The sequence below is a fragment of the Anomaloglossus baeobatrachus genome, chromosome 4, assembly GCF_048569485.1.
Source record: "Anomaloglossus baeobatrachus isolate aAnoBae1 chromosome 4, aAnoBae1.hap1, whole genome shotgun sequence".
NCBI classification, from domain to species: Eukaryota; Metazoa; Chordata; class Amphibia; order Anura; family Aromobatidae; genus Anomaloglossus; species Anomaloglossus baeobatrachus.
The window spans coordinates 433093780-433165868 of NC_134356.1; the positions used below are offsets into that span (position 1 = coordinate 433093780).

Consider the following 72089-nt stretch of genomic DNA (forward strand, 5'->3'; position numbering starts at 1 on the left):
ATTTCCGGGCTCTCAAACAAGACGGGTACGTCAGAGGAGGCTGGCACCACTCAGATTGAGTGACAGGGCTGTGGGCGGTGACTACCGCACATCACAGCCCAGTATCGAGGGGAGGATCCGGAGGACGTCACTGTGGAGCCGGCGTCCTGCAGATGGTGAGGCACGGGGCGCCAGTGTGCAGTACAGGTGGGGGGGTTCTTCAGCTGAATCCCCCCTTGCACGTAAGTATGTGCTCGCACTCTCCACCCGCCCGCTCTGCTGCAATGTCAGGAGAGCGGCCGGTGTCGGGCAGTGTGATCATGTGCTCCTCCCAGCAGCACTGCAGGACACAGCAAGACACTGACAGGCATGTCACCGCTGTGCTCTGCCATCTGTCCTGCTGCATGGGACCAACTGTCTGCACTCTGTCACCTGCACCACAAGTTACAGAGTGGAGACAGTTGGTGACAGAGCACCTCTGCCCCCCCTTCTTTCCCCATTCTCTTCTCTCCCCCCACTCTTCTCTGTCCCCCTCTTATCCCTCTCTCCTCTCCCCTCTCTTCACTCGCTCTCTAACCCCCCCTCGCTCTCTTCCCCCTCCCCTCGCTCTCTCCCCTCCCTCGCTCTCTTCCCCCCTCGCTCTCTCCCCCCCCCTCGCTCTCTCCCCCCTCGCTCTCTCCCCCCTCGCTCTCTTCCCCCGCGCTCTCTTCCCCCTTGCTCTCTCTCCCCCTCGCTCTCTTCCCCCCCTCGCTCCCTCCCCCCCCTCGCTCTCTCTCCCCCCCTCGCTCTCTTCCTCCCCCCTCGCTCTCTTCCCCCCCTCGCTCTCCCCCCCCCTCGCTCTTCCCCCCCGCGCTCTCTTTTCCTCCCCCCGCTCTCATTTCCTCCCCCCTGCGCTCTCTTTTCCTCCCCCCTGCACTCTATTTTCCTCCCCCCGCGCTCTTTTCCTCCCCCCCGCGCTCTTTTCCTCCCCCCCGCGCTCTCTTTTCCTCCCCCCGCTCTCTTTTCTTCCCCCCGCTCTCTTTTCCTCCCCCCCGCTCTCTTTTCCTCCCCCCGCACTCTTTTCCTCCCCCCCCTCGCTCTCTTTTCCTCCCCCCCTCGCACTCTTTTCCTCCCCCCTCGCTCTCTTTTCCTCCCCCCCTCGCTCTCTTTCCTCCCCCCCTCGCTCTCTTCCCCCCCTCGCTCTCTTTTCCTCCCCCTCGCTCTCTTTTCCTCCCCCCTCGCTCTCTTTCCCCCCCCACCTCGCTCTCTTTTCCTCCCCCCCCCCTCGCTCTCTCTCTCTTTTCCCTCGCTCTCTCCTGGCATGGTCAGTACAGAGATCTCTCCATCGTGGAGGGGTGAGAGGGAGTAATAAACATGGAGTCCCTACTGTGTCTGTGTATTTATTTCTAATAAAGTTTTTTTCTCTGTGTGGTCTTTTTTTTTTTAAACCCTTTATTGGAGATTCTTAATGGCCAGGTCAAACTTGGCCTGACATTAAGAATCTCGGGCTTTATACCAGCTGGTAAAACATAGCTGGTATTAACCCCTTATTACCCAGTGTGCCACCTGCCACCAGGGCCACTGGAAGAGTTGGATACAGCGCCAGAAGATGGCGCTTCTATGAAAGCGCCATTTTCTGGGGCGGCTGTGGACTGCAATTCGCAGCGAGGGGCCCACAAAGTTTGGGCACCCTTCACTGCGGATTCCAATCCCCAGCTGCATAGTTGTACCTGGCTGGACTCGGCGAAAATTCGGCGAAGCCCATGTCATTTTGTTTTTTAATTATTTCATGAAATTCATGAAATAAAAAAAAAAAGGGCTTCTCTATATTTTTGGTTTCCAGCCGGGTACAAATAGGCAGCTGGGGGCAGCCCGTAGCTGCCTGCTGTACCTGGCTAGCATACAAAAATATGGCGAAGCCCACTTCATTTTTTTAAAAAGGTTTTCAGGGAAAAACCTTTATAAAAAAAAAAATGCTTCCCTGGATTTCTATTGCCAGTGAAAGTAACACCAAGCAGCTGGGGTTAGCAGCCAGTAGCTGCTTGGGTTACCCTTAACAATAGAAAATGCAGCGGGAGCCCACAAACAATGTGATTTTTTTTTTATTTTTTATTTTTAATGAATTTTTAAAAAAAAAAAATCGACATGGGCTTCGCCCATCAAGCATCAGAGCATTTTACTGCTTAATTCATCCCAAGTAATCAGATAACTGCAGTGTCTGCCAATTACTTGTTCTGCGTCCCCCTGCATCCATTGCAGCGTGTACGGGCTGTGAGGTCAGCGGAGTTCACTCCAGCACTGGAGTCAGCTGATCTAAACTCAGCTGAACTCCAGCCTGCACACGCTGCGATGGATGCAGGGGGACATAGAACAAGTAAGGTCTAAGCCACACGGCGAAAAAAAACAGTGCGAGTGGAGTGCGATCAAACATCGCATTCCACTCGGACCAATATTAGCCTGTGTGTCAGCGCACATGAGCGATTATTTTCTCCGCCCTAATTGGACCGAGAAAACAATCGCAGCATCCTACAACCGCAATGCAAGACTCTCTCTTTTACCCATTCAAGTGTATGTGGTGAGAGAAAAATCGCACTGCACTTGCGGTACATCGGTGGACTACGGAGGAGAGAGGGAGAGAAATCCCTCCCACCCCTCCTCAGTGCTGGCCCACCCCCCGCAGCTGAGGTCTGCTCGCAGAGTCGGACCTCAGTCGCAGGGACACACGCATGACACTCAGCTCTGCTGTACTGAGCGTGAGCCGAGTGTAATGCGAGGGGATCGCAGTAATCCCCGTGTGGCCCCAGCCTAATCGGCCGACACTTGAGTCAGCTGATCTGAACTCAGCCGAAGTCCTGTACACACAGCCCGCACACGGTCACATGTGACCGGCAGCAGGCAGCGACTGCTGTTAAGGCTACATTCACATGACCGTTCCGTTTTTGCGGGCCACAAAAAACGGTCATTTTTTTCATGGATGCATCCTAGTGGCATCCGTGTGACATCTGCGTGCCTTCCGTTTTTTTTGCGGACCGCAAAAAACGGAAGCAGCAAGAAAGATAAATAGATGAGTAGATATAGAGATGAATAGATAGATATAGAGACAGAGGGATAGAGGGATGAATGAATGAATGAATGAATGAATGAATGAATGAATGAATGTATAGATAGATAGATAGATAGATAGATAGATAGATAGATAGATAGATAAGAAATACATATATAATGTCTTACCCCCTGCATATTCTAAGCTGACACCCTTTTGTGACTTTCATGTGGCACTAAGGGGTGCTTAGCCTTGTATTTAGTCAAAAAATAAATAAATAATAAAAAAAAATTACATGCGGTCCCCCTATCTTTTGTAGCTAGCTAGGGTAAAGCAAACGGCTGCAGCTTACAAACCACAGCTGGCAGCTTCACCTTGGCTGGTAATCCAAAACAGAGGGCACCCCACGCTGTTATTTTAAATTAAATAAATAATTTAAAACAAAAAACACGGGGTCCCCCATAATTGGATCACCAGCCAAGGTAAAGCAGACAGCTGTGGTCTGGTATTCTCAGACTAGGGAGGTTCACAGTTATTGGACACTCCCCAGCCTAAAAATAGCAGGCTGCAGCCGCCCCAGAACTAGCGCATCCATTAAATGTGCCAGTCCTGGTGCTTCGCGCCATCTCATCCCGTTGCCCTGGTGAGGTGGCAAACGGGGTAATATATGGGGTTAATACCAGATGTGTAATGTCACCTGGCATCAAGCCCTGGAGTTAGTGATGTCAGGCGTGTATCAGATACCCGACATCACCAACCCAGGCAGTAATAAAAAAAAAAAGACAACAAACACATTTTTATTTGAAAAAACACTCCCCAACACATTCCCTCTTTCACCAATTTATTAGAAAGAAAAACAAATCCAGGTCTGGTGTAATCCAAGGGGGTCCCACGATGATCCATACCATAGTCAATGTCCCAGTCAATGAAGAACAGAATGTTCCCTATTTGCTAGGAGAGCCGTGCAGTGACCTGAGCTAACATCAATAGGTCAGCCCAGGTCACTGCAAGGCATGACGAGTGCTGCTATCAGGAGGTTAGCGAGGTATATTACCTGCGATGATCGCTGAACTCCTGACAGCAGCGCTGTCACAGAGTTCAGTGACCGCCGCCTTCACAAACCAAGTATCGCAAGCGGCCCGTGACGTCACCACTAGTCACAGTATCGGGTCGACAGCGAGAGGTGATGTGACAAGCGGCGGGCATAGAAGGCAGTGACGACCGCTGACGTCAGGAGGGCATGACTTCATCACCGTAGGTAATGAAATTACTAACCTCTTGACGGTAGCGCTGGTCATCCCCGCGGCTGCTGACACTGCAGTGCGGGCCGCTGCTGACACTGCTGAGCGGGCAGCCGCGGGGCTGGAGCGTGACACTGACTGCACGGGCACCCGACGGAAGTCACATGGAAGTGCTTCCGTGTTGCTTCCGGGAATTTTGCGGACCCATTGACTTGTATTGTCACGGTTCGTTATTACAGAACAGAATAGGACATGTTCCATAATAACGGAGCGGACATACGGAATCCGATGTGTTTTTTTTTGTAGGATCGGATGCACATGGAAGTGCTACCGTGTACCATCCGATCCTACACAAAAGACATTGAAAATATGGTCCTGTCTGTGGGGCCGCAAAAAAACAGGAACTGACCAGGACACACGGAACGGTCATGTGAATGAGCTCACCTGCAGCCATTGCAGCGTGTGCGGGCTGTGAGATCAGGAGTCAGCTGACTCCAGCGCCGGACGATAAATTCTGTGTCCCGCTGCAACGGTTGCATGCGCTGCACATTTAATCCACGGGATCCGGTCATATGCGGTTTGCGGATGATACGGACGACACACAGACTAGGCAAGAGGGAAAAAAGCAATCTCATCACCCCGTCACTTTTTTTTCCCCAATTATTTTTTTCACATGTTGCGCAGACTAATAATCATAATTTCTGTACACATACACACACTCACTCACACACACACACACACACACTGTATATACGCACACACACACATACACAATATACGCGCACACACACACACTGTATATATACACACACACACGCACTGTATATACACACACACACACACACTGTATATACACACACTCACACACACACACTGTATATACGCACACACACACTTTCTTCCCCTGGCTGTGCAGAGCTGCTGTATCTGTGATTTCTCTCTGGGCATCCACTGGGAAGAGGCAGGGAGGAGGGTTTGGTCGGAGAGCAGAGTGGGTGTATTAGACACAGTGGGTGTGTTAGATAAGCTAGACACCGCCCTAGAGCCACAAAGAGTTCTGGGACTTGTAGGAACTGAACACAGCAAGTCAGAGGAGAGATTAACCCCATCAGAGCTGGAGCCAGCAATGAGCATGTGCTGCTAGTGCACAATAAAAGGTAATTTTGCTGAAAAAACATAATAGATGTGTTGAGGGGCACATATTAGCAAGATTTATCAGAAAAAAAAAATCAGTTTTGGTAACTGGACAACTTCTTTAAGTTCAGGGTGGCCCCTGAATCAAGAAAAGCTATAGCAGAAAACGAGGATAACGAGCAAGTTAAAGAGACTGACAAAAAAAATTTAGGTTGCACAGTACCCACAGTAAATGAACGAGCAAATCTCTTTTCTCGTTTAGGGCAGACAGAGATTGTGTGAGAAGCATCTCCACAATAGAAACACAACCTGTTTCTCCGTCTAAAACCCTGCCGCTCAGTATTACAGAGAACCCTATCACACTGCATAGGCTCCGAAGACTGTTCCGCAAGCAATACATCTGCACATATCATTTTGCGCTCGCATAAACGTCTATCAATCTGAATGGCTAAGGTCATAGAGGCATCGAGACCCGAAGGGATAGGAAATCCCACCATAACATCTTTCACAGTATCTGCAAAACCCTTCTGAAAAAGTGCCGCAAGAGCATCATCATTACATATGGTAAGGACCGCCCACTTTCTGAATCTCTGGCAAAAAATTTCAGCGGAATCCTGACCCTGGATCAATGCCATCCAAGCCTTCTCAGCTTGATCCACAACATTAGGTTCGTCATACAACAATCCCAGGGCCTGAAAAAAGGAATCCACATCAGCCAGAATCGGATCACCAGGTACCAAGAAAAAGGCTCAGTCCTGAGAGTCACCGCGCAACAAGGAGATGAAAATTCTAACCTGTTGCACGGGACTCCCTGAGGACTTAGGTCTTAAGGCAAAAAATAATTTACAATTATTTTTAAAGTTCAGGAATTTAGACCAATAGAAAAATTCAGGAATGGGAATTTTAGGTTCTACAACAGGAGTCTGTCTAAGATAAGCCGATATACCCTGAACCTCAGAAGCAAGATGCTTAACACGATCAGACAACTGGTTAATATCCATGTCAGCAAAAGATCTTCCACGGAACCCAAAGAACAAGGCCAGGGCCATACGGGCACTAGTGCGATGCTCGCATGACACTCAGCTCATGCTGGCAGTACAGCAGAGCCGAGTGTCCCTGCGACTGAGGTTCGACTGTGTGAGCGGACCTCAGCTGCGGGGGGCGGGCCGGCACTGAGGCGGGGCGGGCCAGCGCTGAGGAGGGAAGGGCCGGCTCTAAAGAGGGGTGGGCCGGCACTGAGGAGGGGAGGGAGGAATTTATCTCCCTCTCTCCTCCGTAGCCGGCTATTGCGATTCTCGCTTTGCATGCGCGGTACACCAGTGTACCGCGAGTGCAGTGTGATTTTTCTCTCACCCCATACATTTGAATGGGTGCGAGAGAAAAGAGTCTCACGTTACATTCGCAGCATGCTGCGATTGCTTTCTCGGTCCGCTTAGGGCTGAGAAAATAATCGCCCATGTGCGCTGACACACAGACTAATATTGGTCCGAGTGGAATGTGATGTTTTATTGCACTCCACTCGCACAGATTTTCTCGAGGAAAGAGGAAAAATATAGAGAATAAAAAAAATGTTTCCTTTTTTTGAGTACCTGTTTTTTTTGTGTGGCCGGTGATACTGTTATGAACTGGTAGCCATGGATGATAACAAAAAATCCCATTAATCAGGAAAAACAAAACCACAAGAGTAGTTGGAAACTAAGCTTACTGCAATTCGCTATCTATCAGACAACACTAGAAGTAGCAGTGGGATGTTCCTAACACACCTAGACACCTCGTCACTGCCAGAGAAACTAGCTACACCTCAAAGATAGAAATGAGGATTCCTAAATTGCCTCAGAGCAGTCCCCAAAGAAATAGCAAGCCCCCAACATGTAAACGACGGGGATGTAAGAAAACACAATACACAGATAGAAAATATAGATCAGCAAAGCTGAAGCACGACTTACTAGATACAACAGGACAGGAAAGATAACTGATTGTGGCCAGCAAAAAACCTGCAAACAATAGCAAACTCCTGATAGAAAAGAGATCTGAAACCACACTGTCTCTCCCCCACTATATCAGGTACTCTTATGCCAGACACTTTAAACAGAACTGCAGATATAATGGGAAGAAACAAAAACACAGAACAAATAATATTCTAAAGTGCAAATAATCCAAACATGAACAGGGAGCAAGCTCCCTTTCTTGCTGGAGGAACTGCCCTGCTCACAAAAGCAGAGAGACAGATCCTCACAAACAAGAAACCAAAAACACAGACCAAAATGGAATAAGCAGAAACACCCTTAAGTGCAATTGCAGCAATTAAGCACAGAAACTAGTAAACTTATCTGGAGCAGATCCAGGCACAGAATAAATGGGAGAAACTGAAGGGAAAACTCCCAGCCATCTTCAGAAGCAGTAGGAAAACACTTATCACCGGCGGCCGCCAGGCAGAAAATGCTCTTCTAAATACAATAGGCTAATCTGCAATAGGACTTCCTGGATTCTTAATTAATTCCATCACCTGTTTGAGTCACAGATTCAGACTCAGCTTCATTAAAATTCCTGGCCACCAGGGGTAGCTCCACACCAGCACCCACTCACATGACATTCACAACAGTACCCCTCCTTGAGGAGGGGTCAACGAACCCTCACCAGAGCCACTGGGTCTGTCAGGAAGGGCATGATGAAAGGCACGAACCAATCTGTCAGCGTGAATGTCAGAAGCAAAAACCCAGGAATTGTCCTCCTGACCATAACCCTTCCACTAAACAAGGTACTGAAGCTTACGTCTATTAAGGCAGGAATCCAAAATTTTCTCTACTTCATACTCTAGATCCCCATCTACAAACACAGGATCAGGAGGCATCGCTGTGTGAACTGCTGGTTCCACATGTTTCTTCAACAAAGACTTATGAAAAACATTGTGAATTTTAAAAGACTCAGGAAGAGCTAAACAAAAAGATATGGGATTAATAATCTCCGAAATCTTATAACGCCCAATAAATCTTAGCATAACTTTAGAAGAAACTCTCAGGAATATTTTTGGAGGATAACCAAACCATGTCCCCCACTTTAAACTGGGGACAAACAGTCCTACGTCGGTTGGCAAACCTTTGGGCATTCTCCTGGGACTGAAACAATTTGTCCACTACCTGACCCCAAATCTGCTGCATTCTCTCCACCACAGAATCAACTCCCGGACAGGCTGAAGCCTCAACCTGCCCAGAAGAAAACCTGTGATGAAACCCAAAATTGCAGAAAAACAGAGACATCAAAGTAGCAGAGCTAGCCCTATTATTGAGATCAAACTCTGCCAATGGCAAAAACGAAACCCAGTCATCCTGATCCGCAGATACAAAACACCTCAAATAGGTTTCCAAGGTCTGGTTTGCTCTCTCAGTCTGACCATTGGTCTGAGGATGAAACGCAGAAGAGAAAGACAGCATAATTTCTAATTTAGAACAAAATGGTCTACAAAATCTAGACACAAACTGCACTTACTTTATTACATGCACGCACTTGTGCAGATATTTCTAAGCGACAATCTGCGCATCGCTAGGAAACTGGTGACGTCAGACAGAAGGAACTTTGGTTTGCTGTACGCAAACCGGAAGCCAAATGTACGCTAACCAGAAGGGTAAGAGTGAATTAGAGCGCATGTGTAGGGTTGCTATGATTGCCTGATCTGATAGCAGGATCAGATGCAAAGGATATGGCATTATACAAATCTGGAAATAACCACAGATGGCGTATGATTAGGCGGGACACTTAAATTTGGTGACTCCTGGAAATTGTCCCTGCGGGTTAAGCACTAGCCTGCAAATCCATTATATCCTGCCACTGTAGGTTTTTGTACCCCTTTTTCTTTCCCATGTTTTACTCTCCATGAGGAATCCATGTTATTGTAGAAGAAATGCGCAGGGAGGGTCCGTGTCTTGGGGTAATATATTCCCACACTAGGGTACTACCCTTGTAAATGGGCAGTAGCTACACATGAGCACGACAGGGTTTAATATACTATTACCTGTTCTGCAGTTCCCAGTTGGACGCCTATGGTGAAAAAGGTCTCCACTATTGACTGGGTGAGATCAAATATATATATATATATATATATGTATATATATATATATATGTGTATATAAATATATATATGTCAAACAATGTAAAAAACATATAGCCAGCTCACCACAAAGGAGTTCCTCTTAATGCAATGGTCGGTGTTCACCTTATGTTCTGCAGGGGTCCAGGCAGGGAGTATGCCCAAACAAATAGAAATGTAGGAGAATTGGGATCCAGCAAAAGGATGAAATTTCACCAGAATTATAAAAAACTTCTTCTTTATTGATCCATTGTGTCATATAAAAGTATAAGGAACTACAATCAAATAATAGCACTCCAGCAAGTGAGAAAGGCAGAGAAGAAGAATGGTGAGAACAGTCAAGGACAATCCACAGACCACCTCCAAAGACCTGCAGCATCATCTTGCTGCAGATGGTGTCAATGTGCATCGGTCAACAATACAGCGCATGTTGCACAAGGAGAAGCTGTATGGGAAAGTGATGCGAAAGAAGCCGTTTCTGCAAGCATGCCACAAACAGAGTCGCCTGAGGTATGCAAAAGCACATTTGGACAAGCCAGTTACATTTTTGAAGAAGGTCCTGTGGACTAATGAAACAAAGATTGAGTTGTTTGGTCATACAAAAAGGTGTTATGCATGGAGGCAAAAAAACATGGCATTCCAAGAAAAGCACTTGCTACCCACAGTAAAATTTGGTGGAGGTTCCATCATGCTTTGGGGCTGTGTGGCCAATGCTGGCACCGGGAATCTTGTTAAAGTTGAGTGTCGCATGGATTCAACTCAGTATCAGCAGATTCTTGACAATAATGTGCAAGAATCAGTGACGAAGTTGAAGTTACGCAGGGGATGGATATTTCAGCAAGACAATGATCCAAAACACCGCTCCAAATACATGCAGAGGAACAGATACAATGTTCAGGAAAGGCCATCCCAGTCCCCAGACCTGAATATCATTAAACATCTGTGGGATGATTTGAAGCGTGCTGTCCATGCTCGGCGACCATCAAACTTAACTGAACTGGAATTGTTTTGTAAACAGGAATTGTCTAATATACCTTCATCCAGGATCCAGGAACTCATTAAAAGCTACTGGAAGCGACTAGAGGCTGTTATTTTTGCAAAAGGAGGATCTACAAAATATTAATGTCACTTTTATGTTGAGGTGCCCATACTTTTGCACCGGTAAATTTTGTTTAAATGCGGATTGCACATTTTCTGTTAGTACAATAAACCTCATTTCAATCCAGAAATATTACTCAGTCCATCAGTTATTAGATATATGAAACTGAAATAGCTGTTGCAAAAACCCAAATTGTTACAAAGAAAAAAGGTTAACATTAATAGGGGTGCCCAAACTTTTTCATATGACTGTATATATATATATATATACATATATATATATATATATATATATATATATATATATATATTTATATACATATATATATATTTGTGAATTTGCATGTGTAATTTATGTTTTAGCACTGTGTGTATAGCTTTATACCCTTGCATATTTTAAATGCTTCAACTGGGTTTAATATCCCTCATGATGTATTCAGACTGCTAGTCACATTATACTATTTATTGGACTACCAGCTCAGTGAGTTGTGAGGCTATAGCTCCTTATTCAAGTCTATGGAGAGGGGAGAAAGAATAAAAATAGGCAGAAAGACTACTGTTTACTAATAAATATATACGAGTTTCATCCCCAGTGCTGGATTCTCAGCTACAATGCTCAATACTGATGTATAATGTCCTTCATGCTGCGGCTTCTGAACATGTGCTACAGAAATGCAAGAGACCAGGAATTCCCCAGCTCTGTGTGTACCTTCTAGACATCAAAAGTTATCTCAACCACTAATCTTCATCCAATGGCTCAAAGAGAACTGGAGATTGTGGAAAGAGCCCACAGAGAGGAAAACTAGTGAAATATGATGGATACAAGTCATATAATTACTTTGCACTTATTCTGAAAAATCACCCAAGATGCCATCTGTGTCAGAGGCTCTATTGTGGTGTGCATGGCTGCACTCCAACCAGCAGTGCCATATCAAGCTGTGCAGGTTAAGGTACCGTCACACTAAGCAACATCGCTAGTAACACCGCTGCTGAGGCACAACTTTTGTGACGTAGCAGCGATGTTGCTAGCGATGTTGCTGTGTGTGTGACATCCAGAAACAACCTGGCCCCTGCTGTGAGGTCGCTGGTTGTTGCTTAATGTCCTGGACCATTTTTTAGTTGTTGCTCTCCCACTGTGAAGCACACATCGCTGTGTGTGACAACGAGCGAGCAACAACTGAATGTGCAGGCAGCAGGAGCCGGCTTCTGCGGACGCTGGTAACCAATGTAAATATCGGGTAACCAAGGAGCCATTTCCTTGGTTACCCGATATTTACCTTCGTTACCAGCGTCCGCCGCTCTCACGCGGCGAGTGCCGGCTCCCTGCACACATAGCCAGACTACACGTCAGGTAATTAACCCGATGTGTACTCTGGCTAGCAGTGCAGGGAGCCAGCACTAAGCGGTGTGCGCTGGTAACCAAGGTAAATATCGGGTTGGTTACCCATTATTTACCTTAGTTACCAAGCGCAGCATCGCTTCCATGCGTCGCTGCTGGCTGGGGGCTGGTCACTGGTTGCTGGTGAGATCTGCCTGTGTGACAGCTCACCAGCAACCCGTGTAGCGACGCTCCAGCGATCCCTGCCAGGTCAGGTTGCTGGTGGGATCGCTGGAGCGTCGCTTAGTGTGACGGTACCTTTAATGCCATATTTACCAAGGGAATTACCATATATCTTTCATTTGTCCCTTTATCCATATTTCCAGATAAAACACAAAGAGATGCTGCACTGGAGAGTTGCAGATGTTTACCATCCTATTACTAATGAATACAAGCCACCTCATGAAGAAAAAGTAAAGGAATAAAGGACTCAAAAATAGAAACTGCAGACAGATAAGGACTCACCACAGCTAAGAAAGTTCAATCTTTGTTGGTCCACATGGTCCAGGGTTAAATAATATTGGGCTACTGATCTCACACTACACATTTAGAGATGCACTTCATTGGCCGACCCTGGAAATGTAAATGTGGGCATTTGCAATAAGGTATCTGTTGTGCATATTTCTGTTCAGCCGCAATAGATCCTGGTTTCTGGAATATGCCACAGACGTCAAACATCCGACTACAGATTGTCGGGCTTTCCTATCTTTGTGTTGCCGGGGTCAGATCAGTGATACCAATTTTTATTCTCAGAAACTGTTTTCCCCGACCTGAAATGAATTTGATGCAAGTCATCCCAATTTTTCTGCTGGCAGGGCAAGATTAAATTAACCCTTTAAAAAGATCAATTACTCATTGAAATCTTTAGCGTTTGCTCACACATTCTCATGTCTGTTGTAGTGCCAAGAACTCGTGTGTGTCAGTCACAAGTGAACTGAATTTGATGCCTCTGAGCTCGTGGTTTGAGATCTGTGGCCTAAAGTTATCAAAATACCAGACACAATAAAAATCTGTGAAAATTGTCCATTTGCCCACTTTGAGGGCAGCTTTTACGCCTAGAAACAGTTTGGGCCAGCCTAGAATGAACTGAATGTGTTATGGCACATCCTCTCCTATGTATCAATGTCCCAGTTGTTTAACCCTTATAAAACATATTTCTTTGAATCTGTGAACATTTGCAGTTTGATGCAAACTCTTTTGCCTTGACCATGGCATCCAATTCTGAGCCTTAGTGGTGTGAGATCAGGTTCCCAAAGTACAGTTAGGTCCAGAAATATTTGGACAGTGACACAATTTTCGCGAGTTGGGCTCTGCATGCCACCACATTGGATTTGAAATGAAACCTCTACAACAGAATTCAAGTGCAGATTGTAACGTTTAATTTGAAGGTTTGAACAAAAATATCTGATAGAAATTGTAGGAATTGTCACATTTCTTTACAAACACTCCACATTTTAGGAGGTCAAAAGTAATTGGACAAATAAACCAAACCCAAACAAAATATTTTTATTTTCAATATTTTGTTGCGAATCCTTTGGAGGCAATCACTGCCTTAAGTCTGGAACCCATGGACATCACCAAACGCTGGGTTTCCTGCTTCTTAATGCTTTGCCAGGCCTTTACAGCCGCAGCCTTCAGGTCTTGCTTGTTTGTGGGTCTTTCCGTCTTAAGTCTGGATTTGAGCAAGTGAAATGCATGCTCAATTGGGTTAAGATCTGGTGATTGACTTGGCCATTGCAGAATGTTCCACTTTTTTGCACTCATGAACTCCTGGGTAGCTTTGGCTGTATGCTTGGGGTCATTGTCCATCTGTACTATGAAGCGCCGTCCGATCAACTTTGCGGCATTTGGCTGAATCTGGGCTGAAAGTATATCCCGGTACACTTCAGAATTCATCCGGCTACTCTTGTCTGCTGTTATGTCATCAATAAACACAAGTGACCCAGTGCCATTGAAAGCCATGCATGCCCATGCCATCACGTTACCTCCACCATGTTTTACAGAGGATGTGGTGTGCCTTGGATCATGTGCCGTTCCCTTTCTTCTTCAAACTTATTTCTTCCCATCATTCTGGTACAGGTTGATCTTTGTCTCATCTGTCCATAGAATACTTTTCCAGAACTGAGCTGGCTTCATGAGGTGTTTTTCAGCAAATTTAACTCTGGCCTGTCTATTTTTGGAATTGATGAATGGTTTGCATCTAGATGTGAACCCTTTGTATTTACTTTCATGGAGTCTTTTCTTTACTGTTGACTTAGAGACAGATACACCTACTTCACTGAGAGTGTTCTGGACTTCAGTTGATGTTGTGAACGGGTTCTTCTTCACCAAAGAAAGTATGCGGCGATCATCCACCACTGTTGTCATCCGTGGACGCCCAGGCCTTTTTGAGTTCCCAAGCTCACCAGTCAATTTCTTTTTTCTCAGAATGTACCCAACTGTTGATTTTGCTACTCCAAGCATGTCTGCTATCTCTCTGATGGATTTTTTCTTTTTTTTCAGCCTCAGGATGTTCTGCTTCACCTCAATTGAGAGTTCCTTAGACCGCATGTTGTCTGGTCACAGCAACAGCTTCCAAATGCAAAACCACACACCTGTAATCAACCCCAGACCTTTTAACTACTTCATTGATTACAGGTTAACAAGGGAGACGCCTTCAGAGTTAATTGCAGCCCTTAGGGGTACTTTGCACACAGAGATAAATCTGCAGCAGATCTGTGGTTGCAGTGAAATTGTGGACAATCAAGGCCAGGTTTGTGGCTGTGTACTAATGGAATAATATGTCCACAATTTCACTGCAACCACAGATCTGCGAAAGATTTATCTGTGTGTGCAAAGTAGCCCTTAGAGTCCCTTGTCCAATTACTTTTGGTCCCTTGAAAAAGAGGAGGCTATGCATTACAGAGCTATGATTCCTAAACCCTTTCTCCGATTTGGATGTGAAAACTCTCATCTTGCAGCTGGGAGTGTGCACTTTCAGCCCATATTATATATATAATTGTATTTCTGAACATGTTTTTGTAAACAGCTAAAATAACAAAACTTGTGTCACTGTCCAAATATTTCTGGCCCTGACTGTATCTATTACTCTAAAGACACCAGTAACTTTTTTAAAGCAGGAAAAAGTCTTCAAATTTCGATGCCAGCTTTAATGCTCGAGTCATTTGGGCCAGCCTGGGGTGACCTGATTTTGATGCAGGACATCCATTTTGTGGGTTAGTGGTTTGACATAAGTGACCCAAAGCCATTTAACCCCTTAAAGGAACCTATCAGGTAAAAAAAAACAAACAAACAAACAAACACTATTAACCTGCAGATATGGGGTTACTCTGCAGGTTACTAGTGTTCTGAAGCTACCCAGCACTGACATGAAGAGCCGTGCTGAGAGGAAATTAACTCTATTCCTCCCAGCAGCTTCGGTCTTTCAGTCATCAGGGTGGCGCCGGTGTGGGTTCAATCACCACTATGGGCACAGTGAGTGGTGGGTGTAACTGTGCCCCCAACACTGACAGCTGTCTCTAATGCTGAACCGACCTTCAGTTCTGGGGGCACAATTACACCCACCGCTCTCTATGCCCAGACTAAACTGGCTGCAGGGAGGAATAGAGATCATTTTCTCCTGGCTGTGGGGTTGTTGGTGCCGGGCAGCCTCAGAAAGCTATTAAGCTGCAGATTAAACCCATATCTGCAGGTTAGGAGCATTTTTTCTTTTTACCTGACGTGTTCCCTTTAAGACTATGTGCGCAAGTTGCATCCTGACCAGTGCGGATAAGAACGCACCCTCTGGCAGACTTGACGCTACGTGTTGACAGAAATAATGCATCCAAAACGCATGTATTTTGGATGAATTTTACATGCGTTTTGGATGCATTTTTGTCAGTGCGGTCCCCCGGCAATTCAGCTCTGCTACATGCCCGCTGACAGCCGACACAGACAGAGCTGGGCAATGAGAATCAACTCGGATGAACTGCACCCAACTTCATTGTCATCCCGCGGCTCTGTCTGTGTGTGCTGTCATGAACTCAGATAAACCTCCGAGGTCAGTGCCAGGACACAGGAGTCCGCAGCAGTGACGTCAGAGCTTCACCCGATTTCACTGACATCGCGCGGCTCTCTCTCTGTGTGGCAGCCTGATTTGTGGTCACACGTGAAGGACTCATCTGTGATCGCAAATCCTGAGTGACTGCAGTGAGCCGCACGATCAGCTGTGCTTTCACTAAGGTTACTCGCGGCCACAGCTGCAGTCCTCCGCCGGAGAGCGGTGGCCGCGGGTAACCTCAGTGACAGCACAGCTGATCGCGCGACTCACTACAGTTGCTGCATGGAGCTCACAGGAGCGGCGGTGTTCTACTGCCACTCCTGTCAGCTTCCGATGTAGCATAGCTCGAAGCGTCGTGGGACCTTGAGTGGATTATGTCGGACCTGGAGGTGTTTTTGAGGGATTAATAAAGTGATGAAAGAGGGGGTTTTTGTCTTTCATTACAAAAAAAGGATATTTTGGATGTGTTTATTTTCTTTAACTTACAGGTTAATCATGGAAGGTATCTCGGGGAGATGCCTGCCCTGATTAACCTAGGACTTAGTGGCAGCTATGGGCTGCTGCCATTAACTCCTTATTACCCCGTTTGCACTGCACCAGGGCAATTCGGGATGAGCCGGGTAGAGTCCCGGGGCTGTCGCATCTAATGGATGCGGCAATTCCAGGCGGCTGCAGGCTGATATTGTTAGGCTGGGGGCTCCCCATAAAGTAGAGATCCCCACCCTGGCTGGTATCCAAATTGGGAGGGACCGCTCATCCTTTTTTTTTTTTTAAATTATTTATTTTTTTAACTGCTCGATACAGACACGGCCACCGGCGGCTGTGATTGGTTGCAGTGAGACAGCTGTCACTCAGCGTGTGGGAGTGTCTGACTGCAACCAATCATACGCACCGGTGGGCGGAGGAAGCAGGGAATACGTGATGGATTAATGAGCAGCCGGCAGTTTCAAAAGAGAAGCTGCCACAGTGTGAACGCCGTGCAGTGCAGCGCTGGTGATCGTGGATCAGTGAGTATGAGAGCGGGGGTGTGAGGGACAGACCAACATGGACAGAGAGAGATAGAGACATAGAGCGAGAGAGACCGACCGAAAGAGAGAGACCGAAAGACCTGTGTTTCTTATGTCAAAAACACATGCAGATCGCTAATAAAAAGCAAGTGAAACGCATTCTTTCGTGAAAAATATGTTTAGACATTTGTCTTTGACTTCAATGTTATTAAAACGCTACCAAAATGGCAAAAACAATTGACATGTTGCTTCTTCAAACGCAGGGATTTTGACAAATTTTCCGCAACTAAAATACAGCGTTTGTAAATGCATTGTGCGCACAAGAAAGCCCTATTTTCAATAGACTTTGCCTGGAAATCAAAACGCATGCAATTGTGCATTAAAACGCATGAAAAAAAGCAAAGTGCGAACATAGCCTAAAACACCACTGATTCGGATGTGAATATTGGATGTCTGCCCACTGATGCCAACGCCTGTGTCCAGACCCACTGGGGCCAGCATGGAGTGCCCTGTATGGGATGGGAGTCACGTTCGGTGTTTGTAGAGTGAAATCTGTGGCGTAACGCCATTGAACCACTTTGATGCCATTTTTGTGCCATTTTTAGGTGCTGTCACGTGTATTCACCTCAGGGCACCTCAATGTTTTGTGTTTTATTATTGTGACCTTTTTCTATCATTAGTAAACCTGTAAAAAAGCAACAAGACAAAAGTTTGCAAACAAGAAACCAATGAATAAGAACATCTTCAGCTTCGTCCAATATGGCGCCCCAAAAATATCACCCCAAGTCCTGTCAATGCTGAAGAACTATAATAATGGCGCCAGACACCAAGGGGTCAGTCCTACAATAACCACCAAAATGGCGACATAGTTTTCCAAAACTTGTTGTCACCACAGAACAGGGGAATCCCAGTATCCATGTAAGAGGAGCACAACTGCCTACAGCGGCGACACCTGAGGGAATACATGGCGGGCTGAACACGGCCGTGTACTGAGGTGTGAGCAGCTGCAGGTATCCCGTAGACATTCATGTCTGCACTGGGGCCGGCTCTCTAGCACTGGGGCCGGCTCTATATAGCACTGGGGCCGGCTCTCTAGCACTGGGGCGGTCACACTGGCACGGAGCCCTCAGCGCTGTCTGGACTGCCGTCCCCACCACTAGGCCTGCCTTCCCAACTCCCCAGTTCCTGTGCCCTCACTACGCATGCGCACAGACAGTAACGCTTTATCAATAGTGCGCAAGGGTGCTTCCTTTCGGTAGAGCTCCGTCTCTGACGTCACTGCGCCGGAAGCATCGCTCTCCGTGGCCCTCGGTGGCGTCGCTCCGCATACAAAGACAGGCCGCCGCCATCTTTCGTACAGGCCGGGCGGAGAGCTCGGGCCCCGGGCATGACCCCGCTGTCTCCTCGGGCCTCCGCCGGGCGGAAATGAGGCCAAGATGTCGGTTTCTGGGCTGAAGGCCGAGCTGCGACTCCTGGAGTCTATCTTCGGTAAAGAGCACGAAAGGTTCCGGATCATCAGCTGGAGACTGGACGAGCTGCACTGTGTGTTCATCCAGAGCACCGGGGGCGCCCTGACCATCCACTGCAACATCACGGTGTGTACCGGGCAGGGGCCGGCGGTGTGTGCCCAGCTGCGGACGGCTGTGTACAGAGAGGGGGGGACGTGGGCGACCGAGGGGGGATCTGGGTGACGGGGGAGAAGGGGGGGCATGGATGACCGGGGGGGGGGGGGGGGGGAGATCTGTGACAAGGGGTATCTGGGGGATGTGGGGGAGGGGGCTGGTGTCCTGGCTGAGCGCCTCCATTAGCATCAGGTTGTCAGCAGAGTTCTCTGGAGTTTCCCACACTCTGCCCTCAGATGCTGGATCAGTCCATGTCAGATCCAGAGGGGGGATGGGGGTATCTTGGGGTGAAGATCCCCTCCCTCCCCTCCCTCAGTGGTGGTCTGGAACCGGACCTGACCTAGAAACCCCTCTGTCTGTAGAGAAGTGTGCGGCATATAATAATGATTGAGTTCTCCAGCTGGTCCTGAGGCCATAGCTGCTGTTTTCTACTGAATATTCAGTGCTCAATCACATTCTCATCACCTTGCTGCGTTATTCGTTATCTACTGAGTCAAATTAGACACCTGCTAAACATCTGTGACCTGCGTGAGGACGGTTGGGGGGGGGGGGGGGGTGTTCCGGCACCTGTGACCTGCGTGAGGACGGTTGGGGGGGGTCCGGCACCTGTGACCTGTGAGGGCGGTCGGGGGGGGGGGTCCGGCACCTGTGACCTGCGTGAGGACGGTTGGGGGGGGGGGGGCCTCTGGCACCTGTGGCCTGCGTGAGGACGGTTGGGGTGGGGGGGGCCTCTGGCACCTGTGACCTGCGTGAGGGCGGTCGGGGGGGGGGTCCGGCACCTGTGACCTGCGTGAGGACGGTTGGGGTGGGGGGGGCCTCTGGCACCTGTGACCTGCGTGAGGACGGTTGGGGGGGGGGGCCTCTGGCACCTGTGGCCTGCGTGAGGACGGTTGGGGTGGGGGGGGGCCTCTGGCACCTGTGGCCTGCGTGAGGACGGTTGGGGTGGGGGGGGCCTCTGGCACCTGTGGCCTGCGTGAGGACGGTTGGGGGGGGGGCCTCTGGCACCTGTGACCTGCGTGAGGACGGTTGGGGGGGGGGGCCTCTGGCACCTGTGACCTGCGTGAGGACGGTTGGGGGGGGGGGCCTCTGGCACCTGTGACCTGCGTGAGGACGGTTGGGGGGGGGGGGGCCTCTGGCACCTGTGGCCTGCGTGAGGGCGGTCGGGGGGGGGGTCCGGCACCTGTGACCTGCGTGAGGACGGTTGGGGTGGGGGGGGCCTCTGGCACCTGTGACCTGCGTGAGGACGGTTGGGGGGGGGGGGGGGCCTCTGGCACCTGTGGCCTGCGTGAGGACGGTTGGGGTGGGGGGGGCCTCTGGCACCTGTGGCCTGCGTGAGGACGGTTGGGGTGGGGGGGGCCTCTGGCACCTGTGGCCTGCGTGAGGACGGTTGGGGGGGGGGGCCTCTGGCACCTGTGACCTGCGTGAGGACGGTTGGGGGGGGGGGGCCTCTGGCACCTGTGACCTGCGTGAGGACGGTTGGGGGGGGGGGCCTCTGGCACCTGTGACCTGCGTGAGGACGGTTGGGGGGGGGGCCTCTGGCACCTGTGGCCTGCGTGAGGACGGTTGGGGGGGGGGGGCCTCTGGCACCTGTGACCTGCGTGAGGACGGTTGGGGGGGGGGCCTCTGGCACCTGTGGCCTGCGTGAGGACGGTTGGGGGGGGGGGGCCTCTGGCACCTGTGACCTGCGTGAGGACGGTTGGGGGGGGGCCTCTGGCACCTGTGACCTGCGTGAGGACGGTTGGGGGGGGCCTCTGGCACCTGTGACCTGCGTGAGGACGGTTGGGGGGGGGGGGGGGGCCTCTGGCACCTGTGACCTGCGTGAGGACGGTTGGGGGGTTCCGGCACCTTTTGACCTGCGTGAGGACGGTCAGGGAGCGGGTCCGGCGCCTGTGATCTACATGAGGGCGGTCGGGGGGGTTCCGGCGCTTGTGACCTGTGAGGGTGGTCGTGGGGGGTCTGGTGTGTCACTCTTCACCATGCCTCATGCGGCTCTAATCTGAGTTGAGTAGTCAGTCCTGTCCCCTTTCCTTTTAAAACATGGATGAACGGTCAACTACCTCTGATTACTCCTGATAAAGGATCTGACCTGTCAGGCACCAACATTCCTGGTCACCGGTTTTCGGCACTGATGGACCCACATATTTGTCCATTTCTTCACGGCGGTGAGTTGCCTGACTTACATTAGTGTATTGCCATCTTTTCCTCCAGTCTTATGTTGGGGCACAGTTTGAGCATGCCCACAAATTTATTAAAAGCATAGGCACCCCCCTTATTAATGGGCCCATAGAGGTTAAGAAAATATAGAATAAAAAAAAATTGCTATTCACCTCTTCGGTCAGCATTATTACCCCTCCATAATCAGCTGGGCACCCCCTGCCATTGGACTACCTTTTGTGTGGATGCCATAGATAGACCAGCATTATAGGGTCCATCCCTGTATTGGAGCCCGGCCCCTGCATGTCCACATCTTCCTGGTAAAACTATAGTGGTGCCGTGTAATGCAGGAGATCACCATTGATCATCGGTCGGGGACTCGCCGTACAGCCCATAGCGCCCGGCCATACAGACTCCTGGTGACTTAGCAGAAGGCTTGTCTGGACTTTTCCATTAAGGTTTGGGTTGGCACAATTTCAGCTATAGGGTTTGAAGGGGGTTTTTTGTTTGTTTGTTTTTTTTCTTTTCCCTAATTCTCTTTCATAATGACATTCCAAGGGTCGAAATGGCAGTTTTAATTTTATTTTGGGTGTCCATAACTACTTTTTAATTGGCCATTTTCTGAGCACCATACATTTTTTTTTTTTTTTTTTTTTTTGCCACATAAATTGCAGATTTTTCTTATATTTTTTTTCTTATACCATTATAGGAATTTTTACAACTGTATTGAGAGACAAAACAGGCGAAAAACAGCAATCCTGTGGGATAAATGGCATATTTTAATAATTTCCACTTTTCAGGATGTAGCAAATACCAATTGTTTCATTTCTGTTCTATTTTGTGGGGGTGTTTTTTGTTTTTTTTTATTCAATTTTTTTTTGTTTTATATTTTAAAATACTTTTCAAACTTTCTTGACACATGTATTTACTTTTTCGTAGTTTTTACTGAAGAACCGGAACAAGAGATCATTTTTCATATAAACACAGCAATATTTCTGGGTTTAAAGCACCACTCCAGCTTTTTTTTTTTTCTTCTCCTAGCTCTGGAGTGGTGCTTTAGAACTTTATCCCCTGACTTCTGTCTCATACTCACCCATCAGTGTCTTCATCTTCTATCACCGCCGCTCCACTCCGTCTCTGGCTATTTGTGACCTGCCAGCTGTTCCAGTGGTTTTTTTGAGCATATCGGAGGACACAACCCAATACAAGTCTATGGGCGCCCCATTCTGGCTCTCATAGACTTGTATTGGGAACTTATGACGTAACTGATTTCCAGCCAGTCAGAAGTTAAAGCACAAGATGGGATTAGTGCGGCATCGATAAAAGGTGAAGGAGTGTATAATGCAGGGTGCTTGGATTTATTATGGCTGTCTCATGCCTTCATCAGAACTCTTCTCCCACCACAACCCAATAGTGTTTTGTTTTGTTTTTTTAAAACCCTTTTTTTTTTTTTTTTTTTTTTTTTTTTTTTTTTATTTGATCTTTCCAATGTAACAGGGAATACAAAGTTATTGGAATTTTTTTTATATACTTCACTTTTACAAGGATCAAGTGATCATCACTATAGCCCATCAGTATGCTTTTAGCAGCTTTGTAACACAGCCTGCACCCATTTTGTTTGGGCTGGGCTAAGGAACTTGGCCATTCTGAAGAGTTTCACCGTAGATATACTGAGGTGTCAGAAGGGGTTTAAACTTAAGCCTTAAGTGGAAATGTCAGAAGTCAAGTGATGGGTCCCTAATGGAGAGCTACTAGATCAACTGATCTTGTCGGCTCAGAAAATCAGTCTTCTACTTGTATTTCCAGTGCAGGTTTAGTCAACGGAACCCAGCGATATCGACTGGTCCAGCCGAGAGTCTAATCCGTATGGATGCCCTGGCCAACATATTGTCTTTGGAAATATTGTTCCAGCATGTCCGATTTCAGTCATCTGATTGTATCCTCTCCCTGAGATAAGCCTCTGCCGGGTATGGTTGGCGGTGGCTCCCTCGTAGAGGACACAGGACTGTTCAGCCGAGCAGTCGTCTGTGTGTGGAGACCTAACTAAGAAGGCTGCTGGCCGAACCATGGATACGAAAGTCCTGATGAATCACTGGAGGCAGCCCTGACATCTGCTCTGTCCAGAGGAGGCTTATTCATGCAAACATTGCTTATTAATGGGATGTTGCACTGTATGGATTCATTCGGTGTCTGTTTATGCCTGCGTATTGGCATACCTTGGATGTAGATGTTGGGGTGCAGTCTGCTGGGTTTTGGCGGCTCCCCTATGTTGTATGTTTCATAACCTCATCTGATTGATGGCCTCTTGCCTCGGTCTTCAGTGACAATCTCTTTGGCCTTAGGTGGTTTGTCTGCTGCGGTGTCACTGATTTGTTTCCAGGAAAATGACTGGGTACCGGATCATCCTGCTATAGCTTTAATTTAGGGTGGTGTTTAGGAGCGGAGACAATGTTAGTCAGTTCTGACGGTCCTCTTACTATTTGTCTGTGTAACAAGTATCTATGTGATGACCATCCAGGTAAGAACTTGTGGCACAGTTACATCCCTGCCGCCATATTCAGCTGCTAATCTCCTAATCCGTATACTGTGTGACCATATAACCGATGACATTACAGAATTTTTCACATCAAAGGTCCCCCGCACCCCCAGTCTTTCCTAATTACGTGTATCATGTAGTGCAAGTGTATTAACTATTTACCGATTTGTAGGCTTTTTAGCGCCACCAGGTGGTCGTCTGGGTCCCATGACCTGGAAACAAACTAACCGGCTCACACTGAGGCTTCTATGGAGCGGAAGACCCCCTTCTCCGTGTAATCCTGTGGGCCCTTGTTTTAGGTCTTGTAAACGTATGAGCTAGCAAAGCTAAACGGCGGTCACGTGCGTCAGCATTTTAACACTTGCACCATTACTTACAAATTAGGAGGGACTAGGGGGAAAAAGACCCTACTGAGACATATTCCTTAATATGTTCAAAATAATGCGGTACTTCCCCTTTAAATCTTTATTTTGTGATTTGAAGTACTGGGAATATTTTGATATTTGATTTACTGTTCCCAAAAAAATGAGGGGTGATGGTTTACCATTCTTAGCCAGGAAAATATGACAAGTTTCTTTTCTTCAGATTTTCATAAAAAAAAATAAAAATGCAGGTTTGTCCAGCTTTTCTGCAGACCTGATGTATACACTACCAGAGGGAAGGTAGGAGGCCGCTCCGCAGATAACCACTGGGCTGAAGAGGCCTCTTTCTTACTGAACAGAGCAGAAATTCTAACTATTTTGCATGTGCTAACCTTCTGGATGTATTTTAAAACCTTTTTCTTTTCCCATAGGAGTCCTACCCCTCTTCTGCACCAATATGGTTTGTGGAATCAGATGACCCAAATCTGACTTCTGTATTGGAACGCTTGGAGGATATTAAGAAAAGCAACACACTGGTGAGTGTAGTGAGCAGAAACGGGTCCACCAGATCCTAAACATCTGGCCTATTCAGTGCAGAGTTCTTGGGCACCGATTAGAACAGTCTGTGTGGAGTTAGTCCGGTCATGTTCAATAATATAGAAATTCTATGTAGTCCCCGGGTTATGCACTGGGTATGTTCTGCAGCTCTTAATCCAGATATATGTAAGTTCAGACCGTGCAGAGGAAGAATAACCCAATACTCACTGACCGCGGCCACCTGCAATTGGGGCATGCATCGCCTAGTTGTTTCACTAAGCCAGGACTTGCAGTGGTGTCCAGGCCTCAGGCACTGCTGAGTGTCATAAAGTCACAATGTAACAATCCTATGACACTGTGACCTCTGGGCTTTGGACACAGCTGGAAGTCTTGGAGATGTGCTACCAAAGTGGAAAAAGAAAGCCAGATGGCGAGCTGCAGGAGTGGTGAGTAGGTATATTTTAACTCTCACCTTGCGATCATGTTTTCTTCTTTCTGTCATCAAGCGTGCAGCATCTCCAGCCTCCTCACTGTAGGCCAGGACTTCAGGTCAGGGCTTACTGCACATCATAATGTTGGAATGACAGAGCAGCCTTATGATGCACCGTGAATAGCAAACCTGAACAGTAAAGTTTGCCGTTCGTACCGAACACAGACTTACCCAAAAAATCAGTGTTAGAGTTCAGAGTTTGGGTGCTTTTACATATGCTAACCACTTGAGTGAGCATCTCTGTGCTCGGGTACACTCTGCGCTCGGCCCAGTGTGAGCCACTTCCAGTGTTTTAAATGGCTCTCAGTGGGGATAACAGCATGATCTGATGTAGTGTCCAGAAACAAAAAAGGAAAAATCCCACACGGAAGGGTCCTGTTTTTGGCTGACTGCATGTGGGCAGAGACCCGAACCAATCAGTGACTTCCAATGGGTATTAGGTCAAGTCGGGGTCCAAAACCGAAGTTTATCTGAAGACCAGCTGAATCTGCAGAACTGAATTTCAACGAGTCCGATCATCTCTAGCTGAGAATTCTGGCCTTGGTGTGACAGACAGCCTGACCTGCAGTGAAGAGGCCTGAGATTCTGCATGCAACTGCTGAAGAAACACCAGACTGTGGCTGGAGAGGTTGGCGATGAGGCATGTAGTTTACCCCCCTCCACATGTGATGTTTATAGCTAAGGGTCATACGTAAGCCATATATTGATTTGTCAGAGACTCTGTCTTGCATTTATTTATCCTTTTCTTCACTGATTATGGAAAAGATCTTCTACATTTAGCCCAATGGAGGGTCTGCATTCTTTTCTTCCTATATCTGGAAAAGTTGTAGTGTTACATGACAGTTGCCACTGTGGTTTCATGTAGATGATTATAGGAGATAGAATGTATGTATATACCTATATTCCCTGGAGTAGATGCATGAGGATGGAAAGTTTTATTGACTTGTATACTTGGGGTTTGTTCGGGCTGTCTGGGTTTTCTTCATCGTTCCTTATGGGAGACCCAGACCATGGGTGTATAGCTTCTGCCTCCGGAGGACACACAAAGTACTACACTCAAACGTGTAGCTCCTCCCTCCTAGCATATACACCCCCTGGTAGCCAGTCCTAGCCAGTTTCAATGCTTTGTGTTCAGGAGGTCACACACACACATGCATTCTCTGATTTTTTTTATTTTTTTTTATTTCAAAGATTTGGAAGAAAAGCGGGTCCAGTCTGGACTCCCGGCATGTACCTTCTCACCCCACTGTGTCGGCGGTGCTGTTAAGGTTGATTTTACAAGGCTGGAGCCTTCACATGCCGCGCTCCTTCACCATCCCCTGGGGCTCTGGCTTGAAGTGGGAGCCATCACGGTTCTCACTGCTTTGCAGGAGACCGGTCTCCATCCGCAGCCCTTTCAGGATCCTGCCGGACGGAGCGCTCACCTCCCAGGGACCTGGCACCTGCGTCTCACAAGCTAAGTACTGAGACGTTATTACCACAGAAAGTGGTCTTTCCAGGGGTCCCTTGTACTTTGTATATTGGGGAGAGTGTGTTATATGACTGTGTTAACATTTCCGGCCGGTTCTCCAGTTTTCACTGGAGAACCGCGCCGATGGTGCCTGCACGCTGGCCGCATGTTTAAATCTAGGCCCCGGCTTCGCCTGAGGCCTAGTTTCGATTTCACTGCCCCTGCATGTCAGTCATGCAGAGGGACAGTGCGGCTCCGCCCAGCGGCTGTTCAGCACAGGGAACGGACACGCCTCACTGAGGAAAGATTCCCTCCCCTGTATACCTCATTTGCCCGCTCTCAGAGTAGGCCCCGCCCCCTCTCCTCGCTCCGGTTGCCATTTTATCAGCGTTCTCAATGTCTGCATAGGCACAGAGATACCACATTGTGACAAATGGGGGCCTGGGCTGGGGGACTGGAGGGCACAGAGATGTATGTTAAACGGTCTGGCAAGCCACAACCTCCGGTTGTGCAGCTGCTTATATACTCTGTTTATATACTCTGCTGGGGGTCATTCTGGACAGAGCCCCCACTTCTGCAGCATGTCTCACATCAGAGCAAGGCTGCAAGGCTGTTCTTAATATGCACTGCATGTAGACTCGTACTGCCTGTACCGAGCGCACAAACACAGTGGTCCCTCAGCCTGGAGGCTCATCAGTGGTCCCTCCAGCTGCTCCGGCTCCGGTGGCTGAACCCCCGTTTTGGGTAGAATCCGCTCTTTCCAGGGGACAGCTGTCCCGGACTCTGCTGAGCATGCATTAGCCCCCTTCTCAGGGCGCTTCTGCTGCTACGGCTCGCTCAGCAAAGCTCACAGAGGACTCTTCATCTGGTCTCAGACCCCGTCCTCCTAAAATGGAGACGCAGGGTCCCCTGTCCTTCCCCGTCCCGCAGCTCTGATTCACGAGCTGACTCACAGGACGAGGAGGATGTCTTTACTAGGGGCTCGGACGCTACTTCATGTACCATTGATCTGTCCGAAGGTGATGCAGATGCTAATGATTTGATTGCGTCCATTATATTTGTACTGGACCTCAATCCGCCTGTATCAGGGGAGCATCCCCCTCTGGCAGAAAGGCATCAGTATACCTTAAAGAGAACAAGGAGTATGTTCCTTAACCACTCCAGTTTTCAGCCCACTGTGACCAAGCCCAGAGCCTGTCCTGACAGACGCTCCCAAAGCGTGGTTCTGATGACTGTTTCCCCCTTCCACCAGAGGTGGTCAAGGAGTGGGCTCATTCACCAAGGGTGGACCCTCCGGTGTCTAGACTTTCAGCCCGGATAGTTGTATCAGTGGCTGACGGCACCTCTCTAAGAATCCCTCTGTACATTAATTCTGTACTGGACCTCAATCCGCCAGTATCAGAGGAGCAACCCTCTCTGGCAAAAAGGCACCAGTTTACCTTGCCTAAGAGAACAAGGAGTGTGTTCCTTAACCACTCCAGTTTTCAGGCCACTGTGACCAAGCCCAGGGTCTGCTCTGACAAACTCTTCCCAAAGCGTGGTTCTGATGAGTTTTCCCTTTCCAGCAGAGGTGGTCAAGGAGTGGGCTCATTCACCAAAGGTGGACCCTCCGGTGTTTAGACTCTCAGCCCGGACCGTTGTATCAGTGGCTGATGGCACCTCACTTAAGGTTTTGCTGTCCGCCAGGTTGTCCTTCTGGCCAAATCTGTATGGAGGCGGCAGGGGCCTCGTTCTCCCCATCTTTTGCAGCAGTGCGGGCTTTCAAAGCCATCTCTGCTTCTCTAGAGGAGATGCATTCCCTCACAGGGACTCTATGCCCGAAATGGTTGCCTTAACTTCCAGGCTTCAGCCTTTTCATCCTATGCTATGTCTGCCATGCTGGAGACTCTCACCGCACTGCGGTGGCCTCGGCTAATTTCCTCGCTATCCACAGGCTCCTGTGGCTTCGAGAGTGGAAGGCAGATGCTTCTAAAGAAGTTCCTTGCTGGGCTCCCTTTTGCTGGGACCAGACTATTCGGGAACAACTGGATGAAATTATTAAGGAAGCTCTTGGCGGGGAGAGTTCTTCCATGCCACAAACCTAAACCAGGAAACCTGTCCAGGGCAGGAATCAGTCGAGGTTTCGTTCCTTTCGTTCCTCCATCTGATCGTTCTCTAAGCCCTCGGCCTCGTCCACTAGCTCAGCCAAGGATCGTAAACCCAACTGGGGCACGAAGCCGCGTCCTCAGAAGACCGCAGGAGCTGCTGCCACTAAGTCAGCCTCCTCCTGGCTATCTGGCCACGCCAGCAACGTCCTTGGTCGGTGGCAGGCTCTCCCACTTTGGCGACGTGTGGTTTCAACACGTCTCCGATCAGTGGGTGCGGGATAACATCTCCCACGGCTACAGGATAGAATTCTATCCAGCCCGCCAAACAGATTTTTTCTGTCAACTCCCCCCTGCTCCAAGGCCGCCGCCTTCTCACAGGCCGTGGCATTCTTGCAGGCCAATGGAGTAATTGTACCGGTTCCCGACTGGGAACGGTTCTGAGATTTCTACTTAAATCTATTCCTAGTCCCCGAAGAGGGCGGTGCCTTCCGACCTGGATCTCAAGCTTCTCAAGCATGTTCAGGTGCGGCATTTTCGCATGGAGTCTCTGCGATCAATCAATGACCCAAGGAGATTCCCTAGCATCCATCGACATCAGAGATGCCTATCTGCATGTGCCAATCGCAGTTTCACACCAGCGTTGGCTACGTTTTGCAATCGGAGTGGTCCAATTCGTGGCTCTTCCCTTGGGGTTGGCCACGGCCCCTCGATTATTCTCAAGGTCGGGGCAGCTGTGATTGCGGTCCTGCACCTCTAGGGGTTGGCAGTGATCCTTTTGTCCTGGCGGCCTTCTAGTCAGGGCTTCATCCAGTGCAGACTGTTAGCGGAGTGCCTCGCTCACTCTCGCCACTCTAACCAATTCGGGTGGCTTGTCATTCTGTCCAAGTCCACTCTGACTTCGACCCAGAAGTTCACGTACCCAGGGACGCAATTCGAGACTCTGTCGGCACTTGTGAAGCTGCCCTTAGTCAAACAGCAGTCCCTCTGCTGGCGGTCAACGTCGTTCCAGCACCTAATACAGGTGCTGGATCAGATGGTGGCGTCAATGGAAGCGATTCCCTTGCCCAGTTCCATCTGCGTCCTCTGCGGCTGGCGTTTCAGTGGTGGCTTCGGCCCCTCTGTCTCAGGGACGCTCCTTCCTGGCCCCGTCCCGGGTGATCCTCACCAGGATGCTAGTCTATCCGGCTGGGGAGCAGTATATCTCCACCATGGAGCGCAGGGCACTTGGACTCTGTCCGAATCAGCCCTCTGGATCAATGTGCTGGAAATCAGAGCTGTGTTTCTAGCTCTGTAAGCCTTTCACCATCTGTTGGCGGCCAGGCACATTCGAGTCCAGTCAGACAACGCGACAGCGTTTGCCTACATCAACCTCCAGGGCGGGACACTCAGCCGCCTGGCAATGTTGGAGGTTCAACGCATTCTTCAGTGGACGGAGGACTCCTAGTCCACCATATCCGCAGTCCACATCCCAGACGTGGAAAACTGGGAGGCAGATTATCTCAGCCGTCAAACCGTGGACAGCGGCGAGTGGGCTCTGCATCAGGCAGTGTTTCGGTCAATCTGCCGCAAGTAGGGCTCTCCGGACGTGGATCTTCGCTCCACGATCCTCAGGCTTTTGCAGCAGACGCACTGGTTCAAGTTTGGTCCCAGCTTCGTCTGTCTTACGTGTTTCACCCTCTAGCTCTTGCCCAGAGTCCTGCGCAAGATCAGAATGGAGGGCCGTCTGGTCATTCTCATTTCTCCAGACTGACCCAGGCAAGCTTGGTACCCTGACCTGCTCCATCTGTCCGTAGAGGTGCCATGGCATCTCCCGGACTGTCCAGACCTTCTCTCACGAGGTCCGTCTTTCCGCCAGAATCCTGCGGCTCTCAGATTGACGGCGTGGCTTTTGAGTCCTGGATCTTGACGACTTCTGGTATCCCTCCTGAAGTCATCTCCACTATGACTTGAGCTCGGAAGTATCCTTTGGCCTTTTTTGCCTTGCCGACCCTCCTGTCCCTTCTACAGTCCGGTCTGCAGCTAGGACTATCCCTCAATTCCCTCAAGGGACAGGTCTCGGCTCTGTCAGTGTTTGTGCCAGCGGCGTATCGCCCGGCTGGCTCAGGTGCGCTCCTTGATGCAGGGCGCATCTCACGTCATTCCGCCTTACCGGCGGCCTTTGGAGCCCTGGGACCTTAATCCGGTCCTCACGGCTTCCGGAAACCCCCCTTTGAGCCTCTTAGGGAGGTTTCTTTGTTTCGTCTTTCACAGAAAGTGGTCTTTCTAGTGGCCATAACTTCCCTCGAGAGTCTCTGTTTTGGTTGCACTCTCTTCGGAGTCACCCCTTTTTTGTTTTTTTTATCAAGACAAGGTGGTTCTCCGTCCGACTCCGGACTTTCTCCCTAAGGTGGTTGCTGCTTCCACCTTAACCGGGGCATTTCCCTGCCTTCCTTTTGTCCGGCTCCTGTTCATCGCTTTGAAAAGGCGTTGCATACTCTGGATCTGGTGCGGGCGCTACGGATCTATGTGTCTCGCACCGCTGTTCTTAGGCGGTGCACCTCTCTTCTGTGCTGACCACTGGTCAGCGTAAGGGCCTCTCGGCATCTAAGCCGACCCTGGCTCGTTGGATTAGGTCGGCCATTTCCGATACCTACCAGTGTACTCAAGTGCCTCTCCCGCCGGGGATCAAGGCACACTTGACCAGAGCTGTCGGTGCCTCTTAGGCTTTCAGGCCCAGGCTACGGCTCAGCAGGTCTGTCAGACTGCCACTTGGATTAGTCTGCATACCTTTTCGAAGCACTACCAAGTTCATGCTCATGCTTCGGCAGATGCGAGCTTGGGCAGACTCATCCTTCAGGCGGCTGTCGCTCATTTGTGAAGTTAGGTTTCGCCTACTTCTCAGTTTCTGTTTATTCCCACCCATGGACTGCTTTGGAACGTCCCATGGTCTGGGTCTCCCATAAGGAACGATGAAGAAAAAGAGAATTTTGTTACTTACCGTAAATTCTTTTTCTTATAGTTCCGACATGGGAGACCCAGCACCCTCCCTGTTGCCTGTTGGCAGGTTTCTTGTTCCGTGTGTTTTCACCGGCTGCTGTTGTTGTTGTAGACAGAGGTTCCGGTTGTTCCGGGTTTTGCTCTATCTCTACTTGTGGGTGGATGTCCTCCTTCAGCTTTTGCACTAAACTGGCTAGGACTGGCTACCAGGGGGTGTATATGCTAGGAGGGAGGAGCTACACGTTTGAGTGTAGTACTTTGTGTGTCCTCCGGAGGCAGAAGCTATACACCCATGGTCTGGGTCTCCCATGTCGGAACTATAAGAAAAAGAATTTACGGTAAGTAACAAAATTCTTTTTTCTCTTCCTATGTGGCACATACAGTCATATGAAAAAGTTTGGGCACTCCTATTAACGTTAACCTTTTTTCTTTATAACAATTTGGGTTTTTGCAACAGCTATTTCAGTTTCATATATCTAATAACTGATGGACTCAGTAATATTTCTGGATTGAAATGAGGTTTATTGTACTAACAGAAAATGTGCAATCTGCATTTAAACAAAATTTGACCGGTGCAAAAGTATGGGTACCCTTATCAATTTCTTGATTTTGAACACTCCTAACTACTTTTTACTGACTTACTAAACCACTAAATTGGTTTTCTAACCTCATTGAGCTTTGAATTTCATAGGCTGGTGTATCCAATCATGAGAAAAGGTATTTAAGGTGGCCACTTGCAAGTTGTTCTCCTATTTGAATCTCCTATAAAGAGTGGCATCATGGGCTCCTCAAAAAAAAAAAACCTCAAATGATCTGAAAACAAATATTATTCAACATAGTTGTTCAGGGGAAGGATATAAAAAGTTGTTTCAGAGATTTAAACTGTCAGTTTCTACTGTGAGGAACATAGTAAGGAAATGGAAGAACACAGGTATAGTTCTTAAGCCCAGAAGTGGCAGGCCAAGAAAAATATCAGAAAGGCAGAGAAGAATGGTGAGAACAGTCAAGGACAATCCACAGACCACCTCCAAAGACCTGCAGCTTCATCTTGCTGCAGATGGTGTCAATGTGCATCGGTCAACAATACAGCGCACGTTGTACAAGGAGAAGCTGTATGGGAGAGTGATGCGAAAGAATCCGTTTCTGCAAGCACGCCACAAACAGTCGCCTGAGGTATGCAAAAGCACATTTGGACAAGCCAGTTACATTTTGGAAGAAGGTCCTGTGGACTGATGAAACAAAGATTGAGTTGTTTGGTCATACAAAAAGGCGTTATGCATGGAGGCAAAAAAAACACGGCATTCCAAGAAAAGCACTTGCTACCCACAGTAAAATTTGGTGGAGGTTCCATCATGCTTTGGGGCTGTGTGGCCAATGCCGGCACTGGGAATCTTGTTAAAATTGAGGGTCGCATGGATTCAACTCAATATCAGCAGATTCTTGACAATAATGTGCAAGAATCAGTGTCGAAGTTGAAGTTAAGCAGGGGATGGATATTTCAGCAAGACAATGATCCAAAACACCGCTCCAAATCTACTCAGGCATTCATGGAGAGGAACAATTACAATGTTCTGGAATGGCCATCCTAGTCCCCAGACCTGAATATCATTGAAAATCTGTGGGATGATTTGAAGCGTGCTGTCCATGCTCGGCGACCATCAAACTTAACTGAACTGGAATTGTTTTGTAAACGGGAATGGTCAAAAATACCTTCATCCAGGAACTCATTAAAAGCTACAGGAAGCGACTAGAGGCTATTATTATTGCCAAAGGAGGATCTACAAAATATTGTCACTTGTTGAGGTGCCAATACTTTTGCACCTGTCAAATTTTGTTTAAATGCGGATTGCACATTTTCTGTTAGTACAATAAACCTCATTTCAATCCAGAAATATTACTCAGTCCATCAGTTATTAGATATATGAAGCTGAAATAGCTGTTGCAAAAACCCAAATTGTTATAAAGAAAAAAAAAAGGTTAACATTAATGGGGGTGCCCAAACTTTTTCATATGACTGTATGTGCTGGAGAGAACATGAGGACAGAACTGATCTGTCTTAACTTCTTTATGACCTAGGATGTACATATACGTCCTTGGTCGCCTCCCTCCCTTTAATGCAGGCTCACGTGTCTCCTGATCTGATCAGCAGACATGCACCTGTTAGCCCATTAGATTGCATTGTCAAACTCTGGCTGCGCGATCTAACGTACTTCAGCAGGGATTGCGCAGTTTTCTGTTGCCATAAGCGGCCCCTTGACATGATCACGGGGCACCAATAAGTTGTCATCACAATGTGGGGTCAGCTGATGACCCCTCTGTCATGACTTGCTCCCCGTGAATGCCGGCACTCACGAGATCAGCATTTCTGCTGTTAAGAGGGATGGTGAATCCTCGCTCTGAACAGCACATGTAATTGTACTGCGCAGGCATAAAGTCCTCTAACGGGACTAGTAAAATCAACAATTAAAAGTGTAAAAAAAAAAAAAGTTCAAATTGTCCCTCCTTTTTTTTGCCCGAGTGAAAATAAAACAATTAAAAAAAACAAAAAAAAAAACATAACCCATACTGGGTATTGCCTCTTTTAGAAATGGCCAATCTATCAAAATATAAAATCAACAAATCTGATCGGTATAGGATGTAGCAGAGGGGGGGGGGATTTAAAATACCAGAACTACGTTTATATTAAAGTGAATAAAAGGCAATCAAAATATCGCATCTTCCCAAAATGATATAATTAAAAATGTCAACTCCAAGGCGCAAAAAATAAGCAATCACTGAGCCCCAGATCACGAACAATGAGAATGCTATGGGTCTTGGAAAATTAAAAGTGCAATTTTATTTTATCTTCCCGGACACTCCCATTTTAGCCCACTTGTTCTGGCTTGTTAGTTTGGGCTCCTGATCAGAACGGGCCACATGCAGCATCTTCTGGTACAGCGATTGTATGTGGCACATCGGGCATCAGTTGTGTCCAGCTCAGACAGCAAAATAACGGACTGCACCCAGCTCATGTCTTGTATGTTTTGGCTTAATTTTGCCCCAATTTATTCTTCTCAATGCGATCTAGTTCATAGTATCATAGTTTTTAAGGTTGAAGGGAGACTCTAAGTCCATCTAGTTCAACCCGTAGCCTAACATGTTGATCCAGAGGAAGGCAAAAAAAAACCCAATGTGGCAAACAAGTTCCAATGGGGAAAAAGTTTCCTTCCTGACTCCACATCCGGCAATCAGACTAGTTCCCTGGATCAATACCCTGTCATAAAATCTAATATACATAACTGGTAATATTAAATTTTTCAAGAAGGCATCCAGGCTCTGCTTAAATGTTAGTAGTGAATCACTCATTACAACATCATGCGGCAGAGAGTTCCATAGTCTCACTGCTCGTACAGTAAAGAATCCTCGTCTGTGATTATGATTAAACCTTTTTTCCTCAAGACGTAGCGGATGCCCCCGTGTTCGTCGCAGGCCTAGGTGTAAAAAGATCTTTGGAAAGGTCTCTGTACTGTCCCCTCATATATTTATACATTGTGATTAGATTTCCCCCTAAGCCTTCGTTTTTCCAAACTAAATAACCCCAAGTTTAATAACCTGTCTTGGTATTGCAGCCCACCCATTCCTCTAATAATCTTGGTGGCTCTTCTCTGCACCCTCTCCAGTTCAGCTATGTCCTTCTTATATATCGGTGACCAGAATTGTACACAGTATTCTAAGTGCGGTCGCACTAGTGACTTGTACAGAGGTAGAACTATATTTTTTTCATGAACACTTATACCTCTTTTAATACATCCCATTATTTTATTAGCCCTGGCAGCAGCTGCCTGACACTGTCCACTAAAGTGAAGTTTACCATCCACCCATACACCCAAGTCTTTTTCTGTGTCTGTTTTACCCAGTGTTCTACAATTAAGTACATAATCATAAATGTTATTTCCTCTACCCAAGTGCATGACCTTACATTTATCTACATTAAACTTCAATTGCCACTTCTCAGCCCAATCCTCCAATTTACATAAATCTCCCTGTAATATAAAATTATCCTCCTCTGTATTGATTACCCTGCAGAGTTTAGTATCCTCTGCAAATATTGAAATTCTACTCCGCATGCCCCCAACAAGGTCATTTTATAAATATGTTGAAAAGAAGCGGGCCCAATACTGACCCCTGTGGTACCCCACTATGAACTGAGACCCAGTCCGAGTACGTACCATTAATAACCACCCTTTGTTTCCTATCACTGAGCCAGTTTTTAACCCAGTTACACATATTTTCCCCTATCCCCATTATTCTCATTTTATGTACCAACCTTTTGTGTGGCACCGTATCAAAAGCTTTTGAAAAGTCCATATACACAACATCCACTGCATTGGATTGGAGTTCTCATACAGCACAAGCTTAAAGTAGTCAGTCTTAAGATTTCTAAAATTACTCCAGGTTTATCAAATTGCATAACCTCTGATAAACTTGGTGCATTTTACAGCTTGGGTTACACCATTACTGGCTTGATTGGTGCTGACTATTGGAGTGTGCCCCTTTTATGACCACACCTATTTCTAGTGAGGCCACGTTCCTTTGTCAGACAAGTTGCAGAAAGTGTCTAAATCACATACCAAACATGGTGCAAGTCAGGAAATACAAGGTTTATAACTTGCTACTTACACCAGAATCCTGCCACGTGTAGCCTGATAAATCTGTCCTGTGACTTCCGGTATCGGGTGGTAAGTAAAACTTTACCGCTATCGCGTTTTATAATGGCGCTGTCACATATATTGACAGCGCCATTTCAGGGGTTAAACGGCACGAGCAGATAACTATTCTGCTCAAGCCTAGCAGGCACACATCTCAGCTGTGAAAATCAGCTGAGATGTGCGCCGATTGCGGAATGCTGCCGCCGGCAGACCGCGGGCAGTAACGTTATGACCGATAGGACGTAATTTTACTGCCCGTGGTCGTTAAGGGGTTAAGTCAATGAGGTTGTGGCACATCCTCAAATAACTCATTCCTTGTTCATGCTCCTAAGCTTTTATTAGCAAGGCCTACTAATGAAGAGCACAGAAATGCGGCAACTGACCACTTGAAAAGCAGAGGTTAGGTATCACATCCAGAACTGGTTGGCTATCCCCAAATTTTATACTAGAAGTCCCAAAAATTTCGAGCTCCCCCCCCTGAATTCCCGAAAGAGGGTCAAATGACCCTTAAGCTGGGTTCACACTAAGCGACAGCGACAACGACGTCGCTGTTACGTCACCATTTTCGGTGACGTAACAGCGACCTTATAAGTCGCTGTTATGATCGCTGCTTAGCTGTCAAACACAGCAGAAGCAGCGATCATAATGTCGCTGTGCTACATGTGCAGAGAGCAGGGAGCCGCGCTTAGCGCTGGCTCCTTGCTCTCCTTGCTACAGTATACATCGGGTTAATTAACCCGATGTGTACTGCAGCCACATGTGCACAGAGCAGGAGCCGGCGCTGGCAGCAAGGGCGGAGGCTGGTAACTAAGGTAAATATTGGGTAACCAGGGAAAGGTCTTCCCTTGGTTACCCGATGTTTACGCTGGTTACAGCTTACTGCAGCTGCCAGTGCCGGCTCCTGCTCGCTTCATTTCGTCGCTCTCTCGCTGTCACACACAGCGATGTGTGTGTCACAGCGGGAGAGTGACGACCAAAATATGAAGCTGGACATTCAGCAACAACCGGCGACCTCACAGCAGGGGCCAGGTCGTTGCTGGATGTCACACACAGCGACAGCGACGGGACGTCGCTGCAACGTCACAGAAAATGGTGACGTAGGAGCGACGTCGTCGTCGCTGTGTGTGACACCAGCTTTAGTCCAAACTGTAATTAAGGCCATTACTGTCGCACCACAGGAGGTTGGAAAACAACAACTTCCTGTGGTGCAATGGCCTTAATTATAGAACAAAAGACGGTGATTATAGGATGTTGGCTAAAATCCTTCAGGTCATTGGGACCCGTCTCTGGGTTCCAAAGGTAGAAATGTTAAATGACCCCTCTCTGGGAATTCTAGTGTTTAAAAACAAAAAACTTCATATCGCTTTGTTTAATGACTATAACATTTATGCAGGGAGGGGAAAAAAAATCCTCACTTCATAGCGATTTCTGACTTGTCCAAAGGAGCGGACAGTGAAGTGGCCCCAGGGATTGCATGACATAATGTTTACGTGAGCCCTGGGAGAGGCAGTGTTGACATTGCTGGTATGACACTAGAGGCGAGTAGAACTGTTATTATTTTACTGTGGGGAAACAGCGATTGAAAAAGGGGTTGGCCGAGTAATGGACAACCCATTTAAAGGGAATCTGTCACCAGGTTTTTGCCACCTAATCTGAAAGCAGTATAATGTGGAGACAGAGATCCTGATTCCAGTGATGTCACTTACTGAGCTGCTTAGTGTAGTTTTTGATGTACTGATTTTATCACTCCAGGAATACTTGTTCTGCTGCCATGTAGTCCAGCATATTCATGAGGCCTGTATAACCCGCCCCCACCACTGAATGACCGCTTTCTGTGTACACTATAAATGAACAGTGTGGGTGGGTTTTAGAGCTCCACATTCCAATATCTGCTACATCTGCCTAAAAGAAACCAATGATTTTATCTAAATGGCAGCAAGCAGCCTAATGGGTGACACATCGCTGGAATCGGGGTCTCTGTCACTACATTATGCTGTTGTCCAGTGGTGACAGATGAGCTAACCCGAGGTTCAGGTTCAGAAACCAACTGCCGAAAAAAACCAAAGCTTGGATTCAAAGTTCGAGTCAGTTACGAGTGCAAACCACTGAAGTGAGCAGCGCTGTGACTGCGTGTGAGTGATACTCAGCCCTGTGTGCAGTGTGTGACCGGCTCACACTGGGGGTATAATCAGTGTGATCAGATGTAGTGCGCGCACACACAAACAAAATGATAAATCACGCACACCTCCCCAGAAGTGTTCTGCATGTGGTGGAGACACAAACTGTCCAATTACTGACTTCCATTGAGGTTCGGATCACAAACCAAACTTTAAGGTTCGTCTGTACCTGCCGAACTTCCAAAGGCTGCTCATCTCTATTGGCAGAATCCCTAAGGCCCTATGCGCACTTACCGGATTTTGCCGCGGATTTCCTGCGGTTTTGTAGCATGTTTCGCTGCATGTTATGTTCATAACATCTCTGCAGTGATTCACCAGCAAATCCTATGGGGGAAAAAAATGCTGTGCGCACTATGCAGATTTTGACAGCTGCATGTTTTGCTGCGGGATTCCCGCAGCAAAAACAATTGCATGTTACTTCTTTTCCGCACGTCGCTGCGGGATTTCGCTCCATTGACTGCAATGTAATCGTGAAATCCCGCAGGGAATAACGCAGTTAGCAAATTCTGTGCTGTTCATTGCGTTTTCCTGCGTTATTCCCTGCGGTATTTCGCATTTTCGGGACATAATATTCATCACTGCCTGCGTCTTGCAAGGAAGTGATGTCATTATGACAGGAAGCAGAGCAGAGAATAAACACACAGATCACACTCGCACACATAGAATACACACATCACACTCACACACAGACATATAGAATACACATACAAATCAAATGGACATATAAAAAAACGTGGGCTCTGCTGTATTTTTACCGTCCATCCGAGGCAAACGTACAGCGGTGGCCTGGTATTCTCAGGCTGGGGAGGGAAAGGGGCAGGGTTAATGCTTCCCCCACACAGCCAAGAATATCAGCCGCAGCTGCCCTCGGGACTGTCGCATCCATTATGCGGCAGTCTCGGAGTGTCCCGGCTCTTCCTGTTGCCGTGATGCAGTGTAATCAGGGTAATAATGAGTTAATGGGAGCGGATCGCCGCCACTAAGTCCAGGCTTCAATCATGTCAGCGTTTGAGACAGCTTTCATGATTAACCTGTAAGTAATGTGAATAAACACACACCGAAAAATCCACACACCCCCCCCCCCCCCTCCTCCCCAAACACACAGATCCGGCGTAATCCACCGAGGTCTCGCGTCGCTTGCATCCAGCTGCGACTGACACTGTACAGAATGCAGCCTCGTAACGAGCCTGCAGAGGTAACCACAGGTCAGTTCCCATGGCCGGTAATTTGAACACACTACTGCCGGGAGAAATGCAGCGTGTCGATTGTTGATTGATCTGTCCTCTCTATCTCAGAAGGAAAATTTTTTTATTTTATATTTTTTTTTTTTTTTTTCCTTTTTAATGTGCTTTATTGCATTGAATGCATTAAAACACATGTACCAACCCGCTGCACAACCGCAGTAAAAATACTGCGGTTTTCAGGTGCGATTTGCCACGGGTGCGGTAATCTTTCAGACCCTGCGGAATTTTCTTAAGAAAATTTCCGTTTTCCAGTGCCCACAGGGCTTAAAGTGGCAAAACCCGCAGCTGTGTTAGCAGATGACACAAGATTACACAAACTGAATGAGAAAGTGCCTGGATGAGTATGTACTCCTTTCAATTTCATTGTCTACCACAAGATGGCAATGTATACTCACAAGTGCAAAAAAAGTGCACTGTCAAGGAAAAAGCACTTTGGAAAATGAAAGTAAAGGCATCAACCCCACAGAAGTGCGGGGTCCCAGGAAAACACTAGAATAAAAGATAGTAAACATGGAGGCAGGAGCATAACCAAGACTTACCACAGTTTATCTGTGAGATCTAGGAGCCAGGAACTAACTGCAGCAGACCGGAAAGATTGGTGTTGTGTTGTCTTGTTCTGTGCTATAGGACGGTACATAGGGGTCTATGGTGTGTGTTTAATATCTAGGAAAAGCTAATTCTTTGAAAAACTGATACAGCAACGATTGTCAAAGCTGACCACTGCCCAAAAATAAGTTCGCCATAAAAAAAAATCGTTCTGTATGGGATGGGGGTTGGTGGAACCAGCTTATCTACACCTAGAAAATGGTCAATAAAAGGATCAGCAACACCTATTTGTCAGTGTCCCGATAGTGTGATAGGTGGGCTCTGATTGGGCAACCCCCCCCAACTGTAACGCCCATATGTCTACTTATACATTTTTTTTTTTTTTATGTTTCTTTTTATTTCCATATTATGGAAATATTTCCATATGGAAAGCTTCAAGAAGAACCTCAAGACCCACCTCTTCCAACAAGCCTACAACCTACAATAGCCCTCAGTCCAGTAGACCACTGCGCAACCAGCTGTCGTCACCTATTGTACCATCACCCATTCCCTGTAGACTGTGAGCCCTCGCGGGCAGGGTCCTCTCTCCTCCTATACCAGTCTGTTTTGTACAGTTAATGATTGTTGTACGTATACCCTCTTTCACTTGTAAAGCGCCATGGAATAAATGGCGCTATAATAATAATAATAAATATATTATGAGGGGGCTTCTTGTCCATTGGAAGTTGTTGGTTTTTTTTTTTTGTTTTTGTTTTTTTTTCCAGGAAGGTAAAAATGTGATGTGACTTTAAATTGTTCCCATGTTTGACTCTGTATAAATAAAATGCACATTACTTAGCTCCGTGGACAATCTTACAATGACCGGCACAGGAGGGCAAGGTCCCTGTTGTGAGGATGTTGGTATATCTGGGTATTTTGTCGGTTTTTCTCGTTACTAACACCTCTGTTCCTGCTCCTTTAGCTCCTGCAGCAGTTGAAGCGCTTGATTTGTGACCTGTGCAGATTGTACAATCTCCCGCAGCACCCTGACGTTGAAATGCTGGATCAGCCTCTGCCTACAGGACAGGTATGAATCATATTTATGGGCCTGGCAAGAAGCCCAGCGATGGGCTTCTCACAATTCACTGTGGATGTATGGTGTAGGCTTAGTCAGATTCCTGATCAACATGACTTTAGCAACCAAGTGGCTTTACACAGGGAGAGGGCTGCTTTTTAAAGCCCATTTCTGCACCAGTACTAAGCTAGGGGTGTTTCAAAGCCCCCATGTCTCCCTTCCTTCATCTACACAAGCCTGTTAGGCCGTATCTAAGGCAGGAACTAATAGTCGGCTTGTCAGTACATCACAGGCTTGCAATATAAAATATTATCTGTAGAAAGTCTGCAATCTAAAGGCCCTGTCACACACAGAGATAAATCTTTGGCAGATCTGTGGTTGCAGTGAAATTGTGGACAATCAGTGCCAGGTTTGTGGCTGTGTACAAATGGAACAATATGTCCATGATTTCACTGCAACCACAGATCTGCCAAAGATTTATCTCTGTGTGTGACAGGGCCTTTAGTCCTGTGTGTGGGGAAGGGGTGAAAGGAGTGCGGGTGCTCTAATATATAAAAGTCATTGTATGGGTGATGGGTGAGCCCAGTAAAGCAGTAGAAAAAAATATATATATATTGGCTAATATTTGTGAACATAAACTTTACAGTGAACACCATAAGTGGTAACCTTGCATTGTCATTCAGCCCCCCCCCCAACCACCACCAAGAAATGTTGTCACAAAAAGCTGTTCCTGAAAAAATAGCTTTCAGCTGCCTGAGTGATAAAAATTGTTAGTCCTATGTATTTAGCAACACATTTTAGTAGAATGGTAAAGCAGTATCCTAAAAGTCTAAATACTTAATTTTTGAAAAAAATAACTCCATTGCATTGCAGTACTCCTACAGGTGGAAAATAGAAGAAAAAGTTGTGACTTTCATGGTGTGAGATCGATGTAGACTGTACTAGGTCAACTAGATATTATAATAAACAGAAACCTCACTGACATTGTTATATACCATTAAAGGCTTTGCATGGCTTTGGGGGAACCTGTTATGTTTCATGCTGCCCAAATTGCAAGGAGCATGAATCTGTGCACGATTGCAGCCGGGTATAGTATTCTCTGAAGTGTAATACACCTGCCCGCGGCTTGTGCAGCATGAATCCCCTATGAGGTTCCCAGATGCAAAGTGATTAGTTGCTGTCGCATGTACAGGTCAACATGTGTGGCTGTGTGTATGGCTCACAAGTCGTATAAACCCCTTTACCCTCGAGCCTGTTTTCACGTCCATAACCAGGCCATTTTTTGCAATTCTGACCAGTGTCACTCTGACAGGTTAGAACTCTAGAAAGCTTCAACAGATCGCAGTGATTGATGGTTATTTTCGTGACTTATTGTACTTCATGTTGGTAGTAAATTTAGGATGATATTTGTTGCGTGTATTAGTGGAACAAAAAAATAATTTGAATTTTCCAAATATTTGAATAAACTTTGAATATTTGTTACGCCCTAAACCAGAAAGTTGTTACGCAGCAGTGGTAAAGCGAGGTCACAGGAGGCAGGGGCGGTGCTGGAGTAGGGCAATGCTGCAGCAGGTGTCCCAGATGCTCACTGCGGGCGTTGTGCGGCAGGGGCATCCAGAAACTGTTGTCGGTGCGGGCTTCATTGAAATGGCGCTCTGAGTCGGCACATGCGCAGATTGAGCTGTCAGCTCAATGACGAGCCGAGATCTCCTCTGTGTATGCGCCATTTTCCTTAAGTCGACTGCTGGGAGATCAATGGACTGGAGGCAGCACATGTGCAGATGAGATCTTGAGTCAAGAGCTCAATCTGCGTACGTGCCGACCCTGGGCACCATTATTTGAAGCCCGCAACCGCCGACATTTTCAGGATGGGCTTTGCCTCCAACCCTGCAGTAAGCACAGCTCAGCATCGGCACAGCCCACAGAATCGACCTTGCCTCCTGTGACCCCTCTCCACCTTCCCCATGGTAAGCTACATTTGGCTTATAAGATGCATTCTACACTACCCCCCCCCCCCCACCCCCCCTCTCCTTCACCCTTGTGGGGGAACAGCCCAGTGTTTGGGTCCCCATAGACCAGGGGTGGGGAACCTCCGGCCCGCGGGCCGCATGCGGCCCGCCATGACCTTTTATGTGGCCCCCGGGCAGATTCCCGGGGGAGGCAGTGCTGGTGCTGTCACCGCAGTTTGCTGCCGCCGGCCCTTTAAATCCACACATTGCTGTTTGTGCTGCAATGTGTTCTCCCGTCGGCCAGTGCCAATTGTGGGCGGGTCTACAGCAGCCTCAGCTTCCAGCCTTGTGTGTCCGCCCCCTGCCCTCCGGAGATCAGTGCCTGCCTTCTCCTTCTGATGCAGTGTCCGGCTCCTGCACTCCGGTGATGTGAGTGCAATGCTGCTGTGAGTCCAGCGCCGACCCTCTGCTGCTATGTGCCCTGCCCAATGCTTTGTGCCTCCTCACACCAGTTCTGTAAACCCTCACCCCCAGAGTTGCATGAAACTCTCAGCGCAGTGTGGCCCCCAATGTCGTGTGTGCACCCCTCCCCCAGTCCTGTGTGCAGCCCATCACCCAGTAGTCCTGTTTGCACCCCCCCCAATCCTGTGTGCACCCCTCCCCCAGTCCTGTGTGCAGCCCCCCAATGTCCTGTGTGCACCCCCACACAATCCTATGTGCAGCCCATCACCCAGTCCTGTGTGCACCCCCCCAGTCCTGTGTGCACCCCCCCAGTCCTGTGTGCTGCCTCCCCCAGTCCTGTGTGCTGCCTCCCCCAGTCCTGTGTGCTGCCTCCCCCAGTCCTGTGTGCTGCCTCCCCCAGTCCTGTGTGCTGCCTCCCCCAGTCCTGTGTGCTGCCTCCCCCAGTCCTGTGTGCTGCCTCCCCCAGTCCTGTGTGCTGCCTCCCCCAGTCCTGTGTGCTGCCTCCCCCAGTCCTGTGTGCTGCCTCCCCCAGTCCTGTGTGCTGCCTCCCCCAGTCCTGTGTGCTGCCTCCCCCAGTCCTGTGTGCTGCCTCCCCCAGTCCTGTGTGCTGCCTCCCCCAGTCCTGTGTGCTGCCTCCCCCAGTCCTGTGTGCTGCCTCCCCCAGTCCTGTGTGCTGCCTCCCCCAGTCCTGTGTGCTGCCTCCCCCAGTCCTGTGTGCTGCCTCCCCCAGTCCTGTGTGCTGCCTCCCCCCCCAGTCCTGTGTGCTGCCTCCCCCCCCAGTCCTGTGTGCTGCCTCCCCCCCCAGTCCTGTGTGCTGCCTCCCCCCCCAGTCCTGTGTGCTGCCTCCCCCCCAGTCCTGTGTGCTGCCTCCCCCCCCAGTCCTGTGTGCTGCCTCCCCCCCCAGTCCTGTGTGCTGCCTCCCCCCCCAGTCCTGTGTGCTGCCTCCCCCCCCAGTCCTGTGTGCTGCCTCCCCCCCCAGTCCTGTGTGCTGCCTCCCCCCCCAGTCCTGTGTGCTGCCTCCCCCCCCAGTCCTGTGTGCTGCCTCCCCCCCCAGTCCTGTGTGCTGCCTCCCCCCCCAGTCCTGTGTGCTGCCTCCCCCCCCAGTCCTGTGTGCTGCCTCCCCCCCCAGTCCTGTGTGCTGCCTCCCCCCCCAGTCCTGTGTGCTGCCTCCCCCCCCAGTCCTGTGTGCTGCCTCCCCCCCCAGTCCTGTGTGCTGCCTCCCCCCCCAGTCCTGTGTGCTGCCTCCCCCCCCCAGTCCTGTGTGCTGCCTCCCCCCCCAGTCCTGTGTGCTGCCTCCCCCCCCAGTCCTGTGTGCTGCCTCCCCCCCCCAGTCCTGTGTGCTGCCTCCCCCCCCAGTCCTGTGTGCTGCCTCCCCCCCCAGTCCTGTGTGCTGCCTCCCCCCCAGTCCTGTGTGCTGCCTCCCCCCCCAGTCCTGTGTGCTGCCTCCCCCCCCAGTCCTGTGTGCTGCCTCCCCCCCCCCAGTCCTGTGTGCTGCCTCCCCCCCCAGTCCTGTGTGCTGCCTCCCCCCCCCCAGTCCTGTGTGCTGCCTCCCCCCCCCCCCCCAGTCCTGTGTGCTGCCTCCCCCCCCCCAGTCCTGTGTGCTGCCTCCCCCCCCCAGTCCTGTGTGCTGCCTCCCCCCCCCCAGTCCTGTGTGCTGCCTCCCCCCCCCAGTCCTGTGTGCTGCCTCCCCCCCCCCCCAGTCCTGTGTGCTGCCTCCCCCCCCCCCCAGTCCTGTGTGCTGCCTCCCCCCCCCCCCAGTCCTGTGTGCTGCCTCCCCCCCAGTCCTGTGTGCTGCCTCCCCCCCAGTCCTGTGTGCTGCCTCCCCCCCAGTCCTGTGTGCTGCCTCCCCCCCAGTCCTGTGTGCTGCCTCCCCCCCAGTCCTGTGTGCTGCCTCCCCCCCAGTCCTGTGTGCTGCCTCCCCCCCAGTCCTGTGTGCTGCCTCCCCCCCAGTCCTGTGTGCTGCCTCCCCCCCCCCAGTCCTGTGTGCTGCCTCCCCCCCCCCCCAGTCCTGTGTGCTGCCTCCCCCCCCCCCCAGTCCTGTGTGCTGCCTCCCCCCCCCCCCCCCAGTCCTGTGTGCTGCCTCCCCCCCCCCCCCCAGTCCTGTGTGCTGCCTCCCCCCCCCCCCAGTCCTGTGTGCTGCCTCCCCCCCCAGTCCTGTGTGCTGCCTCCCCCCCCCAGTCCTGTGTGCTGCCTCCCCCCCCAGTCCTGTGTGCTGCCTCCCCCCCCCCCCAGTCCTGTGTGCTGCCTCCCCCCCCCCCCAGTCCTGTGTGCTGCCTCCCCCCCCCCCCCCAGTCCTGTGTGCTGCCTCCCCCCCCCCCCAGTCCTGTGTGCTGCCTCCCCCCCCCCCCCCCCCAGTCCTGTGCCTCCCCCCCCCCAGTCCTGTCTGTGCCTCCCCTCCAGTGGTGTCTGTGCCTCCCCTCCAGTGGTGTCTGTGCCTCCCCTCCAGTGGTGTCTGTGCCTCCCCTCCAGTGGTGTCTGTGCCTCCCCTCCAGTGGTGTCTGTGCCTCCCCTCCAGTGGTGTCTGTGCCTCCCCTCCAGTGGTGTCTGTGCCTCCCCTCCAGTGGTGTCTGTGCCTCCCCTCCAGTGGTGTCTGTGCCTCCCCTCCAGTGGTGTCTGTGCCTCCCCTCCAGTGGTGTCTGTGCCTCCCCTCCAGTGGTGTCTGTGCCTCCCCTCCAGTGGTGTCTGTGCCTCCCCTCCAGTGGTGTCTGTGCCTCCCCTCCAGTGGTGTCTGTGCCTCCCCTCCAGTGGTGTCTGTGCCTCCCCTCCAGTGGTGTCTGTGCCTCCAGCCCCTCCAGTGGTGTCTGTGCCTCCCCTCCAGTGGTGTCTGTGCCCCCAGCCCCATGCCCCCAGTTAATTAATTGCTTCACCCAATATAGCAGGGTCATTTAAACATTGATAATTTTGTGCGGCCCCCGAAGGTTGGTAGAAATTTCCAAATGGCCCCCGACAGAAAAAAGGTTCCCCACCCCTGCCATAGACTTATATTGGGTTCGGCGTCCGGGTAGATGTTTAAGTCAGGGTCCAAACTGGATATTTATTTATTTTAATTTTTTTTTTGTAAGTCCAGCTGGGCCTGATAAACCTGAACCATCTGTTCGCCCATCTCTAGTCATGACTTAGTGGGACATCTAGTGGCTGACCTGGTAATTGCTATAGAAATAAAATAATCACTGAGTTTTCCATGTGTATGTGTGTATGTGTGTATGTGTGTATGTGTGTATGTGTGTATGTGTGTATGTGTGTATGTGTGTATGTGTGTGTGTGTGTATGTGTGTGTGTGTGTGTGTGTGTGTGTGTGTGTGTGTGTGTGTGTGTATGTGTATATTATATACAAACAAGGATCAGCTCACCCCATCCAGAAGACCATATCCAGCACGGATCCTGATGAGCTGCCGGGGGGTACACTGCGAGTAATGTTAAAAAGTTTTGTTTGTTCACAGAACTAAAGTTCTCTAGTGTGCCTCCAATTTGCAAGAGTGTTTTAGCTGTGCCCTGACCCAATGTCGGGATCACCAGTGAGGTCCAAATTGTATTGGGCCTTTGAGGTATCAAGCGCTCGAAAGGAAATGCAAACTCGGTTCTGTTTATTTGGATGTAAATCTAACAATGCCTGCAACCTTTCCATTGAAGTCCAACCAGCCGTCCTTGTCAGAAATGGGTTATGATAACTTTATCTTTTATCTTGAATTTCGCAGGATAATACCCAGAACGTTCTTCTCAGAACATTGCATATAAGATAAGAAAATATCTGAATAAAATAAAACTTTGAATGAGACTATAAGACTGATTAACGCTAAACAAAATGTGCTAATGCAGTATTAATACTACACAGAATATAAAATATTGAAAACAACCCTTCTTGCCTGTATGTGGGGACTATAGGCAAGCCTGTGTCTTGTGCTTCAGTTTAGTAATCCATGGAGAAAAGGAAAGTAGGATTTAACCCCTTAACGACCATGGACGGATATATCAGTCATGGAGCGTGTCCCATTAAGCCCCGCCCCCTCTGCACACATCAGCTGTTTTCAACAGATGACGTGTGCCTGCATGTTGCGAGTGGAATCCCTTCCACTCGCAACATTTAACCCCTTAAATCTCGCTGCCAAAGTCTGGCAGCGAGATCTATATGCGCGCGGCCATGATTTTTACTTGACGCCGCCCCCACCGGAAGTCACATGCGTGATCACGTGACTTTCGGTGGTTGCCATCGTAGCACAGGGTCATGTGATAACGCCTGCAGCTATGAAGTTTTACTTTCATTTTCCCTTGGCCGGGACCAGAGGGAAACGGGAAGTGACTGAATCTGCTGTTTACAGCTGTATAACTGTGATCAGATAGATAAGAGGGATCGGATTGCTGATCTCTATAGCCCCCTAGGGGGACTAGAAAAAAAAAAAAGTTTTAATAAAAAAAAACTAAGTTCAAATCACCCCCTTTCTCCCCATTGAAAATTAAAGGGTTAAAAAATAAATACACATATTTGGTATCGCCACGTTCAGAAATGCCCGATCTATCAAAATATAAAATCAATTAATCTGATTGGTAAACGGCATAGTGGCAAAAAAATTCCAAGCGTCAAAATTACGTTTTTTCGGTCGCTGCAAGTTTTGCGCATAATGCAATAACAGGCGATCAAAACGTAGCATCTGCGCAAAAATGGTACCATTAGAAACGTCAGCTCGAGACGCAAAAAATAAGCCATCACTGAGCCATAGATCCCAAAAAATGAGAACGCTACGGTTTTCGGAAAATGGCGCAAAACGTGCGCCACTTTTATTGGACGAACTTGTGAATTTTTGTTAACCCCTTAGATACAAGTAAACCTATACATGTTTGGTGTCTACAAAACTCGTACCGCCCTGAGGCATCATACCCAAACATCAGTTTTACCATATAGTGAACACAGTGAATAAAACATCCCAAAAACTATTGTGCCGTCACACTTTTTTTGCAGTTTTTCCACACTTGGAATTTTTTTTGCTGTTTTCCAGTACACTTTATGGTTTCATTTAAAAGTGCAACTTGTCCCGCAAAAAACAAGCCCTCATATGGCAGGATTGACAGAAAAATAAAAAAGTTACGGCTCTTGGAAGAAGGGGAGCAAAAAACAAAAACGGAAAGTGCCCCGGGGCTGAAGGGGTTAAAGAGTTGGACATGGCTGCAGTCCTGACACGGATATACATGGAAACCATATAGAATGGGATGCACTATAGCTAAAATGTCACATGAGTAGATGCTTCAATTATAATGACCGCTGTATAATTTATCGTAAGAAAAACATCCCTGAGCTTTTTCTTTTTGTAAATGTTTGCAGAATGGCACAACAGAGGAAGTTACATCTGAAGAGGAAGAGGAGGAAGACATGGGAGAGGTAAGAGGGGATAGCAAGTCACCCAGGTTTGGTGAACTGTGTATATAGTGTATACCTTCTCCTCAGGTAACATGTCCTCTTGGCAGTCTCCTTTCTATGCCTCGTTATGGAGATCCTGCTATGGGCATCTTACTACATATGCCAACAGTCTTATAGTTGTGGGTAAACCGCTTGTGCTGAAGCCAGGCACCCAATTGTGTGAAGGCTGCATGAGAAAACGCTGAACCTCTGCTGTATCAGTCAGAATAGGAGTTAGATGTGACAGGAGAGTTAATGTAAAAAATTTAGGAGAAAAAACTCCAAGTTTTCCCCATTATGAGACCAGTATTGCTATAACGCTAAAAGTTGTCAGATAAAGAACATGTATTTCCCCCTCCCCCACCTCCTGTTAATAGAGGGTAGAGGCGATAGTGCACGTGCATGACCACCGCTACATTCACTTATACAGGTATATGGGAGCGGTAGTGGGCGTGCCTGTTGTGGCTGCATGACGCTACCACTCTAATCCCACAGGGGACTGTAAGGCCCCGATTCTGTAAGCGTTGGGTTCCAGTGGTTGGAGATCCCTCCCTGCCTCTTATCTTGTGGGTAGGTGATAAATATTTACAGGACAGCCCCTTTTTAGTATGTGTTTTAAATCTACAATAAAGTAAAGTTTAAAGCGTAAGTTATTCATTAAAAGATGTGCAGAATTGGTCCTATATAAATTTTCTGTTATTCAAGGATATTGAAGACTTAGATCATTATGACATGAAGGAGGAAGAACCAGTGGATGGCAAGAAGTCTGAAGATGAAGGCATTGAAAAAGAAAACCTTGCCATCTTAGAGAAGATTCGAAAGAATCAAAGACAGGACCACCTTAATGTGAGTAAATAATGTCTTCTATAGTTGATGATTACATATAGAGGAAAGTGGGAATGATTACATTCTCTGCATGCGGCTCATTCATTAGAGACCCTCATCTAGTAGGGTGTTGGCCCACATCTTATGAACTTCTGTGGTTCTGAAGGTGGCCTGTTTCCACTAGATGTTTGAGATTGTTCTACAGCTGTAATTAGATTGTGCTCCTCTTGTTGGTCAGAATGATTTTTGACATCCTCCCCCTGAGAACAGCATTCACCAATTAGTTGTCATCTTGACTAGTGTGAATGAAGAATCCTAGCTTTGCTTGCATAGAGCATTTCCGCTGACTCAAAGCTTTCTCCTCGGATCCCTTTCCCTGGCCGTCCTTCATCACCCCACTCTCCTCTATACTGTATTTTACCAACCTTGTACAGCTATTATGTACAGTTTTTGAAATGATAATCCTGGCAATTCTCAAACCTATGAAAGTTCTTTTGTTTAACCCCTTCACAACCTTGGACGGATCTATCCGTCATGGATCGTGTTCCGTTAAGCCCCGCCCCCTGCCGCGGGCAGGCGGCGGTCAGCACACATCACCTGTTTTCAACAGCTGACATGTGTGCCTGCTAGCCGCGGGTGGAATCTCTTCCACCCACGGCCATTAACCCCTTAAATCTTGCTGCCAAAGTCTGGCAGCAAGATCTAAATGCGCGCGGCCATGTTTTTTACTTACCGCCGCAACCACCGGAAGTCACGTGCGTGATCACGCACGTATCGGTGGTTGCCATCGTAGCACAGGGTCATGTGATGACACCTGCAGCTTCAAAGTTTCACTTTCGTTTTTCCTCGACCGGGAGCAGAGGGAAAAAGAAAGTGACTATTTCTGCTGTTTACAGCTGTATAGCTGTGATCAGCAGATGGCGATCAGTGATCGGATTGCTGATCGCTATAGCCCCCTAGGGGGACTAGTAAAATAAAAAAAAGTTTTAAAAAATAAACAACCTAAAAGTTCAAATCACCCCATGGAAAATTACAGGGTTAAAAAATAAATAAATATACACATATTTGGTATCGCCGCGTTCAGAAATGACCGATCTATCAAAATATAAAATCAATTAATCTGATTGGAATTTTTTTGCTACTACGCCGTTTACCAAACGCCAAAATTACGTTTTTTGGTCGCTGCATGTTTTACGCAAAATGCAATAACATGCGATCAAAACGTAGCATCTGCGCAAAAATTGTACCATTAAAAATGTTAGCTTGAGATGCAAAAAATAAGCAGTCACTGAGCCATAGATCCCGAAAAATGAGAACGCTACGTGTTTCGGAAAATGGCGCAAAACGTACGCCACTTTTATTGGACAAACTTGTGAATTTTTTTTTAACCCCTTAGATACAAGTAAACCTATACATGTTTGGTGTCCACAAACTCGCACCGACCTGAGGCATCACATAGATACATCAGTTTTACCATAAAGTGAACACTGTGAATAAAACATCCCAAAAACTATTGTGCGATCACACTTTTTTTTGCAGTTTTTCCACACTTGGAATTTTTTACTGTTTTCCATTACACTATATGGTAAAACATATGGTTTCATTTAAAAGTACAACTCGTCCCACAAAAAACAAGCCCTCATATGGCAAGATTGACGGAATAATAAAAAAGTTGCGGCTCTCGGAAGAAAAGGAGCAAAAAACAAAAACCGCAAAAAACTGAAAGTGCCCGGGGGCTGAAGGGGTTAAAACGTCCCAAAACGTGTATTAATATTTTTAAGTAATGTCTACCTTTTGCCTGACCTATGTTCTTTTAAAGGGAACCTGTTGCCTAGAATATGCGTTCTGGCCTATCAGCAGACGCATGTGTCCCCTAATTACACCTCCCTACCCAGGATAGAATGAGCGACAGGGGACATCGCTCCATGGTATCACGACCACAGGGGCGTGATACCACGGAAATATGCAGACGTCCATAGGGCAAGGCGCCGCCCCTGTGACCACATTTCCTGCTATTTACAAACGAAATATGAAGGTAATAAAACGTTTTTAATTACTTTCATATTATACAATATTACAGCACAAGGATGGGTAGGGAGGTGTAATTAGGGCACACATGCGTCTGCTGATAGGCCAGAACGCATATTCTAGGTGACAGGTTCCCTTTAACATGAAACTTTAAAGTGTGTTATCAACTAAAAATGTAACAAGTGTTTTTTATGTTCCCTTTCCGGTATTAGGGTGCAGTTTCTGGCTCCGTACAAGCTTCTGACCGTCTTATGAAAGAGCTCAGGGATATATACAGGTCACAGAGTTATAAAACAGGTCTGTTGATTATGTAAAGGAGAATCATTCATATACAAAGTAAGGTTTTGGGTTTTTTTTCATTGATAAGATGGCAGGCCAGGCTCCATTTTATAGACCTTTTCATCTGCTTTATCTGCCAGTGCATATGGCTTATTTTCCATATGGATCAATGGTCTCCTTGAAAAAAAAAAATGGCAGCATACACTGCTTTGGTCCAATTTTCAGACCTAAATTGCAGCTGGCTTGTGTACTCATCTGCTATGCGGGCAAGCACATGGAGCCAGTCACCCCTACAATTTCCCCAAGTTTTAGTATGGTTGTCTGAATACAGCCTATTTCTAGCCTTCCATCTCTAGACTCCTCCATCCTTGAGGAATCCTCAAGGTCCTGCCCCCACTTTCCATGTAATGTTTAAGCTATGTGGAACACTGATGTTATTTTCTGACTTATTGTCGTTTTATTGTTTTTTAGGAATTTATTCAGTGGAACTTGTAAATGACAGTCTGTACGAGTGGCACGTTAAGCTTCTTAAGTAAGATCCGTTTCCTTGTCTATTTCTAGCTTGCATGTCTCTAGGGAAAAATATAACAGGTTGTATCCCTGGTGAGAAATATGTAAGGGGATACAATTGTTCCCCTTCCAAATCTGTAGTTCTGGGTACTGACGTTTATGTTGGTATACAATGTGGTCCTGCTGTAGAATGCACCAGTTTAAGATGGGATTTATCAGGAAGATGTTTGTTTTCTTCTAGGGTTGATCCAGACAGTCCATTACATAGTGACCTTTTGGTCTTAAAAGAGAAGGAGGGCATAGATTGCATTTTACTGAATTTCTCCTTTAAGGTAAGTTATGAATAGTTATCAGGCGTGTGTTCTACCACCTGCGTGTTCTACGCTTCAATTTAAGATCCTTTTCAAAGAGTGAAACACAAGATGTAACTATGATATTTTATTTTTTATGTATAATTAATTTGATGTGTCTATTTTGTAAAGTATTGTTCTCAACATTTTTCCTGTCCACATAACTGGCGATAATTTTCTAACTGGACTTAAAAACCCAAACTGCTCCATTCCAACTGTGTTTAAGACTCCAAGGAGCTGCCCCCGTTCTCAGCAGGCTCAAAAGAAATAGTACATTGACAGTAAGGTATCAATCAGCAGGGGCTATGCACAAGCCTGCTAGACCTAGCAATGATTATCACTAAGTGATGAAGCCTTTATTTAAGTAAACGGCATGGAGCCTGATAAAGGCATATTTAACCTTGGCTCTTGGGTTTTGTTTTTTGTAATTTTGAATATTGCAGCCTGACCTTTTTGGATGAATTTTAAGACCTCCACTCCTGGGAAGATTGTCAACTGTCTTGGAAAAATCTTTCTCATTTTCCAATGATGGATTCCAAATTGCTTGGAAATAGTCTTGTAACTCATCCCATATTGATGGGCAGCAACGTGACTAACTTGAATTGTGGTAACACATGCCTGAATGCTTCAGACCAGCAAATTGTGAAAACTTTAGCTTTTATAGAGGTGGTCCTAACTGGCTGGCAGCACCTCATATTTACTTACCCTTTGTAATTTGCCCTCGTAGTAAGAGTGTACATCCACATTTGCTTCAGTGTATTGGCATAATTTTTGTTAAAGGGAACCGGTAAGGTGCAATATGCGCCCAGAACCACGAGCAGTTCTGGGTGTATATTGCTAATCTGTGTATAGTAGCATAGATAATTTTTCTAAAAATCTTTATTTCTAAAGATCCTTTGATATGCTAATGAGGATAGGGACTAGTCGCGAGGGCGTGATTTTCACTTGCTGAGCAGGTCCCTGTGGGCTTGCTAATATGCTAATGAATGTGCAGCGTCAGAGGCATGGTCAATCTCGCCTCTCTGCTGCCACAGCTGGTTTTCGACTTCAGTGCGCTTGATCAGAAGTTCTGGACGGGTTTACGCATCCCGACTTCAAACTGGTGTAGTGCGCGTGATCGGTAGTTCCGGGGACTTCTGATCCACGCGCACTGACCCGAAAATTAGCGGTGGCAGCAGAGAAGTGAGAACGACCATGCCTCTGACACTGTGCATTCATTAGCATGTTGGCAGATGCTAAGGGGGCTGACTAGGCAAGGGAAATAATGCCCTTGCAACTAGTCACTGCGCTCATTAGCATATCATAAAGTATCATTACTAATATTTTGTTTCTAAATATCTCTATGCTAGTGTATACAGGGATTAGAAATTGCACTCATAACGTCTCGTGGTTCTGGGTGCATATTGGATCTGACAGGTTCCCTTTAAATACCAAAAGCTGTTACTGTTGTATATGGAGTTGTCCCCAAATCGGGATATTTCTAATGTTTGCGATTTACTAAAGAACCTAGAGGTGGTAGACAAACACCTCTGCTATGTAGATCTTATTTCATCATGGTTGTTCTCAGTGTTGTATATTCTTTTCTTTCCGTTACAGGATAATTTTCCATTTGATCCTCCATTTGTTCGAGTGGTATCCCCTGTACTTTCTGGGGGGTGAGTATTAAAATTAAGAAGGCCTATTGTAGTAATGTTTAGCTATGGAGCCAGGCTGTTGCCACAGAACAGAAGTATAACAGTATATGAGAAGAGCCCACGCTGCCTTGGGTTCCAGTTGCTAAGAACTCCAGCTTAACACCTTCACTCTCGGATGATTTTTCATTTGTTTTTTTTTTTCCTCCCCTTCTAAGTGCCATAACCTCCCTCCCCCCCCCTTTCCCCTGTTATTACCAAATGAAGGTTTGTTTTTTGCAGGACAAGTTGTACTTTTGAACAACACTATTCATACTGCCACATATTATATTGGAAAATTGGGGGAGGGATCAAAGTGCGTTGAAATTGCAAAAAAAAGTGCAAATTACACTTTTTTTTTTTTTATTTTTCTTTACCATGTTAACTATATGGTAAAACTGACCAGGCAATATTATTCGCCATATCAGTATGATGCGTAGATATCAAACATGTACAGTTTTTGTTGTGGGGTTTGGTTTGTTTTTTTGTTTTGTTTTTTATACTGAAGAAAAATTTGGCAAAAGAACAGCGTTTTTGACACTGTTTTTCAAGACCCGTAGCGTTCACGTTTTTCAGGATCTGGGACTCAGTGATGGCTTATTTTTTTTGCGTCTTGAGCTGCCATCTTTAATTACACAATGTTTATTAGATGTGATTGTTTTAATCGCCTGTTATTGCATTTTATTGCAATGTTCCAGTGGCCAAGAAGAACGCAACTCTGGTGTTTGATTTTTATTTTTTTTTTTTTTTCTTAGTTACGCCCTTTACCGATCAGATTAATTTATTTTCTATTTTGATTGGGTATTTCTGAATGTGGCAATGCTAAATTTTTGGGGGGAGGTTTCAATAATTTATTTTCAATGGGTGAAAAAGGAGGGTGATTTGAACTTTTATGGGTTTTCTTTCTTTTCATTTTTTTCAAAACTATATTTAATTTTATTTTAAGCCTGTACTTTCTCGTCTGCTGTTGAAAGCAGTGCTTCAGCATCCCTTTGTACAGCAGAAATACTGATCTCATGTGAATGCCAGCGCTCTGCCAGCATTCACAGGATCTTTGTAATGACCGTGACAGGTAATCAGCTGATCCCTGGCTCATGATAACCCATCAGCGCCCCATGCGTGCGTCACTGGGCTGCCGATGGTGGCGTGTAACAGCGCGATCCCCGCCGGCATGTTAGATTGCGCTGTCAAACTGACAGCATGATCTATCTAGTTTAACAGGCGCGGGTGGATCTTGGATAGCTGCACATGTTGGCTGATCAGATCGGCCAACATGCGTGTAATAATGCAGACTAAGCGCGTGAACTCGCGTCAGTCAGGGAACCGGCCAAGGTTGTATAAATACATCCTTTAGTTGGGAAGGGATTTAAAGAAATAACATTATTACTTAAACAACCATTTTTATGTGTCAATGACTTCTGCATGGGAATAGGGATGCAATATGAATTACCACCTCTGAATATCTAATGTCAGTGGCTAGCTAGACTAGCATCATTGGCTGGAACAGGACCCCCTAGCTAGATGTGAATGAAGTGCACTGGCTTTAATTATACTTTAGTAGAAATGTAATGTCTTGTGTTTTCCTCTTCTAGGTATGTACTGGGTGGAGGTGCTCTGTGCATGGAGCTTCTAACTAAACAGGTAGACACTTCATCTTACCTGCCATGTAATTAATGGCTTTGTTACCCCGTACAGCGGAGCATTGGATTACGAGCATAATTGGTTCCGGGAGTGTGCTCTTAAACAAAGTTACTCTTATATCAAAGCGAATTTTCCCATAGGAAATAATTGAAACACAGACAATTCATTCCACAACCCAAAAATATTTACTGTATTTATACAAACTTATTACAGTAATACAAAATAATGTACTGTATTCATATAAAATTATTACAGTACACTAATACAAAATACTGTACAGTAAAAAAGCAAATTAAACTGCATATTAGATTACAATAGAATTGTTGGTGTGTAGTAGGTACACTATAGAGAGAAAAAACTATGTATAAATATGACAACCTTTTATGCTAGTACAGTACACAAAAACACACCCCAAATCTATTCTCCCCAAAATAAGGGCAGAACTAAGCCAAATGTGGGGTAGGAATCCTGCACAGACAATTAGATTACAGTACAAGCAATGTGCTGTACTGATTAGCAGAAAGTACAATACTCTATCCACAAATTGATAGCCGTAGTATATACTGTAAAATGGTATACGGTATATACTACAGAAAGTTGCCTCCAGAGCGGGTTAGAGCATGGTGAAGAGATGGAACTGGAAGTGTGCACGGTGACTATTAACCCCTACGCTGACAGAACAAGCTCTTAGTAGTTTATTTCACTGTGACTATTTGCTCTTATTGCAAATCATTGCTCTTAAACCAAGTTACACATTTGTAAAAAGCTTTGCTTGTCTTGCAAAACGCTCTCAAACCAAGTTACTCTCAATCCAAGGTTCCACTGTATTATAAATATGCTTGGAACCCATTTAAAAGACCTTTTTCCTCTCGATTACTATTCAGATCCTGTATTTAACGAGAGGACGCCTCCTTTTTAAGCAGCTTCCAATAGATTAGATCAAGATTTTACTGTGTGCAAAGTGAAAATCATAATCTTCCCTCTAAATAATTTTTCTTTTTGAATCCTATTCAACCTTTTTGTAACTTTTCATATTTCTTATTACTCTTCTTTTAGGGCTGGAGCAGTGCCTATTCAATAGAGTCTGTTATCATGCAAATCAATGCTACCCTAGTTAAAGGGAAAGCCCGTGTGCAATTTGGAGCCAATAAGGTGAGTCTTAGCTGCCTGTGAGTAATAGTACAGTGACCTGAAGTTAGCAATAACTTTTTTTTTTTTTTTTTTTTTTTTTGTATGCGTGTTTTTCAGAATCAGTATAATCTTGCCCGAGCACAGCAATCCTACAAATCACTTGTACAGATCCACGAGAAGAATGGTATTTTCTTTACTGTAATGTATATCATATTTTGAGGAGGTAGAATGCATTAGGCTATGTATGTGGTATCCAATGATCGGTTCAGGGTTTCCCCCATCTGAGAGCAGCATAATACAGAGACCCTGATTCAAGTGATGTGTCGCTTACTGAGCTGTTTTGCTATCATTTTGATTAAATGTTTTCTCTGCTGCATATCTAGCAGTTATACAGAGCTCATGAATATGCTGGACTACCTGGCAGCACACCAAGTAGTCCTTTAATGATGATCTACTGCTTGTTAACCAGTGATTTCATCAAAACTACACTAAGCAGCCCAGTAAGTCACACATCGCTGGAATCAGGACCTCTGCCCCTTCACTTTGCTACTTTCAGAGTAGGTAGCAAAAACCTGGTGACAGATTCCCTATAAAGAAATGTTGTATGGGGATGCAGAGGGCTATTTCTTAATGGAAGCCTGTCGCCAGATTTGGCCCCTATAAGCTGTGACCTCAATTGGTGTGCTCTTATATACAGCATTCCATAATACTGTATATAAGAGCCTAGGCCACGCTGTATAATGTAAACACTTTTTTATAATACTGACCTAGGGGGGCGGTCCGTTAGTTGTTGCTGATCTCCGGTCCGGCGCCGCCTCAATCTTCTGTGTTCGGAGTCCTCTTGTCCAGCCCAGTGTATGTCGCATCCAGCATGATTCTCAGTGCGGCCTCTATTGTGCACTTTGATCTGTTGGCTGAAGGTAGATCAAAGTACTGTAGTGCGCATGCGCTTTTTCTCACGCCTGTGAATTAAAGTACTTTGCTCTGCCCTCAGCAAGGCAGATTTATTATTTTATTATCAAATTGCGCATGTGCAAGAGCGTAATGGAGGCCTCTCTGTGAATGACAATGACACATCATGCACGGGGCTGGGCAAGAGGACTGAGATCGCAGAAGATGGAGGAGGCGCCGGGCCAGAGAGCAGTGGCAGCCATCGGACCGATCCGCCCCCTAGGTAAGTATTATAAACGTGTTTTTTACGTTATACAGAGCGGCCTGGACTCTTTTATATACAGTATTCTGGAATGCTGTATATAAAAGCTCACTGGTGGTAGCCGCAGCTTATAGGGGCTAATCTGGTGACAGGTTCTCTTTTAAGCAATCACCAAATTATGCCATTTTATGATCTAATAGAAATCTATAATAAGGCTAAAAGGAGTATTAACCCTCAGTTTGTTACATGCCATATACTTATGCTGTTGCTGCATTTCGCTATGGCACTTCTCGCAATGCACCTAGGAGGGGAGGTGTGCCTGAGCTTGGGCGTTGCCAAAATGGATAGATACCTCTACCTCTAAATTTGCAGTCAAAAAATTCCAAAACCAAACTTTCGGTCTAATGGACCCTGCATGTCTAAGGGGTACTTCTCAAATAGCGAGATCGCTGCTGAGTCACAGGTTTTGTGACATACCAGTGACCTAATCAGTGATCTCGCGGTGTGTGACACTTAGCAGTGACCTGTGTAACGATGTTCTGGTTCATTTTTTGCTCGTTGGTCTCCTGCTGTGCAGCACACATCGGCGTGTTTGACGGTGGGAGACAAACGAGCACAGACTCTGTGTAAGCAGCATACACTGGTAAGCAGGGTAAATATCTGGTTACTAAGCAAAGCGCTTTGCTTAGTAACCCGATGTGTACCCTGGCTACGTGTGCAGGGAGCCAGCGCTAAGTGGTGTACGCTGGTAACCAGCGTAAATATCGGGTAACAAAGCAAAGCGCTTTGCTTAGTTACTCGTTATTTACCCTGGTTACAAAGCACTGTGTGGCTTGTCGCTGCTGAGATTTGCCTGATAACCTGGTCAGGATCGCTGGTGAGTTATATCGTGGTCGGAATTGCTGGTACGTCGTTTAGGGAGATGGTACCCTAAAGGTTTAAAATTAAAAAAAACTATTGGGTATGAGTTTGCTCATTGGGGTCCTGGCTGCTGACACCCCCCCTCCCCCCCCCACCACCCCTTTGTTCTGCCTAGGCTTTTCTTTTCACTTACAATAGTCTTAGTTTATAGTATAAGATCATGTTGATAAGTTCAGTGCGCTGCGATAATGTTTGTTTTTTGGGTTTTTTTCTTCATATATAGGCTGGTACACTCCTCCAAAAGAAGATGGGTAACTTGAACTAAACCTGGACCAAGATTTAAATCCATTTTTTTTTGTTTTTCTATTTCTTTCCAAAACAGATCCGATATTGCCCTTTTTTTGGTCCTCTGTACAGAATGTTAGTTTATTAGATAAAAGAACTGTCAGACCTGACCTGTATATTAGACCAAGTCTGCTTCTCTGGCAACAAGAGCAGCTGCCTTTGCTGAAGAGGCCACTCCAAATATTTTAATGCCCTATTTAAATCAGAAGATATAGCTTAGTTACACCATTCCACTTTTATTAGACTGTTGTAAATTGCTTTCACTTTGTTCATGTGTTCATATTTTTGTTTTTTTTTCTGTTTTTTTTGCAGAACGTTTTCTGCAAAATAAATTGCTTTGTATAGTTTTCATTTAAAGCCAAACAATTGTTTGATACTATTAAAATATAAGAATGCCGTTTTTAAGAAGTTGTTGCAGCAGGTGACTGTAGTACCCTGGCCACAGCCAGATATTGGAGAAAAAAAGAGCATTGCCAAATGTGTTGTGGGTAGATCACCTTAAGGCCATGGAGTAGAAAAATATCTGAATGGCTTGAAATTCAGCTTGGGGCTTTTTTTGCTTTTTTCTTTTTTTTTTCTTAATTTTTTTCCCTCGACTGGGGAAGAGTATAACTGCAATGATACCTCTCCAAAATGTTAAGGAAAATTAATGTTCACGATTTCTCAATTTTTTTTTTTATTTTTTTTTTTTATTTTTTTTTGCTTATTCTGGTCAAGGACATTTTCTAGTCCATATCTAAATGTCTAATGTTGCAACAAACCCATATGTTGTATTATAGTTACAGCGGTTGCTTGTCATCCTCCTTCCAGTTTCTGAAAAGGGTAACAACCCAGTCTAAGGCCTCAGGCTGCTTTCACACTACATTATTACCTACGTTCACTGGTCCCATCGGGGCATCCATTTGAACCCCCTACAAAATGGGTTTTGGACGCATGCGCCGAAGGAGCCATTGACTATAGTGGTGCAAACTGAGTCACCGCGTGTTGTCTTGCATCATTTTCGGGTGTATACGCTTTCTGAAGGCGAACACCCAGGTGCAGTCTACTACGTCTGGGTGTCCGCCTACAGAAAACATATATGCCCTAAAATGGTGCAAGACAGAGCACACAGTGACTCAGTTTGCACCAGTATAGTCAATGGCCCCGTCGACACGTGTCCGAAACTCATTTTTTTTTTGAGGGGGGTAATTGGATGGAAGCTCCGACTGGACCAGTGAATGCAGGTAATAACGCAGTGTGACAGGGTCCTTTAGCTACATGGTAGCGTGAGATGGCATGGTAACTACTGTAATCACATGGATTCAGCCTCCTGCCTTTTTCAACTTTAGTCTACGAGCATGGTTTCCAAACTGGCGTGTGATCACCCATCCCAAAATAATTCCTAGAGCGTGCACCTACATCACTGCATCTAAACTGATCCGATCATTTATGCCTCGACCTGGTTGGTCTTGTGGTTAGTTTCAGTAGTGTTTGCGGTGTTATTTCTTCTTCTGCCCACACCTTCATTCTTCTGGTATGTTCTTATTCCCCCCATTTGACTATAGAGCTATATCTGATGCTAAAGAAGCAAACCAATGTTTCTTGAGAAGACTGATTTTGGGTTTTGTTTTGGGTTTTTTTTTTCATTTTTTACGGGTTGTTGCAATTCTATCGATTCTTATTGAACTCGAATTGGCACATAATCAGGACTTTGAAGAGACAAGAGGCTGTACAGTTTTGAGTTAAGGATAAGCAGGAGACATTGTGTTCAGGATGACCTCCAGCTCCAAGCATAGTAAGCTCTATAGACATTGTAAACTTGACTTCAGATATCTGCCCACATTTTGTTTTTGGTTTTTTTCCTCGCCAAATGCCTTTAGTTTGTAAGTAGACATTACTTTGTATAGTAAGGGTAAAGGTGGGGTTGGCTTGATTGGTTGCCTTTTTTTGTGTTTTTAATGGGGTGAATCTGTGCATTCTGATAAAGGAAATGGGATTTATTTGGACTTGTGTAAAGTTTTCGACACTTTGTTTCAGGGAAGAGATTTTTCTCTAGTAGTCTCTGACATTTCAAATATCAAACTGTGAATAGAGCCATACAAAGTTTACTCAGATCTGTATATTCTTTCTGAAGACCACCTGCCCCATTCTAACCTATAGGTCTGGCTACTTGGATACTGCTGTTCCTGTGTGGGTTACCCCCCCCCCTTTTTTCTTTACAGATTGACCCCATTAGGCTCACTGCTGTTGTATCTTCATGTGTATTTGTTTACCTCTTCTAACATTTGGTATGCAGAGCAAGCTAGCCCAAAGCTTTTGTTCTGGATCTTGCCATTTACTGTCTGAATCCCCCATAACATATATGCAATATTCTGCTATGTTGATGTATGTTTTGTTAATCTCCAATATGGTTTGTACTATTGCAGATACCATTTCTGTGGGTACCTTGCAGGATTTGGCTAAAGATATTCTCCTCCCTAGGTGCTCCATTCTATATTTTTGCCTGTACATATGTTTTTATAAGGCCACCCCCCACCCCCTCATTTAACATCTATTTCGATGAACCTTTAGGAAAGACAAAAACCTGAAAATATTCTAAGTGGTATTGACTTTTTATAGGGTTTAGAAGGTTGCTGACTTGGCATGCTTTTGGGTTTTTTGTTTTTTTTGTTTTTTTTCTTTTCATTGCAGAATTATTTGGCAATGTACAGTAATCTGTAAACTTGCATCAAGTTTATGATTAAACCATTTTAAGATATAACTTGTTGATTCTGAGTTCTCAATTATTTCCTTCTTGCCTCTGTACAGTAGTCGCCTGCCACATACGTGAAATAAAATAGAACATGAAACACTGGATATGTCTGAATTTTTGCAAATTATGTTAAAGAATAAGGGTGGAGAGCGGTAATGTAAAAACTATCTTCAGTGCTGCACTGTTCAACTCTCCTCCTCCACACTTGTCTGTATCCTGTCCATGTGTATACCTGTAGAAGATGGTGTAAATGTATGAAACCCACAGTTTACAGCCCGCATACTTTTCATCCATGTAAACCAGAACAAGTGATACATCTGTGCACCGCTCTTGTCCATAAGCGGCCATTGCCGTGGTACAATTATGTGCCCCAAATGTATCATGCAACCTCTTTAAAAGAGTCTTGCTGTCATAATAAAAAAACATTGAGTAAAAGATTTAGGAAAAACAAACTTAATTGCAATTCATTTTTCTATTACACCCTTTATATAGTCTTTTGATTTGTCTCTATATTATTAATGCAATAGCTCATCGAGTAGCGGGCTTCTCCTGCTCTGGTTGAGCATGTGCAGTTTTCTGTAGTAAGTGAACTGTGTGAGAGATCAGGGAGCATATAACTCCTCACAGAGGTTAAGGCCAGAGTCACACATGCAATTGACTCGTGCGAGTCTCGCATCGCATCACCCAGCATGGCTGCGCACTCTCGTGACTGCTGCGGGTCGGCTGCATGTGTTTCTATGCAGCTGAGATACTCGTGTTTGGAGAGCATGATGCGATGCGAGACTTGCACATGTGAATCTGGCCTTCCAATGCGAGAGCATCGAAAGCGATATGCTAATGACCTCTGCTGCATGAGTCAGCCGAGGGTCATGGAACTGTGATGTGATCTTGCTTTCGTATCACAGCCTTGGAGAAGAGGGAGGGAGCACTTTCTCCCATCTCCTCCGCTGTCTGTCTATGCGTATATCGCACTACAGTCGCATAACATGTGACTGCAGTGAAGTGTTTCACACTCCCATAGGCTTGTATGGGGGTGTGTGAGCCGAGACTCGCTAGTGCAATCGCAGCATGCTGCGATTGCACTGAGAGCATGATTCGTGTTGAGAAAAAAAAGGAAAGAGGAAACTGTCTCGGTAACACTGGTGCGATCCGATGTTTTATCGGATTGCACTCGCACATGAAAATCGCAAGTGGAAAAGAGCCCTTCAAGTGAGAAACAGCATTGTGACTGAGAACACTTCTTCCACGATTGTTTGAGAGTTAAGGGCATGGGTAGTAACGGCTGTGGAATTAGAATCCGTGTAAAATAGACAGACTGCTAAAATAAAATATAGAATATATTGGGTACAGTAGTTCATTGCACCATATTATTTTTATTTATTTTTTATTTTTTTTTCAGAATAATTTGGGAAAGTTGGGAAATGTCATCTTTTCTATTCCTGACCAAAGGATCTAGGCTTCTGGTTGAGATAAATCTGTGCTGCACTTTATGTACATGATAGGTAGTGAAACTCCTCCTCTACAGATAAAGGTAAAACAGACTGGGAAGGAAGATACGCCGGCATTCATCTCACAACTGCTAGAACAGGTTCTTGCTATTGGCACTGACAATGCTTCAAACATAAGTAGAATAAAACTGATAAATGAGAATAATTAATGAAGTTGAACAGCGGTGAGAAGAGAACTTTAGTTTCACAATGTTGGAAATAGACACACAGTCCTGTTCCTGTAAATGAACAACAAACAGATATTACTCCAGAAGAACAGCAAAATGATCCTTTAGAATTAGATCTTGTTTAAGACACTTCTGCTTCTCTCTCCTAATGATCACATGCGCTGTGTTATGCACATACTGCAGCTGGCAATAAGAGACGGTCTGCAAGAGGGACATGCTGGAATTCTGATTGGCAAAGTGAGGAAATTGGCTATTGCCGCCAGGACCCCTAAAATTAATTCCATCTTGGAGACGTGCTGCAAAAAGGGACAATTGTCGATCAAACCACTCGGTGGGGCAGCACTTATTTAATAATTGAGTGATTGCTTGAGCTGAAACCCTTTGTTATAGACATGGCCAACCCTCAGGTAACCCTAAATGAAGGTCAACTATGTACAGCGACTAAACAATTTACAAGCTGATGATTAAACTCCTGGCATTTTCATAAAGGAGTGGAAGAACTTGGTGGTTTAATGGTGATTGGTTCTCTTTAAGTGATAAATTTACTGTAAAAAAGGTAGCATCAGGATTTTAATCATTGTGATACAGTAATGAAGCTATTTACATTTATTGCAATACAATATCAAACCTAAAACCTTTTAGATATGCAATACACTATGCAGCAAGTGGGGGGGGGGGGGGGGGGGGCTCCACAGTTTAACAATGTAGAGAACAACATTTGCGCTATCTGAATTTGTTCTGAGAAATAGAATTGCCTCCATTAGATACTACTTCATAGGTGATCTCACATCTGACCTAATAATTTTAAGGCAAGAGAACAACCTCTCTACACTAGGGTTGGTGACAAAGCGGTGACTATACGGGCCTCATCTGTTAACAATTTCGGGGTATAAAGGAATTGCCTCATGCACAGTCAGTTTTGATGAACAGTTGAACTCTTCTACTTTGACCAGATTTCAGCAAAATTTTCCACTTGCTCTCAATCTGTTTGATATGTGAGTGGAATCTTTCCCTGCAGCAACACTATATGCTCTATGTTGGGCAAATACTTATCAAAATTAAACTCATCTGATGAGGTTGGAGATATGGCAGTAGGCCTGGATGACTAGATTCCTCTTGCTCTTGGCCGTCCGATAGCTCACTCATCCTAACCGCTACCTGTCAGAGCGTCTTTTCCTTTAGTAAGCTGTTGATCATCCAGCAATATACGATGACTTAGGTCCACATAAACAGCTGCCAGAAGAATTTTATTTTCTAGTAGCAGTGTTTCATTGAAGCAGCAATGCCATCTGTGATTTAAACCAGGATTTTCGTATATAAGTGCTATACTGGCATTATCAGGCTGATTCTCTACATACCTTTTAGTGGTCAGCTTGGATGTTTAGGTTTTGAAACCCAAGAAAGTAAATTTTATAAAATCTGCAGCTTCTTGAGTGACAGCAGCTGAGGATCAGATAATATCTGGGGGTATTCATAGTTATCTGCTCCCCCTGTTAGAATTAGTATAAGTATGATACAATTGACCTAGCAGGACCTGTGGTGAGGTCATACCCATGTGACCAGAAGGAGTGAGGCCTCAGCCAACAAAGCTGGATATAACAGGTCACATGGGTATGACCTCACACAGGTCCTGCTAGGTCAATTGTATCATACTTATGCTAATTCTAACAGGGGGAGGGGATAATTATGAATACCCCCCAGATATCTGATCCTCAGCTGCTTTCACTCAACAAGCAGCAAATTTTATAAACTTTACTATCTTGGATTTCAAAACCTAAACATCCGAGCTGACCACTACAGGTATGTAGAGAATCAGCCTGATAGTGCCAGTATAGCACTGGCTTTAGCTTATATACGAAAATATATATATATATTATACTTTTGTACCATTTTAGCCACTAGATAGAAAAAATATTACAATTTGAGAGTCCTCAGTGGTTGATACCTTTTTAATGGCTAACTGAAAAGATGGTAAAAATGAGCAATTACAGGTCTGTTCATCACGCTTTGTATAAAACCCCTTCAGATTTTGTTATTCTAGTCCTGATGATTTTTACTATCTTTTCAGTTAGCTATTACAAGATTTCAACCACTGAGTACTTTACCCCTGGGCATTTTTCTGAAAAGTGGTGTTGTTTCCCTGCACACCCACCCACCCACTCACTAAATAAAACATCTATGCATGCTCCCCTAGAGCAGGAGAACCCTACTGCTGGTCAAACCAATATCTTTTACCAGCAATAAGAACCCGCATGATCAGGTTATATAAGGAAGCCTGCAGTAAAAAAAAAAAAAAAAGATACACTGAAAAGTTCTGGTGTGGGTTTTTGTTTGTTTTTTTTTGTTTTAAATCTTTCACACAGAATTGACTTATTGTTGTAAAACCTCTTTAGATATGAGGCCATTTCTCATGAAGACTGGTATTTTTTATGCCTTCATGAGGGAGTTCATTAAAAGGTGCACGCCACTTTAAGAGAACCAACCACCAGGATTTTGCTATATGAGCTAAAGGTAGTGCCATACTGGCACTAGGATGTTGAATCCGGGCATACCTGTTGTAGAACGATCCGATGCTTGGTTGTAGAAATATCTTTAATCAAAGTTGCAGAAATGCACTGCACTTTGATTAACGGGAGTGGGTCGGGTTCCTCTGAGTTTATTCTTCCTCCAGTGTCCTCTAAGATGTGCCCCCTTTTCTTTATTTGAATACTGCACTGCCATTGCTGTCGGAGGCGGCGCTTGCGTTTTGATACAGTAATTCTGTCTTCGTTAAAATGTCGCCAGAGTTGCACGTGCACAAACCACAATCTCCAGCGCCATTTTATTGAATACACTGGAGTGAATACAGTAATGGCAGCGTGGCCCAATATTTAAATAAATAAAAGGGGGAAGCCAGGAGGACACCGAAGGAGGACTTTACAGCAAGGATCCGGCCCTCAAAGGCCTGTCCCGTTGCACCTGTCAATCAAAGCGCAGTGCATTTCTGCAACTTTGATTAAAGCTAGTTCTGCAACCAAGCATCGGATCTTTCTACAACAGGTATGCCTGGATCCAGCATCCTAGTGCCAGTATGACAATGCCTTTAGTTATTGCAAAATCCTGGCGCATGGTCCTCTTTAATGAATCTGGTGCGCTTCGTCTACAGTGTTACTCCAGTCAGACTGACGTAACATTTTTTATGTCAGCGACGCCACCGGTTTTATTTAATTTGAGAGGTGGAATTAACCACATCCTGTTCCATATAGGCGGAGCGGTCATAAACTGGCATGGGGAGAAGGCCATAAGTTGCTACATTTTTGTGCAATGTTGTGCTGCGCAAATGTTGCTACTTTTCAAAGTGTTTTACTCCATTTTTCTGGTTTAAACACTATCAGCTTCAGACATTTTGGACCAATTCATTAATTTTAAATAAAAAATAAATCCCTTTTTAAAGTCCACAACTCATACATGCTGTATGTATATAATGCCGGGGCAGTCACAGCCGCACCAAAGTGAATGCAATCAAATACATCTGGCACCTGGGATCACAGAGAGGTGAGTTTTTATGTCTGTTCCTTACTGACTAGAAGTTGTGTGGTAAATTACATGGACACTGGGTGCAGTCTAGTCATGGGCAAAGCTTGATCTGCTCTCACAGAGGGATATTGTCTCCTGAAACAAAAGCTCCTTTGGTTTCCCAAGTTACAGGGGAAAGGCTGATCTGGCATGATGCCTGGTTTGACACATACAGTGCTGGCCAAAAGTATTGGCACCCCTGAAATTCTGTCAGATAATACTCAGTTTCTTCTTGAAAGTGATTGCAATCACAAATTCTTTGGTATTATCTTCATTTATTTTGCTTGCAATGAAAAAACACAAAAGAGAATGAAACAAAAATCAAATCATTGATCATTTCACACATAACTCCAAAAAATGGGCCAGACAAAAGTATTGGCACCCTTAGCCTAATACTTGGTTGCACAACCTTTAGCCAAAATAACTGCAAACAACCGCTTCCGGTAACCATCAATGAGTTTCTTACAATGCTCTGCTGGAATTTTAGACCACTCTTCTTTGGCAAACGGCTCCAGGTCCCTGAGATTTGAAGGGTGCCTTCTCCAAACTGCCATTTTGAGATCTCTCCACAGGTATTCTATGGGATTCAGGCCTGGACTCATTGCTGGCCACTTTAGTAGTCTCCAGTGCTTTCTATCAAACCATTTTCTAGTGCTTTTTGAAGTATGTTTTGGGTCATTGTCCTGCTGGAAGACCCATGACCTCTGAGGGAGACCCAGCTTTCTCACACTGGGCCCTACATTATGCTGCAAAATTTGTTGGTAGTCTTCAGACTTCATAATGCCATGCACACGGTCAAGCAGTCCAGTGCCAGAGGCATCAAAGCAACCCCAAAACATCAGGGAACCTCCGCCATGTTTGACTGTGGGGACCGTGTTCTTTTCTTTGAATGGCTTTTTTTTTTTTTTTTTTTTTTCCTGTAAACTCTATGTTGATGGCTTTTCCCAAAAAGCTCTACTTTTGTCTCATCTGACCAGAGAACATTCTTCCAAAACATTTTAGGCTTTCTCAGGTAAATATTGGCAAACTCCAGCCTGGCTTTTTTATGTCTCTGGGTAAGAAGTGGGGTCTTCCTGGGTATCCTACCATACAGCCCCTTTTCATTCAGACACCGACGGATAGTACGGGTTGACACTGTTGTACCCTTGGACTGCAGGGCAGCTTGAACTTGTTTGGATGTTAGTCGAGATTTGTGGGGATCCACCATCCCCACAATCTTGTGTTGAAATCTCTCGCCAATTTGTCTTTTCCTTCCACATCTAGGGAGGTTAGCCACAGTGCCATGGGCTTTAAACTTTTTGATGACACTGAGCACCGTAGACACAGGAACTTTCAGGTCTTTGGAGATGGACTTTTAGCCTTGAGATTGCTCATGCTTCCTCACAATTTGGATTCTCAAGTCCTCCGACAGGTCTTTGGTCTTCTTTCTTTTCTCCATGCTCAATGTGGTACACACAAGGACACAGGACAGCGGTTGAATGAACTTTAATCCATGTCAACTGGCTGCAAGTGTGATTTAGTTATTGCCAACACCTGTTAGGTGCCACAGGTAAGTTACAGGTGCTATTAATTACACAAATTAGAGGAGCATCACATGATTTTTCACACAGTGCCAATACTTTTGTCCACCCCCTTTTTTATGTTTGGTGTGGAATTATATCCAATTTGGCTTTATGTATAATCTTTCTTTATTGAATAATTCACAACAAAAAGACAAAGAACAGAAAGAGAAAAAGATCATCAGTATCATCAACCTGACGTATACATCTTGTTACAGACTTAGATTGATTTTCATCCTATATTCCTCATATTATTGCCACAATTATGCCCTATATTAACTAACAACTTATTGTAGCTAAAACTACTATATATTCTTACATTTGAAACAGAAGGAATACTTATATATCAGTTGTTGTAAATCAGTTTTTCACCCAATTTGGCTTTATGACAATTTTTTATTTTTTTTTCATTGAAGACAAATTAAATGAAGAAAATAATACCAAAGAATTTGTGATTGCAATCATTTTCAAGAAGAAACTGAGTATTATCTGACAGAATTGCAGGGGTGCCAATACTTTTGGCCAGCACTGTACATAAAATGTATGTAAAGTACAGTTGGAGGAGGGAGTATATTATTTACTGTATGCAACATAATGGACATCCCAGATTTTTTCATTTTTAATGTCAAACCTACCTGATGTGAACTCCTAAGCAGTTCCTCGCGATCTGCCATCTTTCCTCTGCTCATATCCTGTCTTCTATTGCAATCAAATCTGTAAAATTATAGACTCCTATCTTTAGTGCCCAGTTGCTCTCACAAATTGACCCATCTTTTGCTGTATGGCAAGAGACCGTTGTCCTACTGACCGGTTTCCTTGCCTCCTGATGCAGACCAAGACCAACCCTCTCACCTGTTTGGCAGCTAAAAATAGCAATTGATGCCCATGTTGTTCAATGTTTCTACACAAAACAATTTAATTTGAAATACTTCTCGTTTATATATAAATCATGCTGAAAGCCTCTATTGCAAACCGCCTAATGACACGATTGTCTTGGTTAATGTACTAATTCCTATGTGGCATTCATGGAACTTTCCTGAATGTTGGATTAGCAGGATGTTTTACAATAACCTATAGTACCAGTAATGTGAAAAGGAATTTATGAAATCAATTATTTTGCTGTTGCTGTAATATGTTTAAAGGGAACCTATCAAATGTGGGACCATACGATATGTTCCATTCCAATGGGCATTGCTGGTCTCAGTCTGGCGCCTCCTTTATGCTTACGATCACCGTCCTTGCTTTCTGTGGAAGACGCGTCCTACGTCATCCACACCGTGCCCTCCATTGTGTTCCTGCAAATGCGCTCTTTTTGCCATGCTGGGGGCAGAGCAAAGTATTGTAGTGCGCATGCGTGGGTGCACCAGATGATGCTTTGTGGATGATGTAGTACGCGTCATCCACATGAAGCAGGAAGGAGAACTGAGATCACAAAGAGGAAGCACTGGGTCAAGATCAGCAGCACCAATCGGACCGGACCAGATCGGACTGCCTCACTGGTGAGTAGGTGACAGGTTCGCGTTAAATTTTTTCTGGCATGAAAAATATGGTATTTTTTTTTGCATTTTGCCTTTTCTTGTGTGAACAAGCCCTGATTATTTGTTCCTTTATGTTCTGTAGAATTCCAATTTACAGTTCTCTTTGGATTATTTTATGTTATTAAAGGTATGGCATTGTACATGATTTAGTATGGGTGTCAGAGTTCCGGGATTTCCAGTTTTCCTCTGAAGGATCTTGCCCTTTGTTAACATGGAGTTTTCTGTTCTGTTGCCCTACTTCCTGTTCATCTGTTTAAAAGCCCGCCCCTAAGCTTAGTCTAGTTGCCTGAGTATACTGCTTCCTGTGTACTCCTGCCCTGCTGCTCTCATCTCCTGATTGCTGTTTGGATCCTGTTGAAACACCCGACACCAGCTCTGGACTTCACCTGTCTCATCAAGCTGTGCTCGGACTCTGTCTGCCGTCTCTGGTCGGCACTTCTGCCCGGTCCCTTCCGTTTCATATCCACCCTAGGACTCACATCACGTACGGACATTTTTTGGACTATACCTGTTGCCCTTTCGTGTCCCGGCTGCTGCGCATTTAGGCCTTCTGGGGTGATTGCTAGACAGCCCCTGTATAGGGGTTCGCTCCTGGTGGTCTCCCTGGGGGAGTCCGGTGCGCGGTCCCGGGAATTCCCCTTTGCTCTGAACCCGGCAGGTTTTTACTGTGTTTATGTTCTACTGTGTATATTCTGTCCTGTGTACATATTGTGGTTACATATTATAAAACGTCTTTGCACCAAGAACCCGTCTCTGGTTGTCATTGCCCTAACGCAATCGAAATCCTCAGTACATACAATAGTATTACATTATACACAGGCCAATAAGAGGATTTCGCTGGGGCAATGACTGAGACACGAGTAGATCAGCTTTTCTCCATGATTAACTCCTTGCAGCAGGAGATGGAGGCGGTGCAAACTAAGCTTAGAGATGTGGAGGTACAGCTGGGCCATGATCACCAGGTACTGGGTCTGGCTATTCAGGATTTGCAATCCAGAATGAAGGCTCAGGAAGCCACCCCCACTACATCCGTATCAGCTGCCGGTATGCCTAGGTTACCTCCATTTCGTTTCAGTGCTGATCGAAGTCAGTTCCGTGGGTTTGTTAACCAGTGTATACTGTTTTTTGATGTACATGCTGATTATTACCGGTCTGACCGGTCAAAAGTGTTATGTATAATCATGTTGTTAACCTCACGAGCACTGGCTTGGGCTAATCCTATGATTGAGAATCATGATATCCGTTTAAATAACCTGGATGACTTTTTAACAGCAATGGCGCAAATGTTTGATGATCCTAATCGCCGTGCTACCGCTGAATCGGCTCTGCTTTCCTTACGTTAGGGAAAGCGGTCTGTCGTCGAATACGCCACTGAGTTCAAAAGGTTAGTGGTAGACACCGACTGGGGAAACAATGTGCTATTGTCAGTTTTCAGAAAGGGTCTGTCCGGTACCATCAAGGACGAGTTGGCTCGTGCCGAATCTCCACAGGATTTTGAACTGTTTCTCCAACACTGTGTGCGTATCAATACCC

At 46.2% G+C, this 72089-nt stretch overlaps 1 protein-coding gene across 1 annotated transcript; it reads left to right on the plus strand.

Moving 5' to 3' along the window:
• Positions 1-18196: 18196 nt before the first annotated feature.
• Positions 18197-60559, plus strand: UBE2Q2 (ubiquitin conjugating enzyme E2 Q2). The gene is made up of 13 exons (XM_075345470.1): positions 18197-18577; positions 24088-24192; positions 40813-40917; positions 48631-48687; positions 49411-49551; positions 51771-51855; positions 52309-52369; positions 52589-52679; positions 54294-54352; positions 55960-56008; positions 57065-57160; positions 57257-57323; positions 59437-60559. Exons 1-13 carry the CDS (start codon positions 18419-18421, stop codon positions 59466-59468), a joined length of 1107 nt encoding a protein of 368 aa, XP_075201585.1. The 5' UTR covers positions 18197-18418; the 3' UTR covers positions 59469-60559.
• Positions 60560-72089: the final 11530 nt, after the last annotated feature.

Coding starts and splice junctions, on each gene's coding strand:
- UBE2Q2 (XM_075345470.1), top strand. CDS start 18,419: ATGTCGGTTTCTGGGCTGAAGGCCGAGCTGCGACTCCTGGAGTCTATC. Junction 56,009..57,064: donor TGGAGCTTCTAACTAAACAG/GTAGACACTTCA, acceptor CTCTTCTTTTAG/GGCTGGAGCAGTGCCTATTC. Junction 57,161..57,256: donor TGCAATTTGGAGCCAATAAG/GTGAGTCTTAGC, acceptor CGTGTTTTTCAG/AATCAGTATAATCTTGCCCG.